This window comes from Corythoichthys intestinalis, chromosome 17 (assembly GCF_030265065.1).
Source record: "Corythoichthys intestinalis isolate RoL2023-P3 chromosome 17, ASM3026506v1, whole genome shotgun sequence".
Taxonomy (NCBI): domain Eukaryota; kingdom Metazoa; phylum Chordata; class Actinopteri; order Syngnathiformes; family Syngnathidae; genus Corythoichthys; species Corythoichthys intestinalis.
The window spans coordinates 43,160,439-43,232,527 of record NC_080411.1 but is presented as its reverse complement, the minus strand read 5'-3'; the positions used below and the strand labels follow the sequence as shown (position 1 = coordinate 43,232,527).

Sequence of the window (72,089 nt, the reverse complement as noted above, 5' to 3'; positions counted from 1 at the left end):
GAGGTAGTGGTCACTACAAAAGAAAGATTAAAAAATATCTATCTTGATGAGACAGGCGGTGATGAGGGAAAAGTTTACCCCGTCTGGCGAGAGAGCCGGGGCCACAACAGCGTCATCTCTCAGTGCAATAGTTTAGTTATGTATCAATAAATTGTTACTTTGCTATCAAAAGCTTTATTTGTCTTGTTGTTTATGTTATTTTGTAGAAGGAAAACATTATTCAGATGTTTGGGATGTCAAAAAAGCAAAAAATAGCTGTGTTAAAGTCAAAGTTATGTTTGAAATGAATGCTTTCACAAAAAGCTCAATTTCTCTGTTTTTTCATCAGAAAATGGAAAACTGCTCAAGCAGCTATTTTCTAATGCTGATTCCTAAAAAATGGAAAAAGATATGAACTTACCTTTTTTTTCCTGCTGAAAGAACAGAGTCTAATCTTTCTTTTGGTGGGTTCCATGTTTATATAGCAATAGAACAGAATTTTCTGTGGGCTTTGCATAATCAGTCAAAATCCAGTAAAACGGCCGGGAGCGAAGGGGGTTGCTCCGGTGAAAATGGCTGGGAGTGAATGAGTTAATTACCTTCGTTTTATGGCTGGGTTGAAACAAAAGCGGTTGCGCGACATCTGTAAATGAGGGTTTCCAGGGTAAAACGGACAAATTAAAAATAGTTTGGGGGCTTAATGCGCCATGAATCTGCTATGGCAGCGTATAGACATATTGTTCTATCAAACACAACAGTTGTTTTGGCTTAAAATACAGCAGTTTCTTTTAAAGAGGAGTACAAGAGCAGAAACTGCTTTTTTCAGTCTTATCTGTGTTTTCCGCCATATGCTAATGAACAGACAACAAAAAGCAGCAAAGGGTTCAGGTTGCTGTACAAATTGATAGATCAAGTGCATAAGTAAGCATATCTTGGTCAAAAAAATAGGTCAGGCTAGAAACTTACGATGTTTTATTGAAATTGACAGTATTAATGATCTATGTAAACTGTTTTTGGCTCTTAGTGATTGAAGAAATGAACTGTTCTACAAGGGTTTGCTCACGAGTTTTAATCTGAAATGTTGGTCTTGCTCTTTTTATCTTTCAACAGCGTATCCTTTAACGGTAGCTCTTTTTGGAAAGCGAATGTTATCAAACACTCACATTGGAAAGTTTATCCTTCAAAATGACGTTTTCAGAAGGATATCAAAGGATTTCAGTGTGGGAGAAAACCGTTCATTCAAAGTTATCAACGTCCCAAATTTCTTTGAAGACTGCCCCGCTCCAGACCAGCAAGTGATCGACTTATTGGCTTTGGCCTACCCTTGCCCTGATTTGTTCCTACTGGCTGTTGATTATGAAAACAAAGGCTGTGAAGATGTTGTGGAACAAATTAGGAAACTCGAGGATGTCTTTTGGAAACTCAATCAAAGATAATTTGATTGACATTTTTGAAAAACAAGAATTGCATGATTCAATTCTTTATCTGAAAGATAACAACATTCAGTTAGGAATACCCAATGAAAACCTCGCCACTGACTGTAAGAAATGGTGTGCGGCTCGCCCATCATTCCTGTATGACTACAAAGATCACAGTCAAGGAGTTATACAGCGAAGAATGGAACAACTAAAGATGACAAGGTAAAATGTTTTTGATCGTTTTAGTAGTGATAAAAAAAAGATCATTCAGTTTGAGATACAATTGAGATCAAATTTTAAATTGCCAAGCTCTTCGGAAGCGGAGACCGAGACAAGACCTACAAAATTGCCTAATGGGAGATACAACAGATATGGTCGAACACCCATTTACCCTCGCTGAATTATGGAATGCCGTAAAGGACATGCCAACAGGTCGCGCACCTGGGCCCGACGGGTTCTCGACATCATATTTTAAACACTTTTGGAATATGCTGGCACCACTTTTCTATAGAATGGTTCAAGAAATCAGTGCCAAGGGTCAAATTAGAGACAATATGAACACTGCAGTAATCAAACTACTGCCAAAAGAAGGGAAAGACCTAACCCAACCAGCAAACTATAGACCAATATCCTTAATGAATACAGATATTAAAATTATTGCAAAGGCTTTAGCTACTAGATTAGAACAAACTCTTCCCACTATAATTCATAAAGACCAGACCGGTTTTATTAAAGGACGTAACTCTACAAACAATATAAGACGCTTGTTAAATCTTATTAATATTGCACAGAATTATAAACAGAAAGCAATTATCCTCTCTTTGGACGCAGAAAAAGCATTTGACAAAGTCAACTGGATTTTTCTCTTCAAAGTTTTGGAAAAATTTGGCTTTGGTAAGCCATTTATCCGCTGGATAAAAATATTCTACAACGCCCCAAAAGCCACTGTAAACACAAACGGGGTCATTTCACAAAGTTTCTGTCTTCAAAGGGGAACTCGACAAGGCTGTCCACTCTCACCCCTATTATTTGCTCTATTTATTGAACCATTAGCAATTGCAATAAGACAAAACGCTAATATCAAAGGGATCTGCTCGCACACATCAGAACACAAAATTAACTTATACGCTGACGATATACTATTATATCTAGAAAAACCAGAATCCTCCCTACATGAAACTTTTGAACTAATAAAGACATTTTCACAAATATCAGATTATGCTATAAATTGGTCAAAATCAATTATAATGCCCTTATCAACAAACTCATGGAATCCTGCAAATCAAAATCACAATATTCCAATAGGGAATATAAAGTATCTTGGAATCAACATTTCACCAAAACTTACAGAATTAACTAAACTAAACCATACACCCCTCTTAGCAAAAAGATGTGAAGATTTGACACACTGGAATAATCTACCCATCTCACTTTTGGGCCGGATAGCAACAGTCAAAAGGAAAGTATTACCACAAATAAACTATTTGTTCTCAGTGATCCCCTTTAAACCCACTCAAAAATGGTTTCAAGACCTAGACTCAGCCGTCACAAAATTCTACTTTAAAAACAAGAAAATCAGAATTAGCCTTGCCAAATTGCAAAGAAATAAACCAGAGGGGGGTCTAGAGGCCCCTAATTTCCAACACTATTATATAGCAAATCAAATACAATATCTTATTAGGTGGTTATATTTTAACACTGAACAACAGTCATGGCTAGAATTAGAGCAAATAGACTGCAACCAAATACAATTGGCAAACCTCCCCTTTATTAGCTCTAGTATTAAGCACCATAGCTGCTTCAAAAACCCAATGATAGCATGTACCTTGAAAGCCTGGTGGAGAGCTATGGAAATTACGCAATCACAACAAGCCCCGTGTAAATTCTCACCAATCTGGCACAACCCAGACTTTGGAGTTAATAAAATTCCTATTTATTTCAGCGCATGGGATGATACAGGAATAAACCAGTTACAGCATTTGTTTAAAGATAATACATTCATGTCATATGAAAAAATAATACAAGATTTCCAGATCAAAGGGGTCAATTTCCTGCAATACAATAAAATCAGGGCAGCCATCAGAAGCAAATTTCCATCACTAACGGGTACCTTAGACCCACCACCTTTCGTAAATAAAATAATAAATATACATCCTCAACAAAAAAAAATACTTTCAAAAGTATATAAAGCCCTCTCATGTAACAACTCTACTTGCCTACCAATCGAAAAATGGAATAACGAACTTTCGGTAACATTAGATAATAACTATTGGTCCAACATCTGTAAAAATACATTTATAATGACAAAGACTAAGAACCTTCAGCTTATACAGTTCAAAATACTGCACAGATGGCATATTACTCAATCTAAAATGCACAAAATGGGGTTCTCCCAATCCGATAAATGTACAAACTGCAACGAAGAAACTTCAGATACATACTTTCATGCTCTTTGGCAATGTAAACCAATACAAGAGTTCTGGGCACAGGTAACGAAGAAACTCTCTTTCCTATTGAACTGCAGGATTCCATTGTCTCCAACTCTTTGTCTGCTTGGCGATCTGAATACAGTGAATATCTCTATCCATCAAACCCGTCCACTACTAGCAAGTCTAACGATAGCCAAAAAAACAATATTGTTGAATTGGAAAAACAAACAAAACATTAGCATTAATCAATGGCTAAATCTAATCATTGAATATATAACATTAGAGAAAATATCTGCCAAACAGACAAATAAAATGGACAAATACGAACAACAGTGGGAAACGGTCACAAGAATGATGAACATAGAATAAGGATTCTCTCTCACCTGCGAAGGAATGCCACAAAAATAATAAAAATGTACACATAAATTGATGTATGCGGGGTGTCCAGGGAAGTTGTATGCATCCTTCTGCAGCTGGAAACAGGACATGTTTAAATCCAAACTGTTTTGTACACTCCCAACAGCATGTAATAAATACACTTTCTTCCTTCACAGTTTAGTCGGTCAATGGGCTTATTTTACAAGGATACTCATAGACAATTTGGTTTCCAGCTGCTGGGGAACATATGCAACTTTTTTTGGAGCACCCTATATATTACTTATCAGACTTGGAACAATTAAGGAACTATGCGTAAATAATACTCTTCACCGGTCCTTGGCATACATCTAATGGTGTTTGATAAACCTCTTCTTCTGTCAGCTTTACAGGTGGAGTTTGTTGGCGTCCTGCCCTGGGCCGTCCCGTCGCCGGTCTTGGCCCCCGGGATTTTCGGCCGGGGCTTGTCTGGTTGCGTCTGGCTGTGCGGGGGTCCCATCGGGCGTGCGCTGGTGTCGTGGGCAGGTGCCGTTCCGGGGCCGCGGCCCTTCCCCGGCCGGCCGGGGTGGGGTGGAGTTGGGGTGGGGGTATGCGGCAGCCATGGTTCCCTCCCAGGTCCGCCCGGCCGGAGCCGCGTCTCCCTGTACCGGGTGCCGGGTGTCATACCACGCGCCCCTCCTGGCCCGGGGGAGGTTTGTGGGGGGCGCGCTTCCGTCCCCTTGGTCTGCTTCCGGCCCTGTCCGCCTCGCTGGGCCGCGGCGGCCGCTGCTGCCCCCCGGCCGGCGGGGTCGTTGGCGGGGCCTCTTGGGGCCTTGGGTGAGGCTTGCTGTCCCTTGCCGGTGGGGTGGGCGTCCCCTGGTCGCCGGCGCTTGGTGTGGCGCCTGCTCGGAGTGTGGGGTGGGTGCTCGGTGGGTGAGAGGGGGGTGGGCGGTTGCAGAGGCGCCGTGGGTGGTCTGGGGCGGGGATTGATCGGGGCCCTGACGCTTCTTCCGCCCTGCGGCTGGTAGTTCTGGTGGACGGAGCCACGCCCGCGGAAGCCTGCCTCTTAACTCACGCACTTCTCACTTCGGCACTGTAAATATTTTTCACCCTGGCACTTACATGCTCACACATTTCTCCGGGGAGAGTTGGGACGGGGCTTTACAGTCCCGGCCCGGCTCCCCCCTGTTTTTAATGCACCACACACCAAGGTTGTGGGATGGTTGGGACCTGTTGGGGGTGGGGGTACCTCACGGCTGCCTCCTCACCACAGGCCCCGCCATCCCTTCACCTTTTTTAAATGCACCACACATCATACTCCACAGGAGAGCTCAGGCAAAGGGCGGTGGGACGGGCGGCGGGACGGGCGGCGGGACGGGCGGCTGGGCTCCATGCTGCGGTCCCACTGCCCCAGGCCAAGCTCTCCTATTTTAATGCATGCATTGCACTACCCTCCCCTCACACCCCCATCACGGTGCTGGGTGATGGCTGCCAGTCGGGAACCTGGCAGCCACAGTAATAGGGTGGTAGGTGGGTTCCACACTTTTTCTATATGGCGTGGCTCCTGGGGTGTGGCCTCCCCTCTGCCTCGGCTGCCGGCCGCGGGAGTAGGTTGGGGGGTCGGGTTTCCGATCTTGCATCGCCCCGTGGCAGTTCCTGGGTGTTCTCCTGCCTCCGCCTTCCCCTCTCTTCTCTGGCTGGGCATCCGCCCTGCGCTCCGTCGCGGGTCGCTGGCTGGGCGCCGGTGTATCAGCGGGGTGTCGCCTGCACCGGCGGGGGACCCTGCCTTGCCTGGGGCTTGGTGGACCGCTGGGGGTCCCGTGGCGTGCCGTGCCGGTTGGGGGGCTGCGGCTGTGGCTCATGGCCCGGGTGGGCGGGGGTGGGTGTAGGCGTGGGGTTGGTGATGCGTCCCCTCCTGCCATCCCTGAAGGCCGGTTGATGGGTGCGCCGGTGGCCCGGGGGACCACCCTGGTCCCGGGGGGGGGGCGATGGCTCCTTTGCTGGGCTGCGGGAGGAGGGATGGGCTGCGCATGGCCCCCCGCCCGCCCTCCCTCCCCGGGCTGGCTGGGTGGGGGCCGTGGCCCTGGGTTGGCGCCCGCGCGGCTTCTCCGCCCGTCTGCGTGGCTGTCGCGCGCCCGGTGGGGCTTGCGTGCTGCTGGATGTGGTAGGGCATGCTCGGGTTGGGGGTCCCGGTGCCGGGATTGGCGATGCGGCGGCGTAGGGTTGGTCGCCAACGGGCTTACACTCATAAGAGATTCACACGATTACTGGGTTCTAGATCGCAGAACTGATTAGTGTACACTCTACCCCTTTCAATCACTTAGCTTATAGGCTTATAGACACCCCCACCCCCATTCTCCTCTTTCACTGGCCAATAGGCCCCCACATGGTGTAAACCGGAAATACATCTCGCTGACGATAGCACCAGCATATTAGTAACTAGTTTAGATGTTCAATGTATTTCTTGTTGTTGTTTGTGTATGTGTTTCTTTTCCCTCTTCTCCTGTATCTCTTTTCTTCTGTCCCCCCATAATCCCTTCCTGTTCGCTGCTTTGTCATAATAAAAAGGTATTTTGAATGATCACAATGGGAGTATGTCAGACTCTCAATGTGTAACATTAAAACTGTTCAGAATCCGGGCACTTAGACTTCCATTCTCTGTGTCAAACAGCTGAACAGGACAGGTTTAAAAAAATTTAAAAAAAAAAAAAAAAGATATGGTCGAACACCGCAATTGACTGCAAGTATGTTTCTAGTCATGTTACATTGTAGAATTTGCATTAATTTCAAATATATACCAATAATTAATTATGGTTTGCATCTTGACAGCATATGACGCAACGGATAAAGACAATGCCAGTCAAAGTGGTCGAATCATCCTACAGGAAAAGAAAAGAGCAGCAGATCTTAGACATATGCTTTACTTTAAGAGCTATTAAAAAAATTTAGTTGATAAATGAAATTGTCCCTTTCAGGCGGAATCACAAGGTAAATGTTCTTGATGTTTTTATTTTTGAAAAAACATTCTATTTCTTGAGATACAATTGAGATGACATTTTGAACCGTTGCAAAGATCTTCGGCAGTGGAGACCGAGACAAAATCAAGACCTAAAAAACTGACCGACGAACGTTACAACCGAATTGACCGGTCGCCACAAATGACTGCATGTCCGTCTCCGGATTTGGCACCTTGTACAATTTGAATGTATTTCAAATACATACCAATTGATCATATTTTGCAACTTGACAGCATCTGACGCAACGGATAAAGACAAATCCAGTCATAGAGGTTGAATCATCCCACAGAAAAAGAAAAGAGCTGCAGATCTTAGACGTATGCTTTACCGAAAGAGCTATTATAAAATTTAGTTAATAAATAAAATTGTCCATTTCAGGTGAAATGATCAATGGAATGCCAGAAAATGGATTCAACATTATACTAATGGGATGCACTGGAACTGAATAGAGCGCATCTGCAAATACCATCTTGCAGACTGCTGATGGATATGAAAAAACAAAAAATTTTGAATCCTATGCTAGCTCTATACCGGTCACATCCATGGTTGAGGTGAGAAATATTAGGAATTTTTTCAGAAGGTGTGTGAACGTGATCGACACTTCAGACGTCTTCAGAGACAAGCTGATAATAAAAAGCAGGTCGAGTGGTGTAAATTTTACATTACTGAGAATTGTATAATATTACTCGTATTTCAGCTTGGTCGCATTTCAGATCTCGATAATGCTTTAATAGAGATGCTGGAGAAAATGATCAAAATATCAGCAATCAAACAATTGTCCTGATCACTCATGAAGATGACTTGGAAGGAAACTTTGAGGAATACATAAACCAAAATGCTATTCTCTTAGAAATTGTGTATAAGTGTAAGTCCCAGAACAATTCTATTTCAAAGGACGGGTGGCAAGCCTATTCAAAAGTGCTGTAGAAGTAAGCTAAGTGGCTAAGTCTGTGTTGCTGCAGGTGCAAAGAGAGGGAGGCTTATATAGAGACAAGATGCGGTGGTCAATTATTATTACTGATAATTTCATGAAAGTTGCACTGTTTGGCATATGAGAGCCAAAACTCAGGGTTTAAAAAAGTTTATTAATTATTCATTCATTGTATTTTTACTTGCTTACTGTTGGGCTAGTATTATACATGTTTTAATTTCATGAATTTAGCACTATTTTGGCCTTTGAGAGCCAAAGGTTTATTCAACTATTGTCACCCATACCAGGTATGCAATAAAAAAGTTCTACTGGATTCACTTTGTATATAAATTTACATATATATGGTGGAAAACACTCAGGTGACTTGAAGTTCCGCTCTGAGACCCCCAATTTGGCCAAATTTCAAAATTGCCCGATATGCACATGTGGTACATCATTGGAAAGCTTAAAACCTCAATTTTCTGGGGGAATAAAAATTTTGAACAGGAAGGCTTTTGTTTTTTTTTTTTTAATTGTTTTTAAACAGCAAAATCCTAACTGGAGGTGAGAGTACGCGAGAGAAGAATTAAAGACGTAATGATTTTAATGAGATATTATCGCTTACTTACCTCTTTTTGATCCAAAAACTCCATGTAGCATGTATCACCGAGTGTCAAGACACAGCTGTGAATGGCCACAGCCACATTTTTGGCGGATTTTATGGGTGAAACATGGTAATACAACAAGGGTAGCGATGCAGAAATCGCAGACATCAAGGAGTGGTCGAGATGTTCATTTTCATATATATACTCTTTTAAACTTTTTTTTTCAATTTTTCTTTGTTTGGATCGATTATTTATCATCAAAAATATCGCAGAAAATGTGACGGTAACAAAAAAAATACAATTAAGCGATACTTATAAGGTAGATATCCGTGGCTTTTTTACAGACACTATTTTTTTCATTGTGACATATGTGTTTAAAAGTTTAAAATATGCGAGTGAAACATTTTTTAAATTCCTTTTTTTTAAACGAAATATTAGACATCAATTAATGATTCAAAGCTAAAAATGACAGACATTTTGAATAATATAATTAATTACCTTCGTTTTATGGCTGGGTTGACACAAAAGCAGTTGCGTGACGTCTGTAAACGGGGGTTTCCAGGGTAAAACGGACAAATTAAAAATAGTTTGGGGGCTTAATGCGTCATGAATCTGCTATGGCAGCATATAGACATATTGTTCTATCAAACACAACAGTTTTTTTGGCTTAAAATACAGCAGTTTATTTTAAAGAGGAGTGCAAGAGCAGAAACTGCTTTGAATGAATGAATGAATGAAATATTTATTGTCATCATCATCGGTATCATTGACAATCACAAAATGTGATATGATTTGCCCGAAGGAACCGAAGAATAAGACAAAGGAAGACGGGAGGAAGCATATGCTTATCAGTTTCCCGTCCCCCCATAAAACTAAAGACGCACAATCAGACATGGTACAGTTACATACATCACATGGCCACAAACTATACAATAACACAATCAACAATCTGAGTTTACAATAACTCAGCGTCCAGTCAAGCAGCTCGATTGCGGTTGTTGACACAGCAGTCTCTTGCACAAGATTAGCGGTCTGAATTTCAGGGCGTACAAGGTTATGGCTTTGTCATGTCCCTGACATTTTAGCATCTACAGTGGGGAGAACAAGTATTTGATACATTGCCAATGGGTTTTTCCCATTGGCAGTGTATCAAATACTTGTTCTCCCCACTGTATTTGCTGTGGGAACATTTTGTTGTGGCTATGTGTGTGGCAAAAGTGATTATGTGTTATCACAGCTGGTGTGAGTAGCGACTCAAAATGCTTTTCTTATAAGTCTCTTAAGAGGAGTGCGTCTGCTTACATCTTGAGCTGAATCAAGTCTTTCAGTCTTGTCTGTGTTTTCTGCCATATATATTTCAAACGAAGTGGCATCGGTATGGTATCGGTATCGGCCGATACTGCAAAACCAGGTATCGGGGCCAAAAAATGATATCGGTGCAACACTAGTTATTACTTTGAATATTTCCTTATAGATTTTCTATGGTTATTAATGTATTAGGGTTGAGAACGGGGGTGAAAGTGGACCGGAACGAGCCGGAACGGAGTTCCGCTATGAGTTTATCAGGCGGACTCGTCCGGAACACCGCTTTGATCCCGCAAATATGACGGCAACTGTCCAAACACTGTTAAAAAAAACACAAAAAAACTGCCACGCTGCCACACACGCATCTCCAATAAGAATCTACTACCGTCAGATTTACGTACATACACAAGCGTTAACAACAAGCCTAATAAAGTGCTTGTGTAGCGTCATCAGTTTCCACCGATATTTATTGTTCATTTATTTCTTCGACGTAGTTCTTCCCAGCGTCTCTCACTCTCTGCCTCTGACAAGTCACGTCGCAGGCAGCAAAAAAAAAATAAAACATGGACTCTGCTGTCCGTTCAATTGGCTGACATACTGACAAGTGATGAGCAAGGATAGTTATCTCTGATTGGTTCAAATGCACGTTCTTTCTCCCCAAGACAGTTGGGTGCAAAACAGGGGACTGCGATGAGCGGAAGAGGAGCCTGAGAGGGGCGTTTTGCAGCCGGAGTCCTTTCTGTTTTTTAGAGCAACAAATAGAGGAAAAAAATAAGCCTTTTGATTAAAAGGAGCAATGCAACGGAAAATTGATCAGATCTTTAAGCGAAAGGATATAATTGATGAGGTTTATTTTATTTTAATCTCCCATGTTAATGTGCACTTTGGACTTATTTTTGTTCATTTACGTAAGGCTACTTGTTTATTTGCTTATAATTTAAAAAAAAAAAGTCTGTTTGCTTTGTCTTCAAAATATATTCCATTTCACTGTGCATAATGTATGTTATTTGTACTTATTTTTTGTTAATGTATATTACTTAAATCTCTATTATTTAAAGTGCGTACAACAGGAGAATAAAAGTCAAATAGTATTATTATGTGAATTAGAATCATATTTTGAGACGATTCGACAATATACAACAATTTAGCAAAGCGCAGATGACGAGAATTTTGTCTTTTAATCTGCCGGTTAGCCACGCTTACCATTATAGACCCCAATCACGTGACGTCACAACTCCGCCCCCCTGACTGGTGCCACCATATTGTCCGTCAGCTCATCGTGTTTACATATTACCGCTACGTACATTCCTCCACTTACTGCGTGTTTTCTGCTTGTCTAAGAAATCACCGCCTAGTAAACGAACCCAAAAACCTTCCTGACAATCGTTAACATTGATTAATCAAAATGGTGAAGGCATGTGTGGCGGTTGGTTGCAGTAACAGAGAAGATAAACCGTCATTTTAGTAGTTGCTGTGTGCCCATTGTTAAAAGTCCAAATCTCTAAAGCAGCATGGCTTATTTATCTCAGTCCATGATGCGTTTGTTTCGACAGCCGTCAGACAGCGTTGAAAACATCAATATGATGCCAACACGATCGCAGTCATCATCAGACGGAGACTACAAAGCTCGTCGCCACGGTCGCGCAGCAAGAAGGTGAGCGCAACAACAGGTGTTGTGCCGAAAAATAGCCGCCCTGCGAGAAATGTCCCCCCTGACGGGAGCGCCCACACGGAAACGACTTTCTTGTACCGTGAATATGTATTATTTTACTCTGCGTCAACTAATAAATGTCATACCTGTGTGATTGTCATTGGGATATGGTCGTGAAAACCTGTAGACTAATACATTTCTGTTCAAAGATGGTTATGTGGCCCAGTCCACGATTTGTTACTAAAATACAGTACTAATATTTTGTGTAATTTAATTTCTTAAAACTGATTTTACAGTCGTAAATAATAAAGCGTTACAAATAAGCGCTCCCGTCAGGGGGGACATTTCACACGTGGCAGCTATTTTTCAGCACACACCGACCCGTTGTCAATCAAGTTTCATTTTACAATCGTGACAACGGTGACGCTCAGCTGACCAAATGTCGGTTTATATTCGGGCCGGTGGCGATTTTGGGTACCCGACTCCTCATCGTGACATAAACTGGAGTATGATTGGAAATTTTGTGGTCTCAGGACGAGCTCTGACGCTCGGGACAGGACCGGACGGGAGGAAACATCGGTTTGGGCATCAAATATGGATCTGGCGACTGGATCGACCGAAGCTTTTCCAAATAACGGCTTTTATGCAACTCATCCAATGAGTTTACAGCGTCTGAAAGCACCGGGGCTTCCATAATTTGCAAGTGAATCCACCTTTAGAAACTACGATCATTGACAATACGGACACACAATGACGGACAATATGGTGGCACAATACAGCGATCACGTGATTGTGTGACGTAGTGATTTGGGTCTATAGGGCTCTAGCGTCCCCAACAGGTGGATGACGTCAGTGGGAGAATGGACTTATGGGTTTTACCCCAATAGCTAAATAAATGGCATGGTCATGACAAATAACAGTCTTGCGCTAAATGGAATATGAAATAATAAAAATGCATTTATTCATGACGACATGGCAAAATTACTCCATCATGGTCAAAACTGTCGACTTCACCTTTACTGTCGCACCTCCCGAACGATATTTCATGCCACCTAAGTCAGGCTTATGTCATTTCCCTTCCCCGGCTTCGGAGAATGTAAACAAACCAAGAGGCGGGACAGCTAGCCGACATGCTAACCCGAACCGAGTGATGTTTCAAAGTCTTCGAAGCGGAAAATCTAACATAACTCCCCGGACTGGCTGGGTGGGGGCCGTGGCCCTGGGTTGGCGCCCGCGCGGCTTCTCCGCCCGTCTGCGTGGCTCTCGCGCGCCCGGTGGGGCTTGCGTGCTGCTGGTTGTGGTAGGGCATGCTCGGGTTGGGGGTCCCGGTGCCGGGATTGGCGACGCGGCGGCGTAGGGTTGGTCGCCAACGGGCTTACACTCATAAGAGATTCACACGATTACTGGTTCTAGATCACAGAACTGATTTGTGTACACTCTACCCCTTTCAATCACTTGGCTTATAGGCTTATAGACACCCCCACCCCCATCCCCCTCTTTCACTGGCCAATAGGCCCCCACATGGTGTAAACCGGAAATACATCTCGCTGACGATAGCACCAACATATTAGTAACTAGTCTAGTTGTTCAATGTATTTCTTGTTTTTGTTTGTGTATGTGTTTCTTTTCTTTCTTCTATTGTATTTCTTTTCTTCTGTCCCCCCATAATCCCTTCCTGTTCGCTGCTTTGTCATAATAAAAAGGTATTTTGAATGATCACAATGGGAGTATGTCAGACTCTCAATGTGAAACATTAAAACTGTTCAGACTATCCGGGCACATAGACTTCCATTCTCTGTGTCAAACAGCTGAACAGGAGGGGTTAAAAAATAAATAAATAAATAAAAATAAATAAATTAAAAAAAAGGAAAATCAAACATAACTAGCCCGGATCATTTCACATGATGACTGGGTTGTTGATTGTCTTCGCTGATCGGCAACCCGCCCGGCACCGAACAAGTTAGAGCTTGTTGTTCCCCTGCTGAGGGCAGAGGGCTCGTTTGCGGGGAAGCGACTGGACAATGACCGCTGGACAAACCGGCCGACGTCGGAAGGAGCGTGTAGCTGCCAAATGGTTAACACTAATATGGCAAAATACTGTAATGCTAATAATGAGACTCATAGGAGGGCTGCTGCAGTTTTTAAGCAGCTAACATGACAATATGTGTATGAGGAGAGCTTTTTACGTGCCCATCCATGATCAAACATCAGTAGTCCTTTATTTAAAGAAAGTTTGCAGTGTTTACTTTGTAATCGCTGTATTTGCGGCTATTTTTAACACACAGTTGCAATTTCTGATCGGTCCGAAAATTTGACAGAACATCGGGCACATGAAGAGGGCAATAAGCCGAGTGTAGTGCTCTCCCGGCGGGGGGATGTGTGACTGATGTCGCTGGTCGTCGGACGAGGGGACATGGAGCATGTCAGCCACAAAATGCAAGCCACCTAAATATTAAAATTATCCCAGTATTTGACATAGTACACCCTAAATCAGTTGCCAGCCAATCGCAGGGCACAAAGAGACAAACAACCATTCGCGCACACAGTCATACTTGGGGACAATTTAGAGCATGGGTGTCCAAACCTGTCCTCAAGGGCCCCTGTGGGTCCTGGTTTTTGTTCCTACCAATCGAGCACGGACAGTTTAACCAAAGAAGTTTGTGCTAAAACAAGCAGCACCTGACTGCAGTCAACTGATTACACTTGCGAGACACCAGATTGGTGAAAAGATGTCGTCTTGTTTAGTAGGAACGAAATCCAGCACCCACTGCGGCCCTATGTGGAATAGTTTGGACACCACTGATTTAGAGTGTTCGATCAGCCTACCATGCATGTTTTGGTGATGTGGGAGGAAACCAGAGTACCCGGAGAAAACAGACACTCGAAAGCGAAGGACGCGTTTTCCTGAGCTCCGTTATCTGTCTCTGATAACTCAGGCGCCAGCTGGGAGAGAAAACCTACCAAATATGCCTAATGCACCGAAAAGAGGAGAAAAGACTGACAAGACCGAAGAAATGGAAGATTTAAAATCTTCTATGCAAAAATTAGAGCTAAAATTAGAGCAAATTATGGCTGAATTCTGAATTCTTGGTCCAAAATCGGGACCTCTTGAAGCAGAATCAAGACATCTTGAGGAAAACGAGCAACTGAAGAAGACGATGAAAGAGAGAGATGATCGTATCAAAAAACTGGAAGCTTATCACCGGCATCAAAGTGAGAACAGGCGCATATTCGCAAGTTGTTCAGGGGGACCATGAACCAAACTACGCAATGTTGGAAAAACAGGTGACTGGCAAGTTACAAGAATTGGGAATAAGAGTGGAACAGCAATTCATTCAACAATGCTTTCCGCTAGCTTCACGAGGGAATAAACCGCCAATGATACTTATGAAGCTTACTGATCGAAAGAATAAGATAGCTCTCCTGAAACAAGGTCGTCTCCTGAAAGGATCCAACATCTTCTTCAATGAGAATCTAACCCGCCGCAACGCTGAAATATCAAGAAAGGCACGTCAACTGAAGAAAGCCGGAAAGATTGAGAGTACATGGACCGCAGATTGCAGAATTTTCGTCAAAACGCAAGACCAGAAAATGAAAGTTATCAAGCAAGTCGAAGATCTGGCAGCTTATGAAAACTAATCAACCCAAGTAACGGACTCTGCTTTACAGTGTGGTCAGAACCTGGACAACGCGCCTGCCCGGAAAACACCTTAAAGTCTGGACATTGTGGAGGATAGCTGGGGTAGATGGCGGCCGCTGTGTCTGACCACACTCGAAGAGGAACGATATCGAGGATGTTTCCTTTAAGTCAACAAAAGAAGGGTGGCGGACACGGCCTCCCATCGGTCCACACCTATTCCCTATCTTCTGGATCGAATCAATTGAATAAACTAATTACTGAATTAGGAACTAGTCTACTGGATCTAATCAACATAACGAGCCACGATCGACTATGGACTATTGGGAAAATGACCAATCAGAGGGGATGGTTATTATAAAAAAAAATAAAATAAAAAAAACTTGTAGTCATTACGAAATCTGAATGTCAAAAATTGATACTTGATATTTTCTGCGTCCTATATGGTATACTGGGGACGGGTTTCAATAAGCTTCGGCTTCTCCCGTCAGCCCTTTTCTTTTCGGGTTGAATTAATTGTAAACACATATAAATGCAGTATGTTTGTTTGGATTTGTCATGCCTGAAGGGAAAATAAATAAAAAAATAAAAAATAAACCACGCAGGCACGGGGAGAACATGCAAACTCCACACAGGAAGGCCAAGGCCAGGGATTGAACCCATGATTTGATGCATTTCAGTGGTTTTAGGAGGTTTGACACCCCCCTCTCACCCCCTTTAAAAAAATGGAGCCAGGGAGTTCCAGCAAAAAATTCTAGTCACTTTCACCCCTGGTTGAGAATATTCTTTTTCGGATAATAAGGTTACATTTTCGACTGTTTTTTTGTGAGTAAAATGACTGTTGAACTGGTTTTGGGGCAAAAATGGTGAAAATTAACTTATTTATCATGCATTGTTTTGAAAAGTTTTGAGAAGTTTCTTAGTGTTGAAGAAACTTCATCAATGTACTTTTTTTATCTGTAAGTGTAAATGTAATGAAAAAAAACACACATACAAATAAAATATTCAGGTCTTGAACTACTTTCGGCACAACCTGTATCGTTTTTTTGGGGGGGGGGGGGGCTGCTTGGACTTGAAAATTTGACTTTAAGGGATTTAGGAGGATCTTAAACTGATTCTCTGGGACTCAAAAATATCAGGTTCAATTTCGGCTTTGTTGCATACCACTGTTCCGCATTCCATCCCCTGGTGTGTCACTGTATTTAAGAAAGCTTCACTCCATTTATTTCCATAACTTGTGCAGCAATACTTCCTAACACAATGAATGAACAAACTCCATCACGTAAGTATAAATCATATATATTTTCAACCCATATTTGGGTACATGCTATTTACATACATGTATTTTCGTAAAACAATTACAGAATTCACAATAATTACCAAATGTACTTTTGTAGTAAATGGCAGCTGGATTGTTTTTATTTTCACTATCTCCTCTTCACCAATTATTATTTACGAAATAGTTGCCTTTGCTATTGTAAGTTAATTGTTAACCCCTCAATCTGGAAGTGTCCAGGCATACCTTTTCATCAAATTAAAACTCAAATAAGTACAACATTAATAATGATTTCAAAATGTTTCAGTGCTTGTGCAAATGTGTTTTAAAAGCATGTAAAAGAAGTGATGAGTAATTTCACCTGCAGTGATCCCTAGTTTTTCGTGTTTAATGGGTAGTGGAATGTGACAGCGCCAACACATCATAGCACTCCGCCGCCTCCATCTTGGTGATGACGTCACTAGGTGAAGTGTTTGTAGGGGACCACTGGGTGACACTTACCTTTATCTTGCTCTAAACATTATAAAGAGGGAGGGGGAGTATGGACGTCTCTGTCAATGCAAGGTTATTCATATTTATTATTTATTTATGATGGGGATTTTGGGGGGCACTGGGGACTCTTTACCTTTATCCTGCTCTGCACCAAGCACTTTTAATGGGTACTGACTACATAGTGTTGTTGGAACTCTAATCTGAATTTCGTTGTTATCCTGGCAATGACAAACTGAATCTGTTTAACATTGGACACAATGGAGGAGGATGCGTTTTTCAGCAGTTCTGGATCAAGTGCGAATTTTTCGAACGATATTGTCGATCCAAAGGAAATATAAATTTAATTCGGAGTAGGAGGAGGATTCACGTTGCTGTACGAATTGATCGATTAAGTGCATAAGTAAGCATATCTTGGTAAAAATAATTAATCAGGCTAGAAACTTACAATATTTTATTGAAATGGACAGTATTAGTGATCTGTGTAACCTGTTTTTTGGCTCTTGGTTATTGAAGAAATGAATTGTTCTACAAAGGTTTGTTCACCAGTTTTAATCTGAAATATTGGTCTTGCTCTTTTTATCTTTCAGCTGTGTATCATTTAACAGTTGCTCTCTTTGGAAAGCGAATGTTATCAAACAATCACATTGGAAAGCTGATCCTTGCAAATGACGATGTTTTTAGAAAGATATCAAAGGACTTCGGTGTTGGAGAAAACCATTCATTCAAAGTTATCAACGTCCCAAATTTCTTTGAAGACTGCCCCGCTCCAGACCAACAGGTGATAGACTTATTAGCTTTGGCCTACCCTGGCCCTGATTTGTTCCTCCTGGCTATTGATTCTGAAAACAAAGGCTGTGAAGATGTTGTGGAACAAATGAGAAAACTCGAGAAATTCTTTGGAAACTCAATCAAACATAATTTGATTGTCATTTTTGAAAAACAAGAATTGTACGATTCAATTCTTTATCTGAAAGATAACAACATTCAGTTAGGAATGCTCAATGAAAACCTTGCCACTGACTGTAAGATATGGGGTGCGGCTCGTCCATCATTCCTGTATGACTACAAAGATCACAGTTGGCGAGTTATAGAGCGAAGAATGGAACAACTAAAGATGACAAGGTAAAATGTTTTTGATCATTTTAGTTGATTATAAAGACCATTCTGTTTCCTGAGATGCAATTGAGATGAAATCTTGAATCGTTGCCAAGGTCTTCAGAAGTGGAAACCAAGACAAGACCAGGACCTACAAAACTGGCTGGGAGAGGCAACAGAATTGGTCAGACGCCACAACTGATTGCATGTACGTCTCCAGTCAGGGCACGTTGTACAATAATGCAAATATATACCAACTATTGATGATCCTATTTTGCATCTTGACAGCATCTGACGCAACGGATATAGATAATGCAAGTCGAGGAGGTTCAATCACCCCAAAGGAGCATTTTCCACATCCACGAAGAGCTGCATATCCTCGAAGTATGCTTTGTACTAAGGGCTAAGATAAAATTTAATTGATAAATAAAATTGTCCCTTTCAGGTGGAGTGAACAATGCCCGAAAGTGACTTCAACATCATAGTAATGGGACGCTTTGGAACTGGAAAGAGTGCGTCTGCAAATACCATCTTGCAGACTGTTGATGGATATAAAGAAAAGGGCTTCAAATCTTTACCTAGATCTAAACCGGTTACAACCACGGTTGAGGTGAGAAATGTTAGGAATCTGTTTGGAAGACCGGTAGATGTGATCGACACTCCAGACTTCTTCAGAGACACGCTACATAATTCTCAGAAGGAAGTAGACAAGTGTAAATCCTACATTACTGAGAATTGTGTGATATTACTCGTATTTCAGTCAGGTCGCGTTACAAATTTTGATAGTGACTTCATGCAGAAGCTGGAGAGCAGTTTTGGTCAAAATATCAGAGAAAAGTCAATTGTCCTTTTCACCCATGGAGATGACATTGATGAAGAACTTCAACAACACATCGACCAAAATCATAATCTCTCAGAAATTGTTCATAAGTGTGGTGGCTGTTATCACCTATTCAGCAACAAGTCAAAGGATTCAAAACAAGTCAAAGAACTGATTGAAAAGATTCCTGAATTCAAAAAAGCCCCCAATCCAAACGAGATTTCACGTCCTTTTCAATAGTGTAGCTTGCTATTGATTTTAGTCCACTTTGCTGAAAACTCAACAGTAAATTCAAAAATGTGCTTGGTTTTACTCTGTATAATGAATAATATTGTTCTTCCAGTACAAAGTCACCCATCCTTTATACCAGGGGTCGGCAACCTATGACACGCGTGTCACCACTGGCACGCGAAGGGTTAACCAGTGACACGCGAGCGCATGGCAAAATAATTTAAAAAAAAAAAAATTTTTTTTTTTTTTTTTAACCTGAAATTAAGACATTTTTAGTTGCACGCCCTGTTATTTAGGGCTTTACAGGAGCGTCCCTCCCGACCCCTCTGCCTATAGCGTTATTTGCGAACAATTATGGATTTTGAGCACACTTCCAGCTCTTCAATTTCTCAATTCCTGCGCTCGTCGTTTTTTTTTTTTTTCCTCTGAGCGCTCAATTCAGCACCCGCTACTAACGTGTCACGAAGCCAACCAGTCAGAGAGCTGGTGGAAGTACACAGTGTTACCAATCTGCACTTTTTGGTACTGTTACTCCAAGCCCCAGCGTGAAGGCCGGCGGGCCAGTAAGCGAGTAGACAGCCGGCGAATCGCCGGCGTCCGCGCCGGGAGCCCCGTCGCTTTAACTTTGAATTGAGATCCCGATGTCACACCCTCGCCCCGGCGCGGAGGCCAGTCGCTTAAGATACGGGGCTGTACACCCCTGTCCCGGCGCATCGCAACACTCCGGTTGGACCCCGATTGCCAGCCGTCAGGTCAGAGCAGCGGGTGAAGCGATGCTTGCACTGTAGTATGGAGTGGACCGGCGATTAACGTGGCTCGTTGCCGTCGATTCGTCCCGTGCTTACCTCGGAGAGGTGGCAATGTGTATAAAAACACTGTGACGCGTTGGATGGCGTTTTACTGGAGACTTTTATTAAACAAAACAAAGACCAGCGGGGGACACAGCCTCTTCTCTCCTTTTCACGGCGCTCTCCGCTCTCTCTCAACACCTTCCATCGCTCCCTCTTTTTCTCGCCCAGACGCCCAATTCTTCTTCTACGCTTAACTAGCAAGCCGATCATATTGTAGGGGACAGCGGCCCCTTGGGGATACCGGTAACAACTGGTTGCCTGGTTACTTCTGGTAGCTCTTTTTGTGCATTATGCCTCGAGAGAGTTTGTGTGTCGCACAACAAGTATCAAACGCCACTACGAGACAAAACATGAAAATTCATAGAAAGCAGGGCCAAGGAACACATTAAAGTAGGTATCTTTTATATTTGTAATATAAAATCTAAAATTGTGCATATAATTCACTGTTTAAGTTGCTAGTGAACAAGACAAAATGTAAGAGTCGGCTGTTCTGACTTTGAAGGCTCTCTGTACTGTGAGAGACCTGCACTGAGAATCACACCTGTTCCCCTTTGCGTGCTGGGGTGTGTGTGTGTGTGATATGTTTGCATAAAATGGTGCAGCTGTACAGCTGTTATTACTGTTGCACTTATTTTCAAGTTTTGATATTTTCGACAATATGCATTAGTTTTTAGTTAATTGATGAAGATGAATGGTAGTTATACAAATTAAATGTATGTCCATGTTTTTTTTTTATTTGGAGTAAAATTACAGCTCTGCTGAATATAAAAATTCGGATGCGCGTCATTAATCTTGGGGTGGAACACTGACTGACAAGAAAATTTGAAAGTGGCACTCCACACCAAAAAGGTTGCTGACCCCTGCTTCATACCAATAAATAAATATTATTTTAAAAATTGAGTTGTATTTTTGTTTCATATTGCACGCTATATACAACATAGTAAGATTAGTCACCAATTTGTAAGGGCATACGTCACTATCTGTAAGATTGCCAACAGCCTCGGGTTGACAGGTATGCCAGACACTTCAACCAGCTCCCCGGCAGGATCCCAAAGTGTTCTTAGGCTAGCCGAGAGACAATAGCCACGTTTACATGCTGACTTTTATTCATACCGATTCAAATCATTCCGAATGGAAATTTCACATCAGCTGTTTACATGTCACTTCATCTATTCCGATCCAGCGTTTACATGTGTCTGCCTTTATTCCGATAGGACGTTTGACAACTGCCGTCTGACATGCGCAGATTAATCAAAGCGTCACGTTGCAAAACATGGAGATCGATCGTCAGATCAGCTGCTGTTTTAACTTTTTGAGTGGAAACAAAACTTCAGAATGACACGCCGTTCATTTAAAAAGTTGTGTGGGTGCGCTGTGCGTGTGCTTGGAAGCCATGTTGCACATGCTCCGTACTGACGTCACCACGTCAGTACGGAGCATGTGCAGAAAGAACGTACCCAGACACCATTCCGCTTCCCTGTTTACATGATATAATTTTACTTCTAATCGGTTTGGGAAAAGGAATATTCCACCCCTGTGAATCGGAATGAAATTCCATTCGGTTTGGGCCTGTTCATTCCGAATGAGGTGTTTATACGGAACACATTTATTCGGTTTGAACAAATATTCCGATTGTAATTGGAATATTTGGCTCCATGTAAACGTGGCAATAGTCTCTCCAGCGTGTCCTGGGTTGTCCCCGGGGTCTCTCGCTGGTGGAACATGCCCGGAACACCTCTCCAGAGAGGCGTCCAGAAGGCATCCGAACCAGATGCCCAAGCCACCTCAGCTGGCCCCTCTCAACGAGGAGTAGTAGCGTCTCGACCCTGAGTTCCTCCCGGACGAGCGATCTTCTCACCCAAATGCAGCTAATACATTTAAAACATTTTTTGGGGTGAAAAGAAGACTGTTGAACTTGTTTTAGAGCACAAATGGTGACAGTTAACTTATTTAGCATGCATTATAATGAAAAGATCCGTTCTACTAAGTTTCTTAGTGTTGAAGAAAGATATTTTAGATATTCACACACTGAAACTTTGTTTAATCATTTTTTTTAAATCTGTAAATGTAATTAAAAAAAAACACATTCAAATAAAATATTCAGGTCTTGAAACTACTTCCGGCCAAACTTGTATGTCTTTTTGTTTTTGACTGCTTGGACTTAAAACCTTGACTTGAACTGATTGAAGAGAATCTTAATCTGATTCTCTGGGACTGAAAAATAACAGGTTCACTGTCGGTTTGCTTGCATATCCCTGTTCCGCATTCCATCACCTGGGTGTGTCGCTGTATTTAAGAAAGCTTCACTCATTGATTTCCATAACCTGCTGCAGCAGTATTCCTTAACCGGCAGCCACAATGAATGACACAAATCCATCATGTAAGTATAAATCTCATATATATTTTCAACCTTTAGTTGGGTACCCATTTTTTTTCATGCATTTATATTGATGAAGTAATTACAGAAATGTAATATAATAATTACCAAAAGTACTTTTTTAGTAAATGGCTGTAGTAAATTGTCTTTAATTTCGCTTTCTCCTCTTATACCATTTCATCAAATTAAAAACATGTGGTGGATGAATTACTCACTTTTATTTTACATAGGTACAAAAGTACAGATACAGGTGCAAAAAAATTAGTCAAGAAAAAGTACAAAGGTATTTGCTTTACATGGGTAAACCTCAACCATGAGAGACAGAATGTGGAAAAAAAAAAGAAGAAAATCACATTGTTTGATTTTTAAAGAAATTATTTGCAAATCATGGTGGATAATAAGTATTTGGTCAATACCAAAAGTTCATCTCAAAACTTTGTTATGTACACTTCGTTGGCAATAACGGAGGCCTAACGTTTTCTGTAATTCTTCACTCATCGCTTGGTGTAAAGAAATCAACTGTGGGAGCAATTATTGGAAAATGGAAGACATACAAGACCACTGATAATCTCCCTCGATCTGGGGCTCCATACAAGATCTCACCCCGTGGCGTCAAAATGATGACAAGAACGGTGAGCAAAAATCCTAGAACCACACAGGGGGGCCTAGTGAATGACCTATAGAGTGCTGGGACCACAGTAACAAAGGCTACTATCAGTAACAAAATGCGCCGCCAAGGACTCAAATCCTGCACGGCCAGACGTGTCCCCCTGCTGAAGCCAGTACACATCCAAGCCTGTCTGCGGTTCGCTAGAGAGCATTTAGATGATCCAGAAGAGGACTGGGAGAATGTGTTATGGTCAGATGAAACCAAAATAGAACTTTTTGGTAGAAACACAGGTTCTCGTGTTTGGAGGAGAAAGAATACTTAATTGCACCATACCCAATGTGAAGCATGGGGGTGGAAACATCATACTTTGGGGCTGTTTTTCTGCAAAGGGACCAGGACAACTGATCTGTGTAAAGGAAAGAATGAATGGGGCCATGTATCGAGAGATTTTGAGTGAAAATCTCCTTCCATCTGCAAGGGCATTGAAGATGAGCGGTGGCTGGGTCTTTCAGCATGACAATGATCCCAAACACACAGCCAGATCAACAAAGGAGCGGCTTCGTAAGAAGCATTTCAAGGTCCTGGAGTGGCCTAGCCAGTCTCCAGATCTCAACGCCATAGAAAATCTGTGGAAGAAGTTGAAAGTCCGTGTTGCCCAACGACAGCCCCAAAACATCACTGCTCTTGAGGAGATCTGCATGGACAAATGGGCCAAAATACCTTGTGGAGAAAAGTTGTGGAGAGTTACGGAAAACGTTTGGTGTATGTATCTATCTATCTATCTATCTATCTATCTATCTATCTATCTATCTATCTATCTATCTATCTATCTATCTATCTATCTATCTATCTATCTATCTATCTATCTATCTATCTATCTATCTATCTATCTATATATATATATATATATATATATATATATACGTATGGTGGAAAACACAGACAAGACTGAAAAAGCAGTTTCTGCTCTTGCACTCCTCTTTAAAAGAAACTGCAGAATTTTAGGCCAAAACAACTGTTGTGTTTGATAGAACAATATGTCTATATGCTGCCATAGCACATTCATGGCGCATTAAGCCCCCGAACTATTTTTTATTTGTCCGTTTTACCCTGGAAACCCCCTTTTACAGACATCGCGCAACCGCTCGTTTCAACCCAGCCATAAAACAAATGTAATTATTTATATTTATTATTCAAAATATCTGTCATTTTTAGCCTAGAATCATTAATTGATGACTAAAATTTCGTTTAAAAAAAAGAAACGACTTTAAAAAATTATTCACTCACATATTTTAAACCTTTAAACAAATTACGTCACAATGGAAAAAAAAGGAAAAAAGTCACGGAAATCTACCTCATAACTATCGCTTTATTGTATTTTCTTTGTTACTGTCACATTTTCTCCGATATGTTACATGATAAATAATCGATCCAAACAAAGAAAAATTGAAAAATAATGTTTAAAAGGGTAAATCTATGAAAAAGAAAATCTCGACCACTCGTTGTTGTCTGTGATTTCTGCATCGCGACCCTATTTATATCACCATGTTTCACCCATAAAATCCCCCCAAAATCTGGCTGGGGCATTCACAGCTGTGTCATGAAACTAAGTGAGACATGCTACAAGGAGTTTTGGGATACAAACAAGGTAAGTACGCGATAATATCTCGTTAAAATCGTGCCGTCTTTAATTCTGCTCTCGCATGCTCTCACCTCAAGTTAGGGTTTTGCTGTTTAAATTTTTTTTTTTTTTTTCTTTTAAATGCCCTCCTGTTCAAAATTTTTCTTCCCCCAGAAAAGTTAGATTCTAAGCTTTCCAATGATGTATCAACCATGCATATTGGACAATTTTTAGTTTGGCCAAATTGCGGAACTTCAAGTCACCTGAGTGTTTTCCGCGATATATATATGTATACATATATATATAATATACATATATATGGCAGAAAACACTCAGGTGACTTGAAGTGCGCTGTAAAGAGTTTGGAGAGCCCTCTCATCTAGCATATTTTGGGCTCGAAAGAGAATGGAGATGCTCCTAGCAAGCTTATTGCGCAGCTGCTCCACATGGGCCTTCCATGTTAGTAAGTCGTCTAGTACTACACCTAAGACTTTGTGCTGTCATACTCTTTTGTATCATGACATTGTTTATTTGTATGTTTAAGTGCTCGTTGAGACCTTTCCTGCCAAATAGCATGTATTTAGTTTTTTCAAGATTCAGAGATAATTGATTTGCGTTGAACCATTGTTGCAATTTTGCTAGCTCCGCATTTATTTGCTAAGAGAGACTAGTCAGGTCCTTCCCTGAACAAAAGATATTGGTGTCATCCGCGAAAAGTAAAATTTTTAGTAGTTCAGATTCTTTGTATAAGTCATTTATGTATAGGATGAATAGTTTCTGTCCCAGGACAGAGCCTTGGGGCACGCCGCATGTGACTTGACGTGTAGTTGATTTGCACCCATCAAATGTTACATATTGCGATGGTTATGTAGGTAGCTACGTACCCAATTTAGAACGACGCCTCAAATTCCAAGTCTTTCGAGTTTTTCCAGTAAGATATCGTGGTTAACAGTATCAAAGGCTTTTTTTAGGTCCAGGAAAATTACCACTGAATATTGTTTTTGGTCAATAGCATCTGTGATGATTTCTACAGACTCCGTTAGGGCCTGCGCAGTGGAGTGGTTTTTTTATAAACCCGTATTGGCTATCATGTAATAAATGATGTTTTGTTATGAATTTGTCCAGTCTGTTGTTGAAGAGTTTTTCGAGGATTTTAGATAGTTGAGGCAGGATAGAGATGGGTCTATAGTTGTTGAACTCATGTGAGTTCCCGCCTTTGAAAATTGGGACAACTTTCCCAATTTTCATTTCTTCAGGGAAGACTCCTGTCTCAAAAGATTTATTGAAAATATGGGTTATGGGGAGTAATATTTCATTATGAATGTTTTAAATAAGTTTCATATCAATTTCAGTTAGGTCAGTTGATTCTTTGTTAGCACACTGCGTAATTAAGTTCTAAACCTCAACGACCTGAACTGGTTTCAAAAACATGGATTTTAGTTTAGGGTCAGGGTGCCTATAGCCTGTTACAGAGGCAATGTTTTCAGCTAATTTAGGCCCAACTATCACAAAGGATTTGTTAAATTTAGTTGCAATCTCTTCTTTGTTCTTCAGCTCAATGGTGTCTGAATAAAAGAAGTCAGGGTAAGATTTTCCTGACTCCTTATTTTTCTTTATCATCCCATTTAGAATTTTCCGCAGTCTGCACGAGTAGTTCCTGCTGTCTTCCAGTAATTTACCATAGTATTGTTTTTTTTTACACGCTCTCAGGATGGAATTTAGCTTATTCCTGTATTATTTATACCTATCCTCAGCAAGCCTTGTTTTTTGGGGAGATAAAAGACTTGTACAGCAAGTTTTTTTGTTGTTGTTGCAAGCATTGATAAGCAACTTGGTCATCCAAGGTTTGTTTTGCATTCTTTGTTTTATGTGAGTCAACTTGACCGGGCAGTGTTTGTCATATATCTGCTGAAGTGTAATCACAAAGCAGCCATAAGCTGCATTTACATTATTCGCATTATAGACATCATCCCAGTCTTGAGTTGAGAGACCTTTTTTCATGTTTTCAATGTTTTGATCAGTTGTAATTCTTTTGTAGACTGACTTTGTCGGATTTACGCAATAGTTGCGCAGAGTGTAGTTAGCGAAGATTGGCAGATGGTCAGTGATATCACTGATTAGCAAACCACTTTGAGTCTGATTCAGCAGAATGTTGGTAAAGATATTGTCAATGAGTGTCACACTGTGTGACGTTATTCTTGTTGGCCGTGTAATTAAAGGGCACATGCCTAGGGAGTACATGGTGGCAACAAAATCATCTATCTGCTCTATAGATATACAGTATATATTCTAGGGCTGTCAAAAATGATGGTGTTAATGGGCGGTAATTAATTTTTTTAATTAATCACGTTAAAATATTTGATGCAATTAACGCACATGCCCCGCTCAAACAGATTAAAATGAAAGTGTCATGTCCATTTGTTACTTGTGTTTTTTGGTGTTTTTTCGCCCTCTGCTGGCACTGGGTGCGACTGATTTTATGGGTTTCAGCACCATCCATGAGCATTGTGTAATTATTGACATCAACAATGGCGAGCTTCTAGTTTATTTGTTGTTTAAAATTTTTTACATATTTTATTAGAACGAAAATATTAAGAGGGGTTTTGATATAAAATTTCTATAACTTGTACTAACATTTATCTTTTATGAACTTCAAGTCTTTCTATCAATGGATCGCTTTAACAGAATGTTAATAATTTTAATGCCATCTTGATTTATTGTTATAATAAACAAATACAGTACTTATGACACTGCGCAACCGCTTTTGTTTCAACCCAGCCATAAGAAAAAGGTAAGCAATTATAGTTATTATTTGAAATGTCTATCATTTTCATCTTAGAATCATTAATTGATGTATTATATTTAGTTTAAAAACAAATGACTTTGAAAAATTATTCACTCGCATATTTTAAACTTTTAAATACATTCCGTCACAATGAAAAAAATTGTGTCAGTAAATTGGTCACGAATATCTACCTCATAACCATCGCTTAATTTATTTTTTTTTTTGGTTAGTTTTTTTTTTTTTGTAACTGTCGCATTTTGCCTGATATTTTAGATGATAAATCACCCATCTAAACAAAATAATTGACATATTAAAAAAATTATTAATTAAAAAAAATAATAAAACATTTTCAAGGGTAAATATTTGAAAAAGAACATCTCGACCACTCCTTACTGTCCGTGACTTGCGCATCGTGACCCTTGCTATATTACCATGTTTCACCCATCAAATCTTCACAAAGTCCGGCTATGCCCATTCACAGTTGTATATTGACACTTGTGGTACATGCTCCACGGAGTTTTTGGATCGAAACAAGGTAAGTACGCGATAATGTCTTGTTAAAATCAGCATGCCTTGGATGATGCTCGCCCCTCAAGTTACCAGAAAGCCACAAAAAGACGTCCATTGCAGTCGAACGATCGGGTGACAATGATGGACACAGCAGGCTATTTGGCTAACGTGCTACCCATTGTCTTTTCCATCCTTGATGCCGTTTGGATAGCTTATCATGTGATAATATCGATGTATTAGATACATTTGATGCTTATATGATAAAGGCAAGGTCCTAGGCTCCAAGGCTAAATACAACAAATAGATAGTGTTATGTATTGAGATTTATATATTCCCTTTATGCATATGGAACCTTTTATTCTCAGTCAAAGCAGTCATGCATTCGCATTCTTTAATCATAATTGAAAAAATATTTTAAAAGCCCACTGCAAAAATTAAAACATGGGATTAGAACTTTACCCCTAAACTTTCCCTGAAAATGTTTTTTTCTTTGCACAACTTAAAATCAAGCCCATAGACTTCATAGTACTTGACAGTACACGTGAAACAAGGCCGATCCATAGGAGGCCTATTTTCAAAAACTTCAAATTCAAATATTTTCAAAACCAAAGCTGCTACCGACCTAAAACCAAAACAGGCACCTACCTAAGTCATATGTGAGTCTCCATAAGCAGCGGCATCAAATAATTCATAAGTCATTCCCTTATAAAATCCTGATTGTTTTTATATAAGTAAAGCAAAACTTAAATTGGATATAAAATTCTCAGATTTTAGACTACATGGACACAAATCACCAAATGCAGAGATAATATCCGATAATTTCAGGATCAATAGCAATATTAAACATATCATATAAGTTTTCAACAGATAATAAAAGACTCAATTTTCACATCAGAAATTTAATACTTGAGGAAAACATGCAGAATCAATTATTCGTTCATTCATTCATTTGTTTATTTCAGGCCATGATTTTCCTTGTCAAGACAGCAAGTATATACAGCTCATATAAACATATAACAAAAAGAGCAGCAAAACTAAGTAACATAGCAACATCAACTACATGCCTGAAAAGGAGTGGGAGGAAGAAAACTTATTTAATCCCACCCCTATTCTCATTTAATTAGGAACAAAAAAAAATCTTGCTACTTCCTTCCAAAAATGTAGGCAACCAAAATTCAGTTCAAACAGTTATGTACAATTTCATTTTTGTAACAAATGTTGTCCCTTGACATGAAGTTACCACAGGTAACACCCAAACCCAAAAACAATTTCATACCAACATGGTAATGAAAGTAAAACCATACCAACTATGGTAAAGGCCACACACACAGAACAAACAAATTATAAATGGCAACAATAACTTTACCAACAATGGTAACGGGCAATATACCAGCAATGGTAAGAAACAACCAGCACTCATACCAAGACAACTTATTGATGTAATTAAGACCTTAAATCAGTATACTGTGACCAGACCATAAGTTTGTATAACCGTTTAAATCTGTAGATAGTTTGGCATTGCTTGTGTTGCATTCCCAGATTATTCCAAAGATTCACTCCACACACAGACACACAAAAACTTTTACGAGTTGTTCGAATTTTTGGTTTTTTGAAGTCTCCATATCCTCTCAAGTTATGAGTTCTCTCTTTCATTGTAAAAAAGTTTTGCAATTTTGTTGGTAATAATTTATTGAATGCTTTATAGAGGATTATTGCGGTATTATACTTTACAAGATCGTTAAATTTTAGCAGCTTTGAGTAAATAAACAATTTATGTGTGTGCTCCAGAAACCCGACCTTATGGATGATTCGAACAGCCCGTTTCTGTAAGGTGACTAAAGGATTTATCGTGCTTTGATAGGTGTTTCCCCAAACTTCAACACAATATGAGAAGTATGGAAGAACCAAAGAGCAGTATAAAGTGCGGAGTGCGTTCTCGTCAAGAAATTGTTTCGCTTTATTTATAATTGAGAGACTCTTGGAAATTTTTGTTTTTATATGTCTGATGTGGGGTTTCCATGTCAGTTTACTGTCAATTTTGACACCTAAAAATGTATTCACATCTACGTTTTCAATTTGGATATGAATTATAAATAATATATAAATAGATAATTAATAAATTGTATATACAATCACAACTTACTCTACAATAGTATGCAATTGTGTGCAATGAAATTGTGGAGCATTTCCACTTTACTGTCCATTATTCATGAACATCTTAAAAGTGACTTGCAAGTATAAAATCTAAATAAACAAATAAAAAATGCGTATGGGATAGTCGTATGGTCAGGCAGTGCAAATAATCGAAGTGAATGAGCAGCACTTTTACAGTTAATGCTTTGAATATTGCAGGTGAGAAAGTATTGAACATAGAATATTGCATGCAAATGAATATTGGACTATGCCTTGTCAGCTTCCTCGACTTGTACAAGTCTCTTTTCCTCGCCATCTCCTTTCTGCCGGTCTGCCACTCTAAGGCCTTGTACGTCCTCGCTTCGGAAGTAACATCCCTTGAGAAGTTCGCACCAAAACAGTTGAAGAGGGAACTGCTGATGTGCGGCAAAATGGTGTTGACCCCCCTGTGCCCCTCCTGGCACCTGTACCCCTGCAAGGTCCGGTCTGAGGCCGTCAGCATCAAGATCCCCTCGTCATCCTTTTTCTCCTCTGCCTTGGCACGGTCCAGGTCAGCCTGGACATCCACGGGGTAGAACCCGACGAGCTTAAGCAAGTGCAGGCGCTGGGCCAGCCTATAGACCCTACTCACATGACGTCACAACCATGCCCCCGCGCCATATTGTCCATCAACTCGTCACTGTTGATGCATTACCGCTACGTAAATTCCTCCTATTATGGCGTGTTTTTCTGCTCGTTAACATTAATAATCAAAATGGTGAAGGCGTGTGTGGCGCTCGGTTGCAATAACAGAGAAGATAGACGGAGAGACTTGAAGTTCTACCGGATTCCGAGAGACCCGGAGAGGAGAGCGAGATGGGCTGCTGCAATTCGACGAGAAAACTGGGCTCCAAACGATTACCACAGATTATGTAGTAGTCATTTTATGTCTGGTAAGATGCATTTAATATATATTTAGAGGGTTTTGGGCTGACAACCACAATTAAGATCATTGCTAGGCTAATCGCCGACAACATACCCGTATGTATGTAGTGAGAGTGCTATCGCTAAACCATATAAACATTAAAAGCCCTAGCTCCATTGACAAATGACATGAAATACATTAGACTTGACAGTGGATGTTAGCAAGAACAAAAGATTTTGAATTGAAAATTTCATAACTCACCTTCCCGAGCACAAGATAGATTCCTGCCGAATTTTCGTGGACGAGGACCTGTTTCACCCAACCAGCAACGAAGTATTTATAAGCCTCCAAGCTCTTAAGGTTTTTCAAACTTTTGTGAGAATAGGCTGATTTTGTGTGGACAAGATAGTTGTAAATATCAGGGTAGCAGATGTCAGGCAGAGACGGCGAAGACAGCGGGTCGAAAAACATCGATTTAGGCATCAAATATGGATCTGGCGAATGGATAAACTGAAGCTTTTCCACAGAACGCCTTTTATGCAACGCATCCAATGAGTTTACAGCGTCAGATAACACCGGGGCTTCCATGAATTGCTCTATAAATTGCACGACTAATTGAAACCATTGAGAATAGGGCTAAAAAATGACGGACAATATGGCGGCCGGATACAGCGACACGTCATTTTGTGACGTAGGTGAGTAGGGTCTATTGCTGACCATGAAGTTCTTTATGCTGGTCCAGTAATTGGTGCCGCACATTTGGCGGCGCTTGCCAAATGAGTGCTCCGTTGGGTCAGAGTTGGCCTTCCCCATGCAGACATACTCGACCCCCGGGATCTTACTAGTGACGAGATTTGTCGTTCACTTGAGTAAACGAATCCATTCCGGTTCGTTCAGTAAAAAGATTCGTTCAAACAAATCGTTCAACGAATCGTTCGCCCCCCTCATCTCCCTCCCCGCCCAAACGAATCGTTCGGTTACTGAACGGGAAGTGACGTTACCGAACGAATCACCAAAGACCGCTTCGCAGTATAACTGAACGGGAAGTGACATTGCTTGGTCCCTCCCTCTTTTCCACATTGACCACTCGTCGTAGTTTCAGAAATGAGTGACAGGCGGTATCATTCTGCTTACACAGACAGCCTCGTCTCCCTCCTGCTGCTGCAAAAGCGAGGGAGAACTTCCGCGTCATCTGTCCTAGTTCTATGGGCTCAAAGTCATGGCTCGTGCTTGCATTTCGATTTAGGACACGGTTAAACATTTTCCTTTTGTGAGGGGAGTAGGGGGCGGGGGCGCACGGACTTTCTTTAGCAGGTTCTTGATCACACATACAATCACATATACAGCATGTTTGCTGTCACGAAAATAAAAATACATCGAAAGTTTAATTTCTGAATATGGAACGACCAACACATCATATTTACATCTCGCTCTGTTGTATTTTTGTTTTTTAGTATTAAGATGATCGTGTTGAATTTTTGCACTGGTATTAATAAATAAAATAATCCGGTCAGCTCCCCTGTCGTCCCCGCATCTCAGATCGTCAAATGCTGACGAGAAATAATTGTTTGCTCTTTACGATGTCGCCTTTCTACTCTCATTAGTCTGTTAAGAAAAATATAGACATATTGCGACATCTCCCGTGTCCGCGTGCTTTGTTTTTGGGCGCTTGAGTAGCACATGATGGACGGATTGACATAATTTGTCAAACCAACCAACACCTGACACGAAAAAAAAAAAAAACACTCGGAAAAAAATTACATGTATATACAGTTTCATTGCAAATCAGTATTATGGTGATCATATTGTTTTTTTGCACTGGTATTAATAAATAAAATAATCCGGTCAGCTCCCCTGTCGTCCCCGCATCTCAGATCGTCAAATGCTGACGAGAAATAATTGTTAGCTCTTTACGATGTCACCTTTCTACTCTCATTAGTCTGTTAAGAAAAATGTAGACATATTGCGACATCTCCCGTGTCTGCGTGCGTTGTTTTGGGCGCTTGAGTAGCACATGATGGACGGATTGACATAATTTGTCAAACCAACCAACACCCGACACGCTGACACGAAAAAAAAAATAAAACACTCGGGAAAAAATTGACATGTATATACAGTTTCATTGCAAATCAGTATTATGGTCATCATACTAAATATTTTTTTCTGTGCACATATGAGGTAAATATCGCTGCCATGAAGCCTCCATATAGTGACAGTTCTCTGCCCGCTTCACTGCCGTCACGCGACCGCAGCTCAGCTTTTGCTTGCCTCGTAGCTACCCGTGTTTTAAATTACTGTAAATTTGATAGTATGTCGTCATAGGCAGTCACGAGTTTGTTGAGAAAAGTACTACTCCAAACAATGCTCGCTAGATTTGTGTGGTGTTTTTGTCTGTTTGAGCAGCATTTGATAGGCTCCACGTTAACAAATATGTGACAAAGTGATTTCCTTTCATTTTCTGATTCGTTCACCGCATAGTCATTACTGGAAAATCAAGTTAGCAGCAAGCTAGGTCAGGAACCGGAGGACCGAGTCACTGAACGGGAAGTGACAAAACTCAGTCTTGCCCCCCTGCCTGCACGCTGGCTGCTTATTGGCCACACGTGGACGTGAGTGACAAACGCCCAGATTCTGTTTCCGCTCCCTCCCCTGCCCGCGATGAGGCTGGCGTCTGATTGGTCGTGTGCGATGTCAGAAGACGCTGCCGCTTGCTCAACGCCCTCCCACGCAGCGAACAACCACCACCATAGATAGAACGAATCAGTGCAGATGATGATTAGTTCGGTCTCGTTCACCAAAACAATTCGTTCAAAAAGAACGAATCGTTCGCGACCGATACAACACTAGGAGGATGATATCCCTGCAGGAGGCGGGCAGAGCATTGTACGTGATGTGCAGAGCCGAGGCAGTGGGTGTCGGCAGCTTACTGGTCTTTGTCCCTCTTTTCTTTTTCTTCTTCGTTTTGGCCCAAATCTGGAACATTTTATCAAATCAAAAAATTAAAACTGAATAAGCCTGCTGTCGATTCAATTCAATTTAATCAACTACTACAGTGTGTTTACGTACCTTGCAAATTTCACCAATCTCCTGGAGGAACTGGATGTTGGCCTCCGACTGCTCATCAAAACAGCCTGCCTGGTCCTCAACACCTCCTTCCCCACCCTCATCACCTCCTGTTCACATCGGTAGTTATCATTCCAGCATACGTCCTGCCCCGGCCCCTGCACGTTCATCACAGAGATCATCCTCTGGAACATCTCCAGAACGTCAGCCGTGTCCCTGTGTTCCTCCTTGCCCATGGTCATGGCGAGGAGCCTCAGCCCGGCGACCGTGTAGGGGTTGACGACCGCCATGATGAGCCCGATGCTCTGCTTCTCGATCGAAGAAGGAGCCAGCACCTTCTGGGTAAACTTGTAGCCTGCCTTGACGGACATACAGTTCTCCCAGGTGGCCAGCGCCTTCAGGCTCGAGAATCAGGCTGTCCTCATCCTCTCAGGCTCCTACAAAACATGTTTGTTTTAGAAAGATAGGCGTTTTGAGTCATCCTTTTTATGAAGTGAATAATGCTGCACACTTACTGTACTTCAGCCCCAGGACACCTGGGAAGCACCATACAGCGGTTGTTGTGGAAGCTGCTGTAGATGTTCTTCCAAAGGTGCACAGGGTCAAAGTAGACGAAAATCTGCTTGTTGCCGTCGGTGTAGGACCATGGTGTTTCACTGAAAGTTATGTGATTGAAATGTTACATAAAATAAAACACATAAAAGCTGATTGTTTTTTAATAGGGACGCAAAAATGTCTAAAATAAAATTTAGAGATACAAAATCCAACATGGCTGCCGTAGCAAAAAAAAAAAAAAGAGCTTTTTCAGTTGAACATTCTTGTGAATAAATGCTCAAATCCCTGAATTCTTTATAGATACGGACGTAAAACGGTCTCGATTCATGGTTAAAAGTAAAGATGCACCGATACCGATACTGGTATCGGTAGGGGGCGCCGATCCAGCCCGAAATGGTGGTGTTGGTATCGGCGAGTACCAACAAAGACGGCGCCGATACCATTTACTGGTCCAATATTATAACATTTGACCGCAGCCTTTTTTTTTTTTCCTCCTGGCGCTCACTACACTCTGTCTCTGTGTTGTGTGATGACACGTGAACATCAAGCAGCTATCGCTATTGGCCTGCTCCAGACCAATGAGAGCGGGCCAATAGCCACTCCTAACCAATGACAAGGCAGCTTTTTCACATGGAGGAAACACAAACCAGGAGTAATGGCGGTGGTCGGGAAGTATTGCAAAATAGAAATCCCGTCGATTAAAATCAATGACTGCATGCAAGATTTGCGGCCTGAAAGTTTCGAGATGTGGAGTTACATTGGCCAATTTCAATACCTCGAACCTGATAAAACATTTGAAGATGAAATGTGAACGAACACAACGAGTTTGAGCCTGCAAGAGGAGGAGTGGTATCCAGAGGAAGGGCGCTGGACCTGAGCAACAATCTCTGGTCAGTTCACTACGTCTACTTTACTTTTTGTGTTTCACTGAAAGAAATGCCGCAGTAATTTGGGAACTGTTTCCAAAGTAGGGTTGCCACCTTTCAGAAATAGAAATAAGGGACTCCCCCCTCCCGAAAAAAGAGGCTAATAGAGAGACGAGATGCTGTGGTCAATTATTATTACTTATAATTGTTAGCGTCCGCAAATGCGGAAACAAGGTGGGAACTCGAAGCAGACAACAAGCGGGGGATATGTACAAGGGCTTAATGATTGCAAACAAAAAATAACACGTGATCGCGGGATAGAAGAAATAACAAAAGGAGTCCGTGACAGCAGGTCGACGGAGCTCTATACTACAAACTCAAAGGTTGACTAAGACGATAGGCAGCGAGCCAAAAAGCTAAAATAAAAACATTCATATACCTGCACAGGGTATAGGGTTACAAACGAGAGCAGCACACTAACAGAAAAAAAACAATGCAGGGGCGTAACAAGCAAATGTAGCGAGGCTATAGTGCGAGATGTCAAATGGCAATCAGCAAGGCAAAATACCTTTGAGATCACCCGTGCTTAAATGATGCGCTGATGAGCCTGCATTGGATTCAGGTGCGACGTCAGGAAAGCGCCCATGACCAGCCCAGCAACAAGACACAATCTAACCAGCAGCAGAATGTGACAATAATATCATGAAAGTTGCACTGTTTGGCCTTTGAGAGGTTTAAAAAGGTTTGTTCAGTTAATTCTGAGTTTATTATTATGAATTTATTTTTACTTTCTTACTGTTGGGCTAGCATTTTACATGTTTTATTAATTTCATAAATGTAGCACTATTTTGGCCTTTGAGAGCCAAAGGTTTATTCAACTATTGTCTACTAGGGTTTAGTAGACCATTCACTTTGTACTAGTCTTTTTCCTATTTTGCAAAGGTAAGCAACAGCCTGACAAAGTCTTGATAGCAAATGATTTCACATCCAATTATGTAGCTCTTTGGAAAAAAAAAAAAAGAAAAAAAAAAAATTATATATATATATAAACGGGGTGGTATCGGTATGGTATCGGTATCAACCGATACTGCACAGCCAGGTATCGGGGCCAAAAAATGGTATCGGTGCAACACTAGTTAAAAGCAAAAAAAAAACTAAACGTGCAGGTAGCATTTCGAACAATGAGGCTATTCAGTTACGAAAATTAGCCGCCTCCATGTGTAAACAAAGACGTAAAACCTCATGAATAAATGCTTAAATCACTGAATTCTTTATATACAGTGTATGGGCGTAAAACAGTTTCAAATCGTGGTTAAAAGCACCAAAAAAAAAAAAAAAAAAAAATGGGCAGTTTGAATTTACTTAAATTTGTCGAAGAATGATGCTAGTCTATTAGCTTTGTTATGATAAGGTGGCTGCCACAATGGCTTTTTCCATTCAAAATTCTTGAGAATAAATGCTTAAATCACTGAATTCTTTATAGATATGGACATAAAACAGTCTCGATTCTTGGTTAAAAGCAAAAACCGGGCAGTTGGCATATATTTTGCATACATTTGTCGAAGAATGACGCCAATGCCGCGGGGGCTCCCATTGTTTTTTTTCACGACGTTTCAAAATGCATGCATTGTACGAAAAATATAATAATTACCTTGAATCCTCAAACAAATCACTCCTAAGACAATCCTTGTTGTTAGTATGCGGTCCAGATTTCGTACTTTTTGAATGTAATTCCGGCTTTGTGTTCAAAAGCATGTGTGAGAGTCATTCCCACCGACTTCTAATAAATGAAGCTGACTCACACAGCTCCCTACGGACCGGCGGGGCGCAGAGAATACCTGATGTGACTTGTCAAGTATCTTGTAGTCTATGATCAAGCCAAATTAAAAAAATCTATGTAGTAAAGTTATCATTAACTATACAGCTACCTCCCCGTTTAGCCATGTTTATTTACAAAATAAAACACATGGCTAAATTAAATCAGTATTTGCTAACACACCAATTTCCTTTATTCTTGTACATCCCCCCACATATTTTAGTGCATGCATATTGATTATCAAAGACTTGAGTAGTCAAAGGGGAATCATCCAGAAGTGTTTGTTATTTATTATGTACCAGGGTGGGTGTCCAAAACCTTTCTCTAAATGAGAAACTTAAAGAAAATTTCAAGGGTCTCAAAAATGTCTATTATTCACTCACCTGTTTGACCTACTTCTAAAGTGTCAAAAATATGCCCTCCGTTTCAAATTTTTTACGTTTTCCAATGATCTATCACACATGCAAAAAGGACAATTTTGAAATTCGGCCAAATTCAGGGTCTTAGAGCAGAACTTCAAGTCACCTGAGTGTTTTCCACCATATATACAGTATGTATATGTATAAATATATATATTTTTAATATACATACCTCCGTAGAAAGATCTGAGTCAATATTCAAAGAACCACAAAATTTATTTACTGCCCAGTTGTTGTTTTTTAAACCGTGCAGAATGGGAAAAAAAACAAGCAATAAAACTGACAGCACTGTAAACAGAAGCTTAACATGCTCAAAAACTTTAGCTTAATGGCGGATTGCAAGCAGCTATCGGGTGCATACCGCCACCTACTGTACAAGAGTGTGCAACACCCATATGAAGAGGCACTGCTCTCTGTTGGCTTTTATTGGTCAATTACTTGTTCACCTGCCTAATCTTGCTTGTACTCGTGTTGCTGTCTCTAATGCTCAATTAAGGTACAGTTGCATGGGGCTTATCGAATTTACCGTAGGTAGAAAAATGAAACTATCAATTCACAATGAGAAAAAACAGAAAACAAACAAAAGTAATGTGTAACACAGGTGACAATTTGGTAAGTAGTGGAGTAAAAAGTACAGATATGTGCTGTAAAATGTAGTGAAATAAAAGTAATAAGTACCACTTCGTATTTGTACTCAAGTAAAGCACAGATACACAAAAATGTACTTAAGTACAGTTTTACTTAAGTACATACCACCATTGTTAAAATCCACATCAGTCAAACAATAATAGTGATTCCAACATGTTCTCGTGCTTGTGCAAGTTGTGTTTGAAAAGCATGTAAAAGAAGCGATAAGTATATTTCTCCTATTTTCTTTCTAAATCCTTTGTTATCCACGGGCTAAAATCTTGTCTAATTGAAACGGTCATCTTCTGGCATCTTGGTTTTCAATATAATGAATAGAAGGGAGGTGCATCTATTTTCAGGCGGACATCCTGGCTAATTGAAAACGGTCTATTGCTGCTACCGTATCCAGTGGCAACTGAAGACAATTCTAAACAGTTTTCGAGAGGCAACTGCTCGTAAATTTAAAAATTTTTTGTTGCTGGTCTACGTCGCATGTAATAGAGGAGAGAATTACCATACTTTACGTGCTAATGAACAGACAATGCAAAGCAGCAAATTTGTTTCAGGTTGCTATACGAATTGATAGACTCGGTGCATAATTAAGCATATCTTGTTAAAAAAAAAAAAAAAAAAAAGGTCAGGTTAGAAAGATACAATATGTTTTATTGAAAATAACAGTAATATTGATCTATGTAACTTGGTATTTGGCTCTTGGTGATTGAACAAATGAATTGCTCTACAAAGGTTTGCTCACTAGTTTTTTTTTTTGTTTTTTTTAATGATGGTCTTGTTCTTTTTTGTTTCAACAGTGTTTCAACGTCCTTTAACGGTTGCTCTTTTTGGAAAGAGAATTTTATTAAAGAATCACATCGGAAAATTGATCCTTAAAAATGACGTTTTTAAAACAATATCAAATCACATCAGTGTGGAAGAAAACCGTTCTTTCAAAGTTATCAACACCCCAAACTTCTTTGAAGAATGGTCCACTCCAGACCAGCAGATGATTGACTTCATGGCTTTGTCCTACCCTGGTCCTGAATTGTTCCTCCTGGCTGTTGATTCTGAAACCTCAAGCTCTGAAGATGTTCTGGCTCAATTAATAAAACTCGAGGAATACTTTGGGATTGAAATCAGACAGCATTTGATTGTCATTTTTACCCAACAAAAATTGTACAATTCACTTCTTTATCTGAAAGATAACAACATTCAGTTAGAAATGCTCAATGAAAACCTGGCCAGTGACTGCAAGAAGTGGGGTTCGGCTCGTCAACGATTCCTGTATGACTATAAAGATCACAGTCTGCAAGTTGTACAGCGAAGAAGAAAAGAACTAAAGATGAGAAGGTATGTAATGTTCTTGATTATTTTAGTTGTTATAAAAAAGAGCATTTTGTTTCTTGAGATACAGTTGAGATGACATTTTAAATTGCCAAGCTCTTCGGAAGTGGAGACTGAGATAAGACCAAGAACTTCAAAAAGGAGGGTTGAGCGTTACAACACAATTGGTTGGACGATGAAATGTATGTTTCTAGTCTTGGCAGGTTGCAGAATTTGCATGTATTTCAAATATATATCAATCGTTAATTATGGTTGCAACTTGACAGCTTCTGATGCAACGGGTAAAGACAATGCCAGTCAAAGAGGTCGACTCATCCCACAGGAAAAGAAAAGACCTGAAGATCCTAGACGCATGCTTTACCTTAATGAATCATTAAGGTAAAATTTAGTTGATAAATAAAACTGTCCCTTTCGGGCGGAATGGCAAGGTAAAATGTTCTTGATCTCTTTATTTGTGATTTTTTGAGAAAACATTCAATTTCTTGAGATGCAATTGAGATGACATTTTGAACTGTTGCAAAGATCTTCGGAAGTGGAAACCAAGACAAAATCAAGACCTACAAAACTGACCAACGAAAGTTACAACCGAATTGATCAGACACCGCAAATGACTTCATGTACGTCTCCGGTCTTGGCACCTTTTACAATATGAATGTATTGCAAATAAATACCAATTGATCATATTTTGCATCTTGACAGCGTCTGACGCAATGGATATAGACAACGCCAGTCAAGGAGGTCTGTAATGCTTTAGATTAAGGTCATACTTCTTTACCTTACAGCTTTTCCCCTCAAGGGTCGCCACAGGAAATCAGTTGTCTCCATCTAACCCTGTCCTCTGCATCCTCTGCTCTCACACCAACTACCTTTGTGTCCTCTTTAACTACATCCATAAACCTCTTTGGTTGTCCTCTCGACCTCCTGACTGGCATATGGAAATTCGGCATCCTTCTGCCAATATACTCACTATCTCTCCTTTGGACATGCCCAAACCATTTCAGTCTGGCCTCTCCGACTTTATCTCCAAATCCTCTACTTGTCCTGACCCTATCCATCCTGGTCACTCCCAAAATGAACCTCAGCATCTTCATCTCTGCCAGCTCTGCCGCCTGTCAGTGGCGCTGGGTTCATAATGGCCTTATTATCAGGCTATAAGACATTTTATAAAACTGAATTCATAAGTCATAGGGCCCTTGTAGTCCTTATAAGATGGACATTTAATGTTTGTACGACTATTTAAGCATTAATATTGTCATTTTAACACAAACGACACTTATGAGAATCTTAACCCATCCAGTGTGTTTGTGTCCAATCCTAATTCATTTTTTGCTACAATACAAATGGAATATTCTTAATTGTACCGCTTAACAATTAGTTTGAAAACACTCGTAAGCTGTACTGTTAATTATGCTTTCTGCAGCAACTGTATGCCTTATTTAGGCTAACAAATCTTTATACAGTGATACAGTCAGAAGTAACGCTTTGAACTGTATACAGTATAATTAAACCACAATAAGAGTTTCTGTATAAAAAAAATAAGTTTTTTTGTTTGTTTGTTTTTCAGCCATCAGTATTCAAAATTGAGACATCCCTTGTTGATAGTTAATTCACCTCTGCTCATGCACATGAACTTCCATCTCTCATTCATGTCTTCCTACCACAGGGGTATCCAACTCCGGTCCTCAAGAGCCCTTATCCAGCTTGTTTTCCATGTCTCCCTTCTTTAACAAACCTGAATCAAATGATCAGCTGCAGGAGCCTTATAACCAGGGGTTCACATAAGTGGTCCGCATGCGCGCATGCGTAGTGGACGTAGACAAACGCACTGGCCCTCAACGGCTTCCATACGCTTTTGCGTACCGATGGCCGACCACTGTATTTGCGGCGGACACGAGAAAATCACTTCTCAAAATGTCGAAGAGGCAGGCCCCACTAAGTAATTATTTCCATGTTCCCCCACCCCCATCAAAAGACAGACAGACGACAGAGACGTCACCAGAGCTACCGGAAAAAAAGAACTTTTTCTGAAAAGTGGCTGCAGGAGGTACCATGGCTAGAAGTAAATGATGCTCGCACGGAAATGCGGTACAAAATGTGCCGTGAGAATCCCAATGTCGCTGATAAGAGCAGCGCATTTTATGTAGGGTCAAAGAATTTCAGCCATCCGAGCTTTGAAAAGTACGAAAAAAACGGAGCATGTGGCAATTAAGCAAACTATCGAAAATCAATGTCAGATAGGACCCCACTCGCCCTATGGACAAGTGGCGGAATAAAGGTAATGAAAACCGCCATGCACTGACAAACGTGTTTTTGTTCGCATTTTACAAAGCTTAACATGCATGTTCAATGAGGTCTTATGAGGAGGACATCCCACTTTTACAAAGGCTTGGAGTTAATGTGGGAGCCGCATAATGCCCTTTATTTTGAATTGGTGCTTTTATGTTTATTTCTTTACATTTCACTTTAAAGTAATGGCAATTTCGTTGTGCCAGTTGATGTTAATCAAGCCTTAATTGTTAATGTAATTAATTAAAGTTAATTGGCTCAAAGTAAAGCTTGTCATAATTTTATCGCATCAGGCGGGTCGGCTCTCAAGCTCAATGAGGACCAAGTCACATCTCCAGGTCCTCCTCTGAGAACCTGGGCAAAAAAAATGTGTGCACCCCTGCTTATAACCATCGTAATTATTGAAGTAGGGTGTGTTGGAGGAGGGACACATGGAGAATAGTGATGCACGATAATACATTTTTCAACCGATACCAACAACCGATAATTTCCTCCTTGTTCCAACCGATAACCTATAATGTCAATGCCGCTAATTCTTTTAAAAGATTTATGTAAGATTTTTAAGTATACACAAAAATGTTACTGTGCAAAAATATAATTTATTTGCTCTTTTTTTCAACATCAAATGTGAACAAGTAGTAAATTCCAACATCTAAATAAAGACAGATTATCTGACATTGTGTAATGGTAAACTTTTGGCAACGATTACTTACATAATAACTACCTAAGATGCACAAAAATGCCTTTAAAAGTCAGCCATTCCTAACGTATAACATTACTACACTGCAAAAACACACCTCCTGAAAACAAGTTACAGTCCCTTGTTTTCAGTGTAAATACATTGGAAATATGTTACATGATCTGCCAGCCCTTCAAGTATATTTCACTCAGATTTCTTGAAGAAAAATAGCTAGCTGAAAATAAGCTTAACAGCCTTGTTCTCAGCAATAAATTATTATACTTAATGCTAAAAAAACATTGTCAGAAATGTTCTTTATTTAAGAATAGGTGTGGTTCAAAACATTATTTGAATGACTTAGGTGAAAAATGACCTTTTTTTTTTTTTTTTTTTTTTTTTTTTTTAAAGATGTATGGGCTTAATAAGAACAAATGGTAAAATTTACTTCAAGTAAGTGGAACAATCTGGCGCATTCATCTGTTAACTAGTCTTGAACACTCAAAACAAGATGGGGAAAATTGTTTGACTAGATTTAAGAAGAATGATCTGATTAAGATGCCATAAATTTACAGCGTACTGAATGCATTACTGGCTGGCTGACTTCTTTGGGTGGTTTGGTGCATGTTACAATTATTATCTAACCAGCATGCTTACTTGACATCACTTGTCCAAATGTCCGTGGTGAAATTGACGTGACCCGCATGTCATTCACGAAGAATGGTGGTCGTATTAACTGCATCATTTTTTATCCGGGGGTTTGGCTCACGGGTCATTTCGGTTAAAAAAAAAAAAAAAAAAAGACGAGTGGCCGCGATAAACGCCGCCTCCTCAACCCCTCCTCCCTCAGGGGCTTCAGAGAGGGGAGGGGTTGAGGAGGCGGCGGTGCTGAATTCTTCGGTTGCGCACATTTGGAGGCTAAATCAAGTATATAATTATTGGATTGCATTATCGGTTGAATTTCTTTTATCTGGATAATCTGTGTGACGTCATAATTGCCATTATCAATCAAAAATTATCGGTATCCAATATTATCGTGCATCTTTAATAGAAAACAAGCTTGATAGGGGCTCTTGAGGACTGGAGGTGGATACCCCTGACCTACTGTATACTCTGCTGCCCTACTTTGTCTGGACAGAAATGGGGATATATTACTGTTACTGTTTGGCAATTCATCAGTGTTTCTCAACTGGCAGGTTGTAACCTAAAAGTGGTTTATGTTGCCAAGGTGACTAAGGGCTAGCTCCCCTCTCTTGTTCCTTCTTGATAATTCATCTTTGCTGCGAGCAAATAACTTTCTAATATCCATTTGGAAGAGTAATGCTGTTTGAGTGAAAAAGAAATGAAAAATAAGACATCTTGTTTCAGATTACAGGGACTGAAGTAACAAATAAAATCCTTGTAAAACAGCTGGATATTATGATGAGCACACATACAAAATTGTTAGCAGTTACATATATCCCAAAGATAAGCATTTAATTCATATAGATTTATTTTATTCATTTTGGTCATATAAACAAATAGCAATAAATACCATCAGTATTGATACAGTTCAAATACCACATATCATATCAACACAATATTAGACAAAGCTCTTGAGTGAGAGCCTCTCACTCAAATCGCATTTCATTGGCTTTGTATTCATAGCCAGTTAGCTAAAAGATGACTAATCTGCTACTTCATTTCCCAACCAGAGTAGTTTACCGCAGTTAACTGCCTATACATGAAGAGTAAAGTCGAACCATTTAAATTCACAATTCATTGGGAATTGGCGACCAAACAAACATCAACACAGAGGTAAAAACGAACAAGGGTGGGCAGTTTATCTGGCACGAACTGGTAAAGCAGGTTTAGAAGACTGTATGATTGGTGCACGCACCATAATATTGGTGCTGCATTCACGTGTTGTTGGAGTAATTGAAAAAGTTATTTTCTATTACATGGTGTCCATAAAAAGCACCAAACAGTCACTTAACTTTTGCGGTATCGTTGGAGCATTAAAATAGGCTACTCTTCTTTGTAGCAAGTTACTAGCAATCATGATTTTATCCCACATTAAGACAATACAAAACATCAGAACAATTTTCCATCTTGGGAACTCAGATCTCCCAACACACAAGAACGCAGCATATATCCCGAACGTGCCTCACTGTAGTATCAACTCATATGCCTATCACAGCCACTCAAAGTTACGTGCATACAGTAAATTTCTATAATAATGAGCCATGTGCAGATTGCTAATATGAAGTGAATAGAGAAATGTGACCATATTAAATAGGCACACTCTGTAGATTATGCTATGTAGATTTAAAACTCAAGGTTTAAATTTTTTTTTTTTAACCGGCAAAATTTATACTGGGGCACTCCATACCAATATTGGGACATATATCCCAGTGAAATATGTTTGTCAACTATAGATAGACCGATATTTGGAAATTTGATTTATAGGCCTTTTTAAAAAAAAAAAATTTTTTTAATTCCACTACCCAATATGAAAAAATCTATTCAAAACTTGGTTATTTCAACTCAGAGTGAGCAGCGCCTCTTTCCTGCACTAGTATTCACCCCGTCCTCTGATTGGTTAAATGGTAAATGGAGTTACACTTGGATTGTGCCTTTCTACCTACTGGTGATCCAGCACCAGGAGTAGCATGGTGTTTGGTATCTTGCTCAAGTATACTTAGTTAATCTGGGCGGAGAATTGAACCCACAACCTCTGGGTTGGGAACAACTACCCTACCATTGAACCACACCACCCCGTATTATTAGCGACTATTTTGTGTGATTCAATAATTATTTCAATAATAATTATTATTCATTTTCTTCTGCCAAATCTTACACTTTTACAGCATATGAATATCAGCTCCAAAAATCGGTTATTGGCCCCTCTAATTATTAATAATCGGTATTGGTCCTGAAAAACCCATATCGGTCTATCTCTACATGCAACGCCCATGGATCCTAGATGTATGTTTATGTGTGTTGAAATTATCACCCCCCCCCCCCCCCCCCCCCCCGGCTCAGACGCACCAGGGGGCATTGTGTATCTCTTCTATTTCTTCTCATTAAACTATGGTGTTCTATTTATTTTATATTAGTAGTGTAGTCCTACCGTAAATATGAAAATGATACTATTTCCTGATTAATTATATTACGTGTGTTAGAATAGTGCAAACAGTTAGACGGTGCCTACGAAAACCTGTACCATATGTATGTGTTAGACTATATATGTGTTAGGCTAATGCAAACAATTATATGGTGTGTGCGATGACGATATCTTTTCTCCTTAATGTGTTATTATAAAATTTAATTGATTAATAAAATTGTCCCTTTCAGATGGAATGACCAATGGAATGCGCAAAAATGAGTTCTACATTATACTAATGGGACGCTCTGGATCTGGAAAGAGTGCGTCCGCAAATACCATCTTGCAGACTACTGATAGATTGAAATTTAAAAAAATGTATTTCTTCGAATCTAATGCAAGCTCTGTACCGGTCACAACCATAGTTCAGGTGGGACATGTGAGGAATCTGTTTGGAAGGGTTGCGTACGTGATCGACACTCCAGACTTCTTCAGAGACAAGCTAACTGATGATGAGGAAGCGGTAAAGTTGTGTAAATCTTTCATTAGTGAGAATTGTGTGATATTACTCGTGTTTCAGCTAGGAGGCATTACAAATCTTGACAATGTTTTCATGGAGAAGCTGGACAGCAGGTTTGGTCAAAACATCAGAGAAAAGTCAATTGTCCTGATCACTCACGGAGATTACCTGCAAGGAAACCTTGAGGACTACATCCACGCAAATCCTAAACTCTCAGATATTGTTCATAAGTGTGGTGGCCGGTTTCACCTATTTAACAACAAGTCCAAGGATCCAAAACAAGTCAAAGAACTGACCAAAAAGATTCCTCAATTCAAAAAAGCCTCCGAGTCAAAGGAAATTCCCTGTCCTTTTCAATAGTGTAGCTTGATGTTGATTTTAGTCCATTTTGCAAAGAGCTCAACAGTAAATGCAAAACAGCATGGTGTGTACAATGAATACTATTGTACTTAGAAGCGCAAAGTCATCCATCTTTTTTTCCTTTTTGGGGCTATAGACCCCAATCACCAACGTCACACAATCACGTGATCGCTGTATTGTGCCGCCATATTGTCTGTCATTGTGTGTCCGTATTGTCAATGATCGTAGTTTCTAAAGGGGGGATTCACTTGCAAATTATGGAAGCCCGGTGCTTTGAGACGCTGTAAACTCATTGGAGGAGTTGCATAAAAGCCATTATTTGGAAAAGCTTCGGTCGATCCAGTCGGCAGATCCATATTTGGTGCCCAAACCGTTGTTTCCTCCCGTCCGGTCCCGTCCCGTGCATCAGAGCTCGTCCTGAGACCACAAAATTTCCAATCATACTCCAGTTTATGTCACGATGAGGAGTCGGGTACCCAAAATCGGTACCAGCCCGATTATAAACCGACATTTGGTCAGCTGAGCGTCACCGTTGTCACGATTGTAAAATGAAACTTGATCGACAACGGGCCAGTGTGTGCCGAAAAATTGCTGCCCCGCGTGAAATGTCCCCCCTGACGGGAGCGCTTATTTATAAAGCTTTATTGACGTTAAAACATCAGATGTTTTCATGGACGCATTACAGTAATGGATTTACGACTGTAAGATCAGTTTTAAAAAATTAAATTACACAAAATATTAGTACTGTATTTCAGTAAAAAATCGTGGACTGGGCCACATAACCATCTTTGAACAGAAATGTATTAGTCTACAGGTTTTCACGACCATATCCCAATGACAATCACACAGGTATGACATTTATTAGTTCAAGCAGAGTAAAATAATACATATTCACGGTACAAGAAAGTTGTTTCCGTGTGGGCGTTCCCGTCAGGGGGGACATTTCACGCAGGGCGGCTATTTTTCGGCACAACACCTGTTGTGGCGCTCACCTTCTTGCTGCGCGACCGTGGCGACGAGCTTCATAGTCTCCATCTGATGATGTCTGCGATCGTGTTGGCATCATATTGATGTTTTCGCCGCTGTCTGACGGCTGTCAACACAAACGCATCATGGACCGAGATAAACAAACCGTGCTGCTTTAGAGATTTGCCGTTTTAACAATGGGCACACAGCAACTACTAAAATGACCGTTTATCTTCTCTGTTACTGCAACCAACCACCACACATGCCTTCACCATTTTGATTAATCAATGTTAACGATTGTCAGGAAGGTTTTTGGGTTCGTTTACTAGGCGGTGATTCCTTAGACAAGCAGAAAAACACGCAGTAATAGGAGGAACATACGTAGCGGTAATATGTAAAAACGATGAGCTGACGGACAATATGGCAGCACCAGTCAGGGGGGCGGAGTTGTGACGTCACGTGATTGGGGTCTATAGACTATCCCAGTCAAGTGGACGTGGGCAATCAGTTAAACTTACAACATCATTGACCCAAATTTGTCAGTTACACTGTTGTGGTAGTCAGCTTGTCCTACTGTTTATTCATGAGGGTGACAATTAATACATTTATGGCATAACGGCAGGTTTGTTTGTTTGTTTGTTTCTTGTGATACGTATACACTTAAATATACAGGATGGGGCAAAAATATGGACGCAGTTCACTTATTTATTTTGAAAAGCTTTGAAGTGTTTCTTAATGTTGAAGAAGGATATTTTTAAGCATTCACATAATTAAGCATTGTTTCATCAATGTTCTTTTTTTCTTGCTATAAGTTCAAATGTAAAAACACAAATAAAATGTACAAATCTCAAACTACTTTCGGCCCAACCTGTGCATCTTTCTTTTATGGACTGCTTGGATTAATATATATGTGTATATTATATATATATATATACATATATATATATTTATATATTTAGAATATATATATATTTTTTTTTAACCTGTCCTGTTCAGCTGTTTAACACAGAGAATGGAAGTCTAAGTGTCCGCTTGGTCTGAACAGTTTTAATGTTTCAGATTGAGAGTATGACATACTCCCATTGTGATCATTCAACATACCTCATTTATTATGACAAAGCTAGGAACAGGAAGTGGTTATGGGGGAACAGATGAAAAGAAACAAGAAAAAAACAAAAACAAGAAATACATTGAATGCCTACACTAACTATGAATATGTTGGTGCTATTGTCAGCCAGATGTATTTCCGGTTGACACCATGTGGAGGGCCTGTTGACCAGGGAAAGAAGGGGAGGGGGTAGTCTATAAGATAAGTGATTGGGAGGGGTGGCGTGTACACGAATCAGCTCTACGATCTAGAAACCAGTATGCGTGCAAATCCCTTATGAGTGTAAGCCCGTTGGCAACAGACCCTACGCCGCCCCATCGCCAATCCCGGCACCGGGGGCCCCCACGCAAGTGCGCCCAATCACATCTAGCCGCGCGCGAGCACCACCAAACACGAGACAGCCATGCAGACCCCTGTCCACCCACGCATGGTTTAGTGTACTACTTATTTCAACAGACTCGGGACTACATATGACGACATACTATCAAATTTACAGTAGTATAAAACTCTTTCGCTACTTGCAGGCAAGCAAAAGCTGAGCAGCGGACACGTCACGGCAGCGCATGGGGGAGAGAACTGTCAATCTATGGAGGCTTCATGGCAGCGATATTTACCTCATCTGTGCACAGGAAAATGAAAAGTATGATCACCATAATACTGATTTGCAATTAAACAGTATATACATTTACATACATTCAATTGCTGTCTACCCGCTCGAAGTGTACAGACGCACATTCTGAGATCCTGAAAGCACGCTCCTATCTTAACTGATAAGCGCTCAGGGCCGGGACCAGCCTGAAAAATACGACTCCAGTATGACTCGGAAAACTCTGAAACCTGAGGATCTGGATGAAGTCAAATCCTCCATCCAGAAAATAGTGGCCTCTCTGACCAACCTGGAAGCTTCTCTGACTAACCTGATTCAAAGCCAGAATCTGGAAGTCATGAAAGAATTACAGCTGATGCGCACTGAAAACGATAAGCTCAAGCAAGTGGTTGAGGAGAAGGAGGCTCGCATCAAAAGGTTGGAAATTCTGGCTGATGATCTCGACGAAGGAAGACGCGCAAATGATCTCATCATCTCTGGATTACAACCGACGCCCAGATCATATGCCGAGGCCGCGAGCTCACCTGTGGCTCAACAGGCAATTGCCAAGCTGCAAGAATTTGGAATAAAGGTGGACCCGCAGGACATCCGTCACTGCTTTCTGCTCCCAACTGGGGGGAGAGGACCAGCGACGGTGGTCGTGAAGTTGGCAGACCACAAGAGCAAGGTTGCCCTGCTTGACCAGCGCCACCACCTGAAAGGAACGAAGATTTTTCTGAATGACAACTTGACTCGCCGAAATGCCCAAATAGCGAGAAAAGCACGTCAGCTCAAAAAGGAGGGGAAAATTGCCAGCACCTGGGTCTCTGATTGCAAAATCCTTGTCAAGTCGCAAGACACGACGATAAGAGTCGTGAGAAGCCTGGAAGAGCTGACCTCATTCGAAAATTAATGATGACACCTGTTACCACCTTTCTGGATGACCAGATTGATGAGTACCATGATGACCCAACTGATAATCTTGATCCTGACCTCAACTTTTACAATAACATGTCGAACAACTGTAAATACTACACAGCGGAACAGTACTACAATTCCATGGATGTGGACGGTAAGCTGAAACAAATCCACTTCAACGCCAGGAGTCTATACAAAAATTTTGAAAGCATTGACGAATATCTACAGAGCTTCAATAACAAGTTTGATGTTACTGCTGCCTCAGAAATCTGGCTTAATGAAAACCAAGGAACTGACTTTAATTTGCACGGATACAACATTGCTATGATAACACCGACCATCTGCCTATCTTCACAAACTACACTCCACGCAACCACTGCTTAAATCCGACAAAGACAGTGTACAAAAGAATCAGAACTGATCAAAACATTGAAAACATGAAAAAAGATCTCTAAACTCAAGACTGGAATGATGTTTACAATGCAAACAATGTGAATACAGCTTATGGGTGCTTTATGAATACACTTCAGCATATTTAAAATAAGCACTGCCCGGTTAAATTGACTCCCACCAGACAAAGAATGCAAAACAAACCTTGGATGACCAAGACGCTTATCAACGCTTGCAAAAAGAAAACAGCGCTGTATGATTATTTTATCTCCCAAAGGACAGGGCCTGCTGAGGAGAAGTTTAAGAAATATAGAAATAAGTAGGGGTGCACATAAGTGGTCCGCATGCGCGCATGCGTACTGGACGTAGACAAACGCGCTGGCCCTCAACGGCTTCCATACGCTTTTGCGTACCGATGGTTGACCACTGTATTTGCGGCAGACACGAGAAAATCACTTCTCAAAATGTCAAAGAGACACCCCACTGAGTAATTATTTCCGTGTCCCCCCACCTCCGTCAAAAGACAGACAGACGACAGAGACGTCACCGGAGCTACCGGAAAAAAGGACTTTTGCTGAAAAGTGGCTGCAGGAGGTACCATGGCTAGAAGCAAATGATGCTCGCACGGAAATGTGGTGCAACTTTTTCCGTGAGAATCCCAATGTCGTTAATAAGAGCAGCGCGTTTTATGTAGGGTCAAAGAATTTTAGCCATCCAAACTTTGAAAAGCACGAAAAAAAAACAGAGCATGTGGCAATTAAGCAAACTATCGATGTCAGACAGGACCCCACTCGCCCTATGGACAAGTGGCAGAAAATAGTTATTGAAGAAGAGCGCCATGCACTGACAAACGTGTTTTTGCTCGCATTTCACAAAGCTAAACATGCACGTTCAATGAGCTCTTAGGAGGAGGACATCCCACTTTTACAAAGGCTTGGAGTTAATGTGGGAGCCGCATATGAATGTCCTTTATATTGAATGAGTGCTTTTATGTTTATTTCTTTACATTTCACTTCAAAGTAATGGCAATTTTATTGTGCCAGTTGATGTTAATCAAGCGTTAATTGTTTATACAATTAATTACAGGTAATTGACTCTAAGTAAAGCTTGTCATAATTTTATCGCATCAGCGCATCAGGCGGGTCGGCTCTCAAGCTCAATGAGGACCAAGTCACATCTCCAGGTCCTCCTCTGAGAACCTGGGCAAAAAAAATATGTGCACCCCTGGAAATAAGCTAAACTCCCTACACCAACTTGGACATCAGCTGATACAATGAACCCACTCAAATTGACAATATGTGAAATTCCATGGCAATCAATGACTTCTGAATGATATGTGAAAAAAAAAAAAAAAACTGATAATAACTGGACTGTAACACAAACATGCTCATTGACTGCGCATCCCGGACTGTTGGGGGACGGGTATCGATAAGCATTTGCTTTTTCCTATCTTTCTTTTGTCTGTCATCGTCTTTCTTTTGGGCAAATTCCACACTCTGAAACTGTCAGTGATTATGATGATCATGACAATGACAATAAATTCATTCATTCATTCATTCATACATGTCATTTTTTCCGAGTGTTTTATTTTTTTCGTGTCAGAGCGTGTCGGGTGTTGGTTGGTTTGACAATTTATGTCCATCCGTCCATCATGTGCTACTCAAGCACCCAAAGCAACGCACGCGTGCACAGGAGATGTTGCAATATGTCTACATTTTTCTTAACAGACTAATGAGAGTAGAAAGGCGACATCGTAAAGAGCAAACAATTATTTCTCGTCAGCGACAGGGGAGCTGACTGGATTATTTTCTTTATTATTACCAGTGCAAAAATTCAATATGATCATCTTTATACTGATTTGCAATGAAACTGTCTAATGTCAAAATGTAGTATTGTTTTCATTTCAGAGCAACACATCTGACAACTAGCTACTGTATTTACACTTTAGTTTAAACAATGGTTACCAAAAATAATTGTGATGAGCATAAAAACAAAAACACAACAGAGCGTGAGGTAAATATGATGTGTTGGTCATTCCAAATTTTGAAATTAAACTTTCGATTTATTTTTATTTTCGTGACAGCAAGCATGCCGCGTTGGCTGGTAGCAGCAGCATTGTATATGTGATCAAGATCATGCTAAAGAAAGTCCGTGCGCCCCCGACCCCAAACCCCCACTCCCCCACAAAAGGAAAATGTTTAACCGTGTCCTAAATCGAAATGCAAGCACGAGCCATGACTTTGATCCCATTGAAATACGACAGACGACGCGGAAGTTCTCCTTCGCTTTTGCAGCAGCGGGAGGGAGACGAGGCTGGGAAAGCAGAATGATATCGTCTGTCACTCATTTCTGAAACTACAACGAGCGGTCAATGAGGAGCCTGTGTGCAAGAGAGGGAGGGACCAAGCAATGTCACTTCCCGTTCAGTTATACTGCGAAGCGGTCTTTGGTGATTCGTTCGGCAACGTCACTTCCCGTTCACTAACAGAACGATTCATTTGGGCGGGGAGGGTGATGAGGGGGGCAAATGATTCGTTGAAAGATTTGTTTGAAGGAGTCTTTTTACTGAACGAACTGGAATGGATTCGTTTCCTCAAGTGAAACACAGATCCCGTCACTACTTGCATTACTTTTTGGTGCTACTTTATTCCCATCATGTTTGTCATTAGTCTTCTGAAGAAGTTCGAACAAAGGCCTTGCCAGTCGTGCGAAGTCTTAAATGAATGATCGGTAATAACTTAGAAAACCCAGCAAAGTTCTGACTTCTTCAACTGTGTGGGGTTTCTTCTCTTTCAAGGCAATTACGGCCTCCAAATCTTTTGGGTCAATGTGGACTCCTTCGCCAGAGACTAACCTACCAAGGTAACATATTTGCTTTTTAAAAAGTTCACACTTGGCTGGGTGAAGTTTGATGCCGTATTGTCGCATTTTACACAGACTTGTTTGAGATGATCAACATGCTCATCGAAGGTCTTAGAGTAGCAAAGTACATCATCTAAATAAGGCACGCAGATCTCATCTCGAATACCTTCTAACACTCCCTCCATGCACCGTTGAAATGCAGCTGGCGCGTTTGTAAGACCGAATGGGATTAGCACCCACTCGTACAAACCCCAGGGTGTGCTAAAAGCAGTCATGTGCCTTGACTCTTCACAAACAAAACCATGATGGTATGCACTTCCATGATCCAATATGGACAACCAAACGTTTCCTCCAAGGCTGTCCAAAAGATCCTGTATCCTTGGTAAAGGGTGTCTGTCAGGTATTGTTTTCCGGTTGAGCCTACGAAAATCAACACATAAGCGCAATGTATTGTCCTTTTTACGTACACACACCACCTGTGACGAAGAAGATGACACAGATTTTCTGATCCACCCTCTATTGAGCAGGTTTTGAATATAGTCTTTTACCTTTTTAAAAAGTGGTCTGGGGATCGAGTTGTAACTCTTTTGTACGGGTGCATTGTCTGTGGTGTTAATCTTTAGTTGCAGTCCAGGAATACATCCAATATCCCCTTCATCATGTGCAAAAACGTCCGACTGTTCATAGAGCATTTGGCGAACAACTTGCTGCTTACTTTCTGAAAGATGCTCTAAGTCATCAGTTGGCTGCCATCTCAGATGTGAAGGAGCAGCACTTAGAATCTCCTTTTTCTCACTTGGACTTTCTTGTGGAACCTGACCCGCACAACAAACCGTTTGGCCTGCTGGGTTGACATTAGCAGCATTAATGTTCACCAGCTTGTATTCAGAAAACTCTTCCATGAATCCTAGAACAGTCTTTGGCTGAAGGAAATGTCATGTTTGGTTGAGTTTTGTAGTGGGATCCTTACAGTCTTAGTAGCACCAGATGGTACATCAATTAGAGCTGGAAATGACTCCAATCCGTCAGGTAAGTGACTTTTCTCGGGTGGCTCAAACAGCATTTCACCTCCACCAGCAAATGTTCGGATTTGACACTTCACCATACAGATTTGGTTACTGCCAACAGTGAGTCCTTTTTTTCCAACTTTCAAGATTTGCCTTTCCAGTTCATCTTCCATTGACGTGGTTTGAACTGTGATAAGGGACTCAACGTTACATTTTTGGATCTTAAAAGTCTCTGACAACAAGTCCACTAAGCTAACACAGTCATTTTTTTCACTGTTTCCCTTTATAATTTCTTGAATGACATTAAAACCCAGGAGCGGAGTGGTTAAATTCTGTTGGCTGACCAGAGCGGGACATACAAAGATACAGAGCCATATTGTGAACTGGTGATCTCGAGTAGTACTTCTATCCACCCTTCAAAGGGAACATCTGTCCCATTCGCTGCAGTTACTTTCAGCGGATGGCCTGAAAGTAAAAACTCGAGGGGCTGTATTTTCACATTCGGCAGAGCTTTTTGGACCAATGACTTTTCGACTATGCTAACTTGTACACCACTATCCAATAGCATCTGTAGTTTTTCTCCATTTAACATACAGTCAATAATGCACCTCCCGCCTATTAGCTGTGCCTCATGCTTTTTCTTTGTTAGATTATTTATTTTCTGGGACGTAGCAGTAACTGTCTGTTCTTGTTTCAGTCTCCGAGTTGCTTGGGACTCTGCTGGTTTAGTCACTGGTAGTCCCTCACCAGTGACTTCTTGGAATTTCCCGACACTGACACTCTTTTTCTGGAGGCAACCTATAGCTCTGTGCCCCTCATTTCCACACTTAAAGCAATGAGTACAATGTTCAGTCCCTTGAGCCATACAACTTTGGCACTTTCCTTTCTGCTCAGGTTTTAGAATTTTGTGCTTCAAAGCAGGTGCTGTGGGACGAGTATTTTCATTTACGACATTAATCATTGGAGTCAGGGCCTTTTCTAAACTTTTAGTTAGAGAGGACACTTGTGCCGTCAACTCTTGAATGGCAACACGATTAGCATGGACTTCGGTTTGCATGTTTACAGGATTTCGGTCCTCCTCAACCTGGGCGGCACTGGCATGCACCGGTTTTGATGTTTTATTTTTTCCCAATCTGGTTTTTAGACGCAATAAGCACACGCTGCTTAAGACCCATTAATCGATACATAAATTGCTGTGGTGTTTCTTTGTCATTTTGTTTCGCATTGCTCAATTTCTGAAATAAATTAGTACTACTTTTCTCACGTAAGTGTGTCTTTAAAAAATGTTTTAGCTCGGCGACGGTAAGGGTATCTTTGGTAACAAGCATCTCTTTAAAGGTACCAGGCTTAATTATTTTCAACACTGTTCTAATGATCTCAGCCTCTGTAAAACCTTCACGAAGCCCTTCATCAATTTGTTTACACAAGACGTAAGTTAAATCAGAATCAAAATCAGAACTTTAACCACCATATATCTTGTACTCTCTGTGTGGGAAAAATGATTTCAGTTCAGAAAGTCTGACTAAACCTGTAAAAGGGTCCACAGCATCGGATGGCGGTGACGACTAGACTGTCGGTGCTCTAGTGGCACCAGTCGCAACGGTCACAGGCACTACCACAACCTCCTTAGTGTCGGGCCACATCTCAGCATCTTCTCCTGCAGCTGATGTGGACGACTGTAGTTCCTCAATGAGATCTTTGAAAGCAAGCAGACGAGACATCCCTTGGTCCTCCCGACTCCTCAATTGTGGACCTCTCAGAAAGTCAACAATGAGCAGTGAACTCTCTTCCAGTGCGGAAGATGGCCAACCACATGAAGTGCTGACCAGCACTCTGTGCCAAATCTCCTAATTATGCCATCATATCCAGTTTGACCACTGACCAGAACCAAAATACACTGGATTTGCCTTTTGAGGAACCGACAGAGAATTTGAAGCCTAACGCATCTTTCACCATAAACGCGTTATGCCTAGCAACAAAGCTGAGGCTAAAGGCACCCGAGCTAAAATGAGCTCAGCAGGCGAAATGGAATCTTTGGACATCGGCGAGTCTGTCTTAGCTATAAAGCTACAACTCAAGAAGCTTGACCTACTTGAGCAACTCACAAGAGATGTTAAAGAACTAAAGCAGTCTGTGGAGTTTAACAACTCACTCATCGAGATGCTAAAGGCTGACAATGCGTCTCTTCGGGCCGAAGTGAACAATCTTAAGCATTTGACATCTGAACTCCAAAAAGATAAAATCAACATGGCAAATTCCATAATTGATTTGCAGTACCGAAGCATGAGAGACAACATCATTGTACACGGACTTGCAGAAACAAAAAAGGAAACTCACCAAAAGTCAGAAGAACTTCTTAGGACATTCCTTGTCAACTAGTTGAAAATGAAGCCCGAGGATGCCGGGGCTATTCGCTTTTCCAGGTTGGACCGTCTTGGTAGGGCGAAAAGTGACCAACAGCGGCCCCGTCCCATCGTGGCTAAAGCCGTTGACTCCAAGATGAAGTATGCCGTCATGTCGAGGGGCAGAGAGCTAAAAGGAACCAACTACTCCATCGGCGACCAGTTCCCGCCGGAAATCATGAACAGACGGAGGTTACTACACCCGATCATGGCCGAGGCGAGGAAGGCCAAAAAGAACGCTTGTCTCTCCATTGACAAGCTCTACATCGACGGTAAACTCTACATGAACCCCCGAATAACTTACTGGCTGAGTGGTGGGGAGGAAAACATAATGCCTAAACTCCGTCAGGAACAGTCTGTCAAGATACAACATGCAGCCTCCCCGCAGGTGTAAACACAGACGCATGGTGATGACGTCCCCAGATCGCGGCTCTGTCACCATGACAACCACGGAGCCAGGAAGACGGTTCAATTCACTTTCCTTCCCTTCCTCTCATCACAACTCGTCTTTCTCTCACTCTCTCTTTTCAACTTCTCATCAATTTTATTTACTATTAATATTATTTCTTCTCTCTTTCTCAATTTGGCTTAGGACTTGGCTTAAATAATACTTAACTGAACAGACCGAGGCCCTCCTTATTTTTCTGGCTGCTCCGTGACAATATAGTTGGTAATGTTCACAGAGGATTACTTTGAGTCTGAGTGTATGGTTGTACGTTTGTATGTCAGCTGGGTCGTTTTTGGCATGGATGAGTGTGTGTATGTATATTTACATGTTCTTAAGTGTGTGTGTTGGTTACAGGATGACAGTAAATTGCACTACATTGTAAATGGCATTTCATGAATTAGTGAAGGAGAGGAGTTGACACAGTGTATTGACTATTATAGAAACATAAGTTGCAATCAGTACAAACCTGAGCACCTACAAGCGTTGAAAAATATAAATAATTATTCATTCCTACATTTAAACATCAGAAGCCTGAACAAGCATTATGATGATCTAGTTTCTTTTCTTACAAGCACAGGCTGCAACTTTGATGCAATAGGTTGCTGTGAAACTTGGCTGAGCGATAGATCATACACTGACATCTGGTGATGGTGTGTGTCTATATATCTCCTCCACATACAATGTGAACGTCTCTGATGATATTTACATAGCAGACTATCACAGCGACTCCCTTTTTGTTGAGATAAGTGGTGAAAATAGGAAAAACCTTATAATCGGAGTGATCTATCGCCTCCCAGATGCAGATCTAGAAATCTTTTGGACCAGACTGGAGGAAGCACTATTTTATATTAACAGCAAAAGCAAGAGTTTCATCCTCCTTGGCGACTTTAATATTGACCTCGCACGGGATGATGCAGCTCAGAACGACTTTATAAATGTATTACATTCTTCATCCTTCTTCCCTACGATTAATACTTATACCAGAGTCACTCAAGCCACAAAGTCGATTATTGATAACATCATCACAAATATTCAAAATTCTCCACTTGTATCTGGAGCTGTACTCTCTGACATTTTGGATCATTTTCCCATTGTACTATTTATTGAACTTCCTATTAAACTATCACCCATTCACCATGAAATAAATATAAAGATACTAAATGAAGAAACCATGCAGCATTTGAATGAGGACTTAAAGGCCAAGGCATGGAATAGAGTATACTGTCGTAGTGATGCTAATGCTGCATTTGAGACTCTCACTAAAGAAATAACTGACTCGATTCAAAGAACCATTCCAGAAAAAAACTATCAAATGCAGCACATTGAATCAAAATCCATGGATCACTAAGGGGATATTAAAATCTATTAAGCACAAAAATAAATTATACAAAAAATAAATAAACCTAATTATGATAATAAAAATGAATATATTAATTATAGAAATAAACACACATATTATCAGGAAAAGGAAGAGTAATTATTATGCAGAATTGATAAACACATTTCGTGGTGATTACAAGAAATCTTGGAAAGTACTAAATAAGGTTCTAAATAAAGGACAAAAAACTCCTGTTTCCTGACCATGTGTTTTACGAAATTATCAGCAACAATTTCGAGATAGCTAAAATGTCGAAAATAACCCTGACACTGCTCATAATCAATTGCAGCGTCAAACAAGCAAATTTCATATAATCAGTTTTTTATACGAAGTGATCGAGATCACACTTTCATGGAAGATGAAAGAAACTTCGTAACAGGTTCGCAGTGAGTAGAACAACAGGCACACTTTTGCTTATTAGCAATGTTTATTGAATAGAAATTGTAAATGAAATGAAAGAATAGATTACGATTAGGATAACAGGAGAAATTAAAGCTTAATCGATTACAGTCCCACAAAAGCAAGCAAAGACAAAACTCGACAGTTAACGGTTACACATATCAGTTCAGTCAACTACACAAAGCAGTTATCAGTTCAGTTAGCTACACAAAGCAGTTAACGGTTCAGCATATCAGTTATCAGTTCAGTTAGCTACACAAAGCAGTTAACGGTTCAGCATATCACTTATCAGTTCAGTTAGCTACACAACGCAGTTAACGGTTCAGCATATCAGTTACACATTACAATGGCGCTAGATATGGATTAGTTGTCGAAGCTAACACAGATATCTTAACACCAAAGCGCAATGAGTTCCTTTGTGATATTGAAATCAAGCTCTTACCGTGTCGACAATGAACGGAGGGCCACACAACGTTCCTGGCTTGAGCAAAAAGAAACTCCGGGCGAGCGACTACGCGTGAAGTCCTACAACCGACCCTAAAGTGTGCCCAGAAAAGTCCGCTCTTATATGCCTAGGTCACGTGAGAACAGAGGGGCCAACCCCTGATCTCAGGAGACACACTGCCTGTCCAATCATAATTAGGCTCTTTATTGTCGTGTCCAATCATGGTTAGGCACTTTATTGTTGAAGGAACCCATGGTGCTTTAGTACACAGTCGTACTTTGTTATATATATACTTTGTTATATATAAGTGCATTAAATAATGGTGGAACCAGTGCGGGTCACAAAAAGGTCACAGGGGTTTTTCCCCGTACATCCCACCCTTTGACCCGGATTGGGTCCATCATTAACTCCCTAATAATCAATCCCTCAATATATTGTTCCCAATTATCATTCTCTAAATTATGCATCTTCTTAGTTAACGACCGCTTTACCTTTCGGACATAACAAAAAACACATACATTCAAAACAGAGTATAGTCGATACAAAGATTACATATAAACATCGGAGGTACGAAATCCTGCTCAATTTCCTTTGGCTGCATGTACCACTTCATTTCGAGCTATCAATGTGGACACTTTAAGCTTGGAAACATTAGACCTGTGTTCCTCAATCACTAAAATGACAATGGTTTCAGAACGAACTGGACCCAGCTCCCCCACTGCGCAGCCAATTTCCTGTTAGCAGCTGTTAATGCTTCATCTGTAAGCAAACTCATGTGTTTCGATGACGTACCAGCGGGTCAACGTAACGCTGTGCATCCCCACGCCGCACATCAGCTTCTCCTGTCCAGTCCCTGTTCCTCCATCTGCACCGGCGGTACCAGGCCGCACACGCAGCAGGAGACTGAGGCCGGGTAATCGTGACTGTGCCTGCCTTAGGTTGTCCCAAGGTTAGGAGGAGGGATCTTACCCATCATGGACTATCCAGCCTTCCATACCCGCCTGTTATAATCAGGAGTTGTGGCAGGTAATCGTGACTGGGCCTCCAGGTGGCCCCAGGTTTTAGAGGGGTCTTACCCGTCCTTGGCTCTCCAGCCTTCCATACCCACGTGGGAAGCGTTTCACAAGTACCTCCCCGACGGCCCTTCGGCCGCTGGGGAGTCTCGAGCGTCTCTTTATGACCATCTGCATAATCAAGATCATTATTGGGGTGCTGCAAGCGATTTTTGCAGTGGGAATGCTGGGGGGCAGTACCACCTAGAACCTTAGTGCAATTTATAGGTCTGGTTATTCCAAATGAAAAACTCCACATTGTCAAGACAATCCGAAAATGATTTCATAGTACCAATCCTGTGTCGCGTTAAAACATGCTTCTGGATACATTACTAGTTTCATACATGTCATACCTTTATCCGATGTGTCGCATCCGCTTAGGTCATAAGTAGGATTGGTTTGTGGGCTAAACCATTCCCCTTGAGGTCTCACAAAATAATAAGCATTAATCGTAATTACAGGCAAAACATGATATCTGCAAACTAATAAGGGTTCAGTTACAGTCATTTGCAACCACATTATGTGACCACCCTTAGGAACCTTTCTTTCTGTAATTTCATGTTAAGTATCTGTAATTTACACACAGTCATATTCAATGCATTAAAACAGCATTTCCGATTGGGTCGGCTCTTCTATATAGGGAGCAGGGAGATGTGGTGCCTACCCTGCAGCCTCCCTCTGGCAGGACACGTATTTCCGATTGGATCGGCTCTTCTATATAGGGAGCAGGGAGATGTGATGTCTACCTTGCAGCCTCCCTCTGGCAGGACACGTCTCCATCGCCAAAAACCGCAATGAGCTCTCCAGAGAGTCGGTATCGCCAGAAACCGCAATGGACTCCCCAGAGAGTCGACGTTCTTGCTCCACCATAGCACAGAGGATGGTGGCCCAGGATCCGACACCACCTTCGATGCGGAGGAACGCAGAAGGTACGCAGCACCGCTGCGATCTTCCCGCAGGTGTTCCAATCCACCGTCTCGTTCCAATCCACCGTCTCCACATCAATCACCAAGCTGAAAAAGAAAACAGAACAAAACGCTTCGGACTGGACAAAGATTGGGCGCTCCGAGGTTTGTCCATTCCGATGATCTATTCCCCTGAATAGATATGTTTTGGCAGTCGTCCAATTGCAAGGGGGAGTTGAACCTACACCCCATTCACATTCTCTTGCTAAATGTTGTCAATTTTCCCCCAGGTAACATTTTTGTATGGGAACATTCGCCCATTCAGTTTTCCCAGAATATAGCACAGTAACCACCTGATCGTTCCCTTGTGCTATCAGCAGGCCGCGTAGGCCCATTTTCTTGTCTCACCCATATTTTGGTTCTTGGTTGGTCAGTGGAACCAAAACCATCTCCAATGACTTATCATCTTGAGCAAAAGGAAACTCCGGGCGAGCGACTACGCGTGAGCCCTAACCTCAGTCGCGCACTTTAAGACCCTCAGTGAGCAGTTTCAGCATCGCTGCGCCATTCGCTCTGCCGCGAACCAACGCGCCTACGACGCTCTTGCTCATGAGGTTCACTCGCCCTAAAGCTAAAGACCCTACATATTAAAGACCTTCAGCCCTACAGATCCTCCAGCCCTAAAGATACAAGACAGCACAGTTTCAAATACAAATCAAAGTCATCATATATTCTACCAGTACAAATCAAAGTCATCGTACAAATCAAAGTCACACACATCAAAGTCGTATCATACAAGACAGTACAGTTTCAAATACAAATCAGTCATACAAATCACAGTCATACAAATCGAAGTCGTACAAATCAAAGTCGTCATATATTCTACCAGTACAAATCAAGGTCATACAAATCGAAGTCGTACAAATCAAAGTCGTCATATATTCTACCAGTACAAATCAAAGTCATACAAATCAAAGTCGTCATATATTCTACCAGTACAAATCAAAGTCATACAAATCAAAGTCATGCTATATTCTACCAGTACAAATCAAAGTCATCTTGAGCAAAAGGAAACTCCGGGCGAGCGACTACGCGTGAGCCCTAACCTCAGTCGCGCACTTTAAGACCCTCAGTGAGCAGTTTCAGCATCGCTGCGCCATTCGCTCTGCCGCGAACCAACGCGCCTACGACGCTCTTGCTCATGAGGTTCACTCGCCCTAAAGCTAAAGACCCTACATATTAAAGACCTTCAGCCCTACAGATCCTCCAGCCCTAAAGATCCTACATTTTTATCAAACATAAAAACATACAATCGGCCAAGGTTCTTTTTCCCAAGCAGGAGCTACGACCACCCTATTGATCGACTCCTCCGCTTCCTTCACATTACACTTCAGCAATTTCTTAAACATCGCTAATCTGTTACGTCTCACTCAGTATTTATCTTAAGCAAAATACTTTGATCCTGCCGACAACGCCAAAATGTTTTACGAAATTATCAGCAACAATTTCGAGATAGCTAAAATGTCGAAAATAACCCTGACACTGCTCATAATCGCAGCGTCAAACAAGCAAATTTCGTATAATCAGTTTTTTATACGAAGTGATCGAGATCACACTTTCATGGAAGATGAAAGAAACTTCGTAACAGGTTCGCAGTGAGTAGAATAACAGGCACACTTTTGCTTATTAGCAATGTTTATTGAATAGAAATTGTAAATGAAATGAAAGAATAGATTACGATTAGGATAACAGGAGAAATTAAAGCTTAATCGATTACAGTCCCACAAAAGCAAGCAAAGACAAAACTCGACAGTTAACGGTTACACATATCAGTTCAGTCAACTACACAAAGCAGTTAACGGTTCAGCATATCAGTTATCAGTTCAGTTAGCTACACAAAGCAGTTAACGGTTCAGCATATCAGTTATCAGTTCAGTTAGCTACACAAAGCAGTTAACGGTTCAGCATATCAGTTATCAGTTCAGTTAGCTACACAACGCAGTTAACGGTTCAGCATATCAGTTACACATTACAATGGCGCTAGATATGGATTAGTTGTCGAAGCTAACACAGATATCTTAACACCAAAGCGCAATGAGTTCCTTTGTGATATTGAAATCAAGCTCTTACCGTGTCGACAATGAACGGAGGGCCACACAACGTTCCTGGCTTGAGCAAAAGGAAACTCCGGGCGAGCGACTTCGCGTGAAGTCCTACAACCGACCCTAAAGTGTGCCCAGAAAAGTCCGCTCTTATATGCCTAGGTCACGTGAGAACAGAGGGGCCAACCCCTGATCTCAGGAGACACACTGCCTGTCCAATCATAATTAGGCTCTTTATTGTCGTGTCCAATCATGGTTAGGCGCTTTATTGTTGAAGGATCCCATGGTGCTTTAGTACACAGTCGTACTTTGTTATATATATACTTTGTTATATATACGTGCATTAAATAATGGTGGAACCAGTGCGGGTCACAAAAAGGTCACAGGGGTTTTTCCCCGTACACCATGATATCAATACAAACGCAACCGCCACAAATAACAGTGTTGCTGACAAATTTAATGATTATTTTGTCTGTATTGGTAGCAGCATCTCTAGTAAAATCAGTAAGCCTCAAAATGCCTCCCTTAGAGACTGTTTATCAGGTAACTACCTGGGCTCGTTTTTTCTGAATCCAACTAACTGTGGTGAAGTACATAAAATAATCATGAACATGAAGAACTCAAACTCAGCTGGAGCAGATGGAATATCCAATAAAATTCTGAAAAGCATCTCCAACATTATCACTGCACCTCTAACCCACTGCATCAATCTGTCTCTGCTCTCTGGAGTGGTGCCCCAAATCGCAAAAATTGTACGAATCACACCAATCTTTAAATCTGGGAATAAAAATGATCTGAGCAATTACCGGCCAATATCAGTTCTGCCTACCCTCTCCAAGGTTTTAGAAAGAGTAGTCCATAACAAACTCAATAACTATCTAGACAAACTAAAAATCATTGTCCCATCACAATATGGATTCAGAAAAGAAAATACTACATATATGGCAGTACTTGACTTAACAGAAATAGTCTATGATGCAATCGACAAAGGTGAATTTGGAGTTGGCATTTTTTAGACCTATCCAAAGCATTCGACACCATTAACACTGAAATACTCATCAATAAACTGCAGCATTACGGGATTAGAGGCCTAGCACTAGACTGGTTCCGTAGTTATCTGTCTGGACGACATCAGTATGTCAACATTAACAATTCTAAATCATCATACAAACTCATCAAACATGGAGTCCCCCAGGGCTCCATCTTAGGGCCGCTCCTCTTCAACCTGTACATTAATTATTTTGTTAATTCCACGTCCGTTTTACATAAGGTAATATTTGCTGATGATACAAATTTGTTTTTTTCCCATAAAAATCCAACTGCACTTGAGCAAATCATAAATAGCGAATTAAAGAAAATAGACACATGGTTAAAATGTAATAAACTATCTCTAAATATCAATAAAACAAATTACATTGTGCTTCACTCCCATAAAAAACAAGCCACTAAACAAATCTGCCCAAACATAAACGGAGAAAACATTGAAAGAGTCGACTCTACAAAATTTTTGGGAGTCCATATTGATGAGTGCCTTAATTTTAGAAAACATATTGATGATCTTACAAATAAACTGTCAAAATATGCTGCTCTTTTCTTTAAACTGAGACACTATCGCCCACTCTCTGCACTTCTCATTTTGTATAAATCTTTATTTGAACCACACTTCCATCCATCCATTATCTTCCGCTTGTTCTGGGGTCGCGTTGCGGGGGCAGAAGCTTTAACAGGGAAGCCCAGACTGCCCTCTCCCCAGCCACTTCAACCAGCTCCTCCGGCGGGATCCCAAGGCGTTCCCAGGCCAGCCGAGAGACATAGTCTCTCCAGCGTGTACTGGGTCGTCCCCGGGGCCTCCCGCCGGTGGGACATGCCCGGAACACCTCTCCAGAGAGGCGTCCGGGAGGAATCCGAACCAGATGCCCGAGCCACCCCAGCTGGCTCCTCTCTACGCGGAGGAGTAGCGGCTCGACGCCGAGTCCCTCCCGGATGACCGAGCTTCTCACCCTATCTCTAAGGGAGAGCCCGGACACCCTGCGGAGGTAACTCATTTCGGCCGCTTGTATCCGGGATCTTGTTCTTTCGGTCACGACCCAAAGCTCGTGACCATAGGTGAGGGTAGGAACGTAGATCGACTGGTAAATCGAGAGCTTTGCCTTTCGGCTCAGCTCCTTCTTCACCACTACGGACCGGTGCAGAGTCCGCATTACTACAGACGCTGCACCGATTCGCCTGTCGATCTCCCGCTCCCTCCTACCGTCACTCGTGAACAAGACCCCAAGATACTTGAACTCCTCCACTTGGGGCAGGATCTCATCCCCGACCCGTAGAGGGCACTCCACCCTTTTCCGACTGAGGACCATGGTCTCGGATTTGGAGGTGCTGATCTTCATCCCAACCGCTTCACACTCAGCTGCGAACCGCTCCAGTGAGAGTTGGAGGTCACGGCTTGATGAAGCCAACAGCACTAAATCATCTGCAAAAAGCAGAGATTCAATGCTGAGGTCACCAAACCGGTCGCCCTCAACGCTTCGGCTGCGCCTAGAAATTCTGTCCATAAAAGTTATGAACAAAATCGGTGACAAAGGGCAGCCTTGGCGGAGTCCAACCCTCACTGGGAACAAATTCGACTTACTGCTGGCAATGCGGACCAAACTCTGACACCGGTCGTACAGGGACCGAACAGCCCTTACCAAGGGGCTCCGTACCCCGTACTCCCGGAGCACCCCCCACAGGACTCCCCGAGGCACACGGTCGAACGCCTTCTCCAGATCCACAAAACACATGTAGACTGATCGGGCAAACTCCCATGCACCCTCGAGGACCCTGCCGAGGGTGTAGAGCTGGTCCACTGTTCCACGGCCGGGACGAAAACCACACTGCTCCTCCTGAATCCGAGATTCGACTTCCCGACGGACCCTCCTCTCCAGCACCCCTGAATAGACTTTACCGGGGAGGCTGAGGAGTGTGATCCCTCTATAATTGGAGCACACCCTCCGGTCCCCCTTCTTAAAAAGGGGGACCACCACCCCGGTCTGCCAATCCAGAGGCACTGTCCCCGATGTCCACGCGATGTTGTAGAGACGTGTTAGCCACGACACCCCTACAACATCCAGAGCCTTTAGGAACTCCTGGCGGATCTCATCTACCCCCGGAGCCTTGCCACCGAGGAGCTTTCCAACCGCCTCAGTGACTTCAACCCCAGAGATCGAAGAGCCCACCTCGGAGTCCCCAGACTCTGCTTCCTCAAAGGAAGGTGTGTCGGTGGAATTGAGGAGGGCCTCGAAGTATTCTCCCCACCGGCTCACAACGTCCCGAGTCGAGGTCAGCAGCACACCATCTTCACTATACACAGTGTTAATGGTGCACTGCTTTCCTCTCCTCAGGCGCCGGATGGTGGACCAGAATTTCCTCGAAGCCGTCCGGAAGTCGTTTTCCATGGCCTCGCCGAACTCCTCCCATGTCCGGGTTTTTGCCTCGGCGACCGCCGAAGCCGCAGTCCGCTTGGCCAGCCGGTACCTGTCAGCTGCCTCCGGAGTCCCACAGGCCAAAAAGGCCCGATAGGCCTCCTTCTTCAGCTTGACGGCATCCCTTACCGCTGGTGTCCACCAGCGGGTTCGGGGATTGCCGCCACGACAGGCACCAACCACCTTACGGCCACAGGTCTGATCGGCCGCCTCAACAATGGAGGTGCGGAACATGGCCCATTCGGACTCAATGTCCCCCACCTCCCCCGGGACAAGGGAGAAGTTCTGCCGGAGGTGGGTGTTGAAACTCTTTCTGACAGAGGATTCTGCCAGACGTTCCCAGCAGACCCTCTCAATACGTTTGGGCCTGCCAGGTCTGGCCAGCATCTTCCCCCACCATCGGAGCCAACACACCATCAGGTGGTGATCAGTTGACAGCTCCGCCCCTCTCTTCACCCGAGTGTCCAAAACATGCAGCCGCAAGTCCGATGACACGATTACGAAGTCGATCATCGGACTGCGGCCTAGGGTGTCCTGGTGCCAAGTGCACATATGGACACCCTAATGTTTGAACATGGTGTTCGTTATAGACAAACCGTGACGAGCACAGAAGTCCGATAACAGAACACCACTCGGGTTCTGATCGGGGGGGCCGTTCCTCCCAATTACGCCCCTCCAGGTCTCACTGTCGTTGCCCACGTGAGCGTTGAAGTCCCCCAGGAGAACGAGGGAGTCCCCAGAGGGGGCGCTCTCTAGCACACCCTCCAAGGACTCCAAAAAGGGTGGGTATTCTGAACTGCTGTTCGGTGCGTAAGCGCAAACAACAGTTAGAACCCGTCCCCCTACCCGAAAGCGGAGGGAGGCTACCCTCTCGTCTACCGGAGTACACCCCAACGTACAGGCGCCAAGCCGTACCACACTTACAATACTGTAATGTCATATGGTGCAACACATATCCAACTTATTTAAAAAAGCTTGAAATACTACAGAAAAAAGTTATACGTGCCCTAACATGGTCTGAGTTTAATGCTCCAACTAAATTAATTTTTCACCGGCACCACCTCCTGAGGCCTAAAGACCACAACTATTACCAAAATGCTTGTGTAATGTATCAGATTATCTATAGACTAAACTATAAATTAGGTGACCTCATCCCAGTCTGTACTCCTCAACACACATATAGACCCTACTCACATGACGTCACAACCACGCCCCTAACCCTAACCCATATTGTCCGTCAACTACCGCTACGTAAATTCCTCCTATTATGGCGTGTTTTTCTGCTCGTTAACATTAATAATCAAAATGGTGAAGGCGTGTGTGGCGGTCGGTTGCAATAACAGAGAAGATAGACAGAGAGACTTGAGGTTCTACCGTATTCCGAGAGACCCGGAGAGGAGAGAGCGAGATGGGCTGCTGCAATTCGACGAAAAAACTGGGCTCCAAACGATTACCACAGATTATGTAGTAGTCATTTTATAGCTGGTAAGATGCATATAATATATATTTAGAGGGTTTTGGGCTGACAACCACAATTAAGATTTAGAACTTTTTGCAAAGGGGGCCAGATTCAGTGTGGTAAAAATGTGGGGGGCTACCTGGGCTGATTTACGTAGAACAATACATTTAAAGAAATTTTAGCAAGCCCTTCTGTGTGTCACATTTGCTTTTTTTTTTTTTTTTAATTCATAATTTCAACAATCTCGCCTTTGTGGCATTCTCTTTCGACCCTCGGGCTCTTGCGAAATACTGCTGCTGTGAAATTAAACTAGCTTCAAGTTGCTATAATTTCTCGCTGCGTATCTTCCCTGTAATGTTGTCGTACATGTTAGCGTGTCTTGTTCGGTAATATTATCGCGTCACATCGAACTCTTTAAAAACAGCGACTGTCTCTTTGCAAATGAGGCAGACACAGTTGTTGCGTGTTTTATTGAAGAAATAGTCCAATATCCAACTATCCTTGAAGCGTCGGCCATCACAGTCAACTTTTTATTTTTTATTGATTGTCGCCATTTTAGAAAATTGGGTCACACGGGGTAATGTTGCTTAGAGTGCTGCTCTTAAAGTTTTTTAAACTTTCGTGAGAATAGGCTGATTTTGTGTGAACAAGTTAGTTGTAGATATCAGGGTAGCAGATGTCATGCAGAGAGGGCGAAGACAGCGAGTCGAAAAATATCGATTTAGGCATCAAATATGGATCTGGCGAATGGATAGACTGAAGCTTTTCCACATAACGCCTTTTATGCAATGCATCCAATGAGTTTACAGCGTCTAAAAGCACCGGGGCTTCCATGAATTGCTCTATAAACTGAACGACTAATTGAAACCATTGAGAATAGGGCTAAACAGAGACTGACAATATGGCGGCCGGATACAGCGACACGTCATTCTGTGACGTTGGTGAGTAGGGTCTATACTACCAGAAGAAAACATCAAATCACAGGGAAAAAACGAAGGCTAAAGTGTACAAGTTTTAGCATTGTGTGCAAAGGACCACAGATTTGGAATGAACTGGACGAAACACTTAAAATATCACACTCCATCTCCGTCTTTAAGAAAAAACTCAAAACTCATCTCCTAGCAATGTATATATAATATGCTGATCCTTTGAATAACACTACTAGTGTCTCATATCAAATCCAATGTAACCAAAATTTTGAAATTATCCACAGTTTATTGTATGTTTGTATATGTGTGTGTATGTATATATATGTGTGTGTATATATATATATATGTGTGTGTATATATATATATATATATATATATATACATATATATATATATATATATATATACATATATATATATATATATATATATATATATATATATATACATACATACCACAGATGTGGGCAATAACAATCAGCCATCTTTAAAAGCCAGTGGACGCCACCACCTCCTCGCCCGATCAACTTGTCTGCTTACCTCTGTCGGTTGCATCTTAACATTTTGATTCATCCATTTGATTAGTTTTTTTTTTTTTTTTTTAACTATTTTTGGTCTTGCCTCAGCGCTGATTGTCGGATTCCACGCCTGCCTCCTTCCGATCCCCCTCTTTGCACCGGCTAAACTACTCCAAGCCTAACGTCACCCACCTTCTGCCTTGGCTCTCACATCATCAACTATCTCGTGTTCACCAATAAAATATCATTCATCTCAACCGGCTGACTGCTTGGGGATCCACCCCCCTTTCTCATGCACCTCTAACATCCTTAAACAAGGTGTTTGTGGTCAACTCATCTAATCAGTGGTAAGCACAATGTTTTCTATATTTTATATTGACATTTAAGTAAAAAGTTTAGCCGTCATTTGTAATGTTTACATTTTATGGCTGCAGGTTTAATCGATGGGAGAACTCTCAGGAGCGAAGTGTCCTTTCCCAAGGCCTTGCTTCTGAGGACCGCATCGCTGTGGCCAGCTCACAGCTTCCTGCTCCACGGCTGGAGAAGCGTCCCTCCACATCAGGGCCCCAGCATGAGTTCGTCCTTCCTCCAAACAGGACTGGACAGGCTCCTAAGTTGCGGCCGGGTAGACGACCTGCTAGTGCCACTGCCATGCGGCGGCCCATCGCTCCAGCGGCTCCTCCGGCTCCTGCATCACTCCCCCAGGTCATTGTTTGATACCCTGGTGCAGGTGGGACCTCAGTTGCCCCAGTGGCAGGCCGAAACTAAAGAGTTTGGACACAGCCGTTTCGGCGGGGCCACATTTTGCCCCATTTCATTTGGAAGCAAAACTTTAGAAGAGTGGCTGAATGAGCAGCGGCAGCACAAGCTGGGAAACCCGCCCTCATGAAAATAATCTGGATGTAGACACATTTTTAAATAATGTAGAATAAACTGTAAATATGTAAACGCATTTATCCCACGAAAATGTAAATTCTATTACCCTTTTTCTGTGTCTATATTATGTCATGTTTAATTTTATGACTAAGTACTGCATTATATTTGGACATTATTTGCATGTTGTTTTTATTTACTCAAATTTACTAGTGTGTTCTATAAGGTAAGTCTGTTATGTCTTGCATATTGTTTTGTAAATAATCCAATAAATACTGACTCACTGATTCTTTGTGCTGAACAACATATTAATCAAGTAATATAAAGTAGTACTGAGGCAGTAACATGAAATTCTAGAAATCCAAGGGTGGTCTAATATTTTTTTTTCTTCTATGACCATATGTCATTTAAAGATAAATTTAGCCTGCATTTTGTACTGCTACTTCACTATGCCTAGTAACTAGAAAACCCGCCCCCATAAAAATAATCTGGATGTTGACACATTTGTAAATAATGTAGAATAAACTGTAAATATGTGAACCCATTTATCCCACTACAATGTAAATTCTATTACCCTTTTCCTGTGTATATATTATGTCATGTTTAATTTTATATCACAAAGTACTGCATTATATTTGTATGTTATTTGCATGTTTTTATTTACCCAAATTTACTAGTGTGTTCATTAAGGTGTGTTATGTTTAGCATATCGTTTTGTAAATAAATACTGACTCACTGATTCTTTGTGCTAAACATATTTGTAGTAATAGTTCATGCAAGTAATGTAAAGTAGTACTGGGTATTAAAGTAAACATGAAATTGTATTCTATGACTATAGGTCATTTAAAAAGGAAAATTTAGACTGCTTTTTGTACTGCGACTTCACTAGGCTGAGTACATATTACACTATTTATAAACTATACATATTGACAAATGAAAATTGGTTAAGGAATGAAGTTGTCCGGATAGCGTAATTGTGTGCAATATTCAATGCCTTCACTGTCACCTGCTGCTACTTCACTTCAATTATTTGCACTGCCTGAACATAGGACTACCTCATACATATGTTATATTTTTTAGATTTTATACTTTATTCTTGCAAGCCACTTTAGAGATTTTTTTTTCTTGTCCTGCACTGTAAAGGGAGATTCCATTGTGCAACCGTATAATGACAATAAAGGGCTATTCTATTCTCTTCTAATGAATGAAAAGCAAATCAAATGGGAAAAATACTTCATTTATCTAAGAGGTAAATTGCTA

At 41.4% G+C, this 72,089-nt stretch overlaps 2 protein-coding genes across 13 annotated transcripts; both read left to right on the top strand.

Annotated features, from left to right (window-relative positions):
• The first annotated feature begins 16,552 nt into the window (after positions 1 to 16,552).
• On the top strand, positions 16,553 to 19,420 carry LOC130905533 (uncharacterized). 2 transcript variants are annotated; one of them, XM_057819050.1, is made up of 6 exons: positions 16,553 to 16,587; positions 17,661 to 17,851; positions 18,101 to 18,195; positions 18,285 to 18,376; positions 18,457 to 18,552; positions 18,614 to 19,420. In XM_057819050.1, the coding sequence occupies exons 1-6, from the start codon at positions 16,566 to 16,568 to the stop codon at positions 18,637 to 18,639; spliced, it is 522 nt and encodes a 173-aa protein (XP_057675033.1). In that variant the 5' UTR covers positions 16,553 to 16,565; the 3' UTR covers positions 18,640 to 19,420. The 2 variants fall into 2 exon arrangements, with proteins under 2 accessions (XP_057675033.1, XP_057675032.1); XM_057819049.1 differs by having other exon boundaries at positions 17,661 to 18,195.
• Positions 19,421 to 22,401: 2,981 nt separating this feature from the next.
• LOC130905528 (GTPase IMAP family member 6-like) lies at positions 22,402 to 48,406 on the top strand. 11 transcript variants are annotated; one of them, XM_057819037.1, is made up of 7 exons: positions 22,406 to 22,450; positions 22,960 to 23,079; positions 39,553 to 39,700; positions 39,791 to 40,072; positions 40,217 to 40,311; positions 40,394 to 40,432; positions 45,993 to 48,406. In XM_057819037.1, exons 3-7 carry the CDS (start codon positions 39,573 to 39,575, stop codon positions 46,619 to 46,621), a joined length of 1,173 nt encoding a protein of 390 aa, XP_057675020.1. In that variant the 5' UTR covers positions 22,406 to 22,450; positions 22,960 to 23,079; positions 39,553 to 39,572; the 3' UTR covers positions 46,622 to 48,406. The 11 variants fall into 11 exon arrangements, with proteins under 11 accessions (XP_057675015.1, XP_057675020.1, XP_057675018.1 ...); XM_057819035.1 differs by having other exon boundaries at positions 39,166 to 39,700; XM_057819032.1 differs by lacking the exon at positions 22,960 to 23,079 and having other exon boundaries at positions 22,402 to 22,450; positions 39,166 to 39,700.
• The last annotated feature ends 23,683 nt before the right edge of the window (positions 48,407 to 72,089 follow it).

Excerpts from the sequence above, each read along its gene's own strand:
- LOC130905533 (XM_057819049.1), top strand. The coding sequence starts at position 16,566 with ATGAATGAACAAACTCCATCAC. Across the intron at positions 16,588-17,660 it reads GAATGAACAAACTCCATCAC|CTGTGTATCATTTAACAGTT; the intron begins GTAAGTATAAAT and ends TTTATCTTTCAG. Across the intron at positions 18,377-18,456 it reads GACGCCACAACTGATTGCAT|CATCTGACGCAACGGATATA; the intron begins GTACGTCTCCAG and ends GCATCTTGACAG.
- LOC130905528 (XM_057819030.1), top strand. The coding sequence starts at position 39,135 with ATGATGGTCTTGTTCTTTTTTGTTTCAACAGTGTTTCAACGTCCTTTA. Across the intron at positions 40,312-40,393 it reads GACACCGCAAATGACTTCAT|CGTCTGACGCAATGGATATA; the intron begins GTACGTCTCCGG and ends GCATCTTGACAG. Across the intron at positions 40,433-45,992 it reads AGACAACGCCAGTCAAGGAG|ATGGAATGACCAATGGAATG; the intron begins GTCTGTAATGCT and ends TGTCCCTTTCAG.